Source organism: Terrapene carolina, unplaced genomic scaffold, assembly GCF_002925995.2.
Source record: "Terrapene carolina triunguis isolate 2854851 unplaced genomic scaffold, T_m_triunguis-2.0 Scaffold139, whole genome shotgun sequence".
Lineage (NCBI taxonomy): Eukaryota > Metazoa > Chordata > Testudines > Emydidae > Terrapene > Terrapene triunguis.
The window spans coordinates 447,957-507,662 of NW_020664490.1; the positions used below are offsets into that span (position 1 = coordinate 447,957).

Genomic DNA, 59,706 nt, shown 5'->3' on the forward strand with positions numbered 1-59,706 from the left:
ATCCCAAAACAGCAGTCTCTGATCAATTTGGGGCAGCCAACAATTTCATAGATGTAGTGGCAGTCTGTGCCTTGCAAATCGCCTTACAGCCTAAAGGCCGCCTTGATCTGATTGCGACTATTGGTGGCTCATCCCTGTCCTCAGGACCCGTGACTCAGGACTGTCCCTGTGGAAGTCTGTGTGTTGGAGCATAGGGAAATATTGCAATTTGGGGTGATACGCTCCACACTTCCCACTGATTGTTGGGATCTCCTGGATGGCCCTCCAGGATCCCCTCCAGTGCTGGTGAAGACAGGAAATCAGTTACTCTTCAAATTTTGACAGCAACACTGCCGGGGACAAGCTGATATTGATCCAACCTCCAACCCAAAGAAATCTTAGGCAAGAGTGGTCACCTAGATGGGTACACTCTCAGTGCCCCATGGCAGTGCTCCCCTGTAAACATCAAGAGTTGGCTGATGTGTTTGAAGAGAAAAATGCAGATATCCTCCCCTCACACTGAGCTTATGATTGCCCAATAGATTTGCAACCAGGAGTGCAGGTTCCATTTGGTGACTCTACACTATGTCAAAGCCTGAACTGGCAGCATTATGCAATTATCTCCAAGAAAATCTAGCTAAAGGTAGGCAGACTTGCATTGTCAACTAGGTCCCCTGTATTCAGTGGATGATAGGATGTGGCTCTCAGCAGAACATCATCGTATGGATAGACCTCCCCACAAACTGGATCACCAGTTCCTGGGTCCCTGTTGAATTAGCTGTGTTATAAATCCTGAATGTAGGGAGTATGAAATGGCAATGCTGACCTAATGCACTTGCGCACCACAAATATTTTCTGGTAGTTGAGCATGTCTTAGATTTCTTTTGTTGTTATTTTTCTTATTAGTATAATTTCAGAATGACACTTGTGCTAAAACATCAATTCTGTGTCACTCGTACTCTGTGCCTAAAACTGAAACTAGAGAGAACATAAGAATGGCCATACTCATTTTTGTGTAGTTCCCCTTTCTGAAATTAAATGCTACAGTGCTGGGCTGCTGTGGTGTTTTCCCCGCCACAGGGATGTTAAATTTAATTATATTATGGTCACTATTACCAAGCGGTCCAGCTATATTCACTTCTTGGACCTGATCCTGTGCTCCACTTAGGACTAAATCAAGAATTGCCTCTCCTCTTGTGGGTTCCAGGACTAGCTGCTCCAAGAAGCAGTCAAGAAACTTTATCTCTGCCTCCCTTCCTGAGGTGATATGTAGCCAGTCAATATGGGGATAGTTGAAATCCCCCATTATTATTGAGTTATTTTATGTTAATAACCTCTCTAATTTCCCTGAGCATTTCACAGTTACTATCACCATCCTGGTCAGGTGGTCGGTAGTATATCCCTACTACTATATTCTTATTATTCAAGCATGGAATTAGTATCCATAGAGATTCTGTGGTAAAGTTTGGTTCATTTAAGATTTTTACTTCATTTGATTCTATACTTTCTTTCACATATAGTGCCACTCCCCCACCAGCATGACCTGTTCTGTCCTTCCGATATATTTTGTACCCTGGTATTACTGTGTCCCAGAAAGCCTTTAATAAACTAAATGGTGTAATTAATTTACACTAATTTTTATCACAAATCTCTGATGTTGAAATGCCCAAAAATTCTTTGTTTTTTCTTTATACTACATGGGAGCTAGAGAAATCTCTCTTCTGTGAATAGCTCTCTCCATTTCCATTTGCTAGGAAATGCCACCCATAGCTCCCTGGTGAGTATCTGGTCACAGTGATGCATCTGTTCATCATGTCCAGAGTAGATTACTATAACTCACTGTGTCTGGATCTGAATGTGGATGCAATCCAGAGGATCTAGCTTGTACAGAATACACCTGCCTGCCTCCTTAGTGGCATGGGTTGCCATGATGATGGGCTGTGATCCAGTCCTTCCACTAGCTCCTAATTTGCTTACATTGCCAGTTTCAAGCCTCGGGGTGAAAAACACCCTTTGAGTTCAATGGGGCTATGTAATGGTCCTCACTCAGGGTTTGGTTGGGAAGTGTGGCCTAGTGGTCAAGGCCACAACTCATGGCCGACAGGCAGGTTGTTGGTAGGGGAGTCCGGACCCCCTTCAACTCCACCAGGCTCCAACCCAGGGCCCTTTGGGCTACCAGTAGTCTGGCAACCAAAGCTGCTTAAGGCTGCTCTCTCTGGGCCACTTCCTATCTCTCCCCACCCTGGGTCAGCTTATTCCATAGACAACTCGTGCCTGATGATACTGGGGTGGGGGTGGGGGCACAGTGTAAAGGGAGGGCCATGTGACCGCTCCACGTGTCGCCTGTGGGAGGAACCTTCCATCCCCACCTCCCTGGGCCAGAGCAACCAATCCCACCAGGCTCTGGGAGGCTGGGGCCACAGGAGTGGGGAGCATGTGTTTCTGGGCCAGGCCAGCCGGCTCTGGCCTGATTCACAGCACCAGTGTCTCCTCTGAGCTCCCTCGCAGACACCTTGGCAGGGGGAGGGACATGGGCAATGCCCATACCTCTGGCTGAGCAGAAGGACCATGTTCCCGGTGCCTACCCCAGCTATTCCCACCCTGTGCCTGGCCTGGGGCCGCCATGCTCTCCCCACCCCACCAGCGTTACCTGCAGGGGGGGGGAGGTTACCTGTGGGAGCGGGGGAGAGGAAGCCATGTACTACTCCTGCTGCACCTCCTGCCCCGGCACTTCCAGCTTGCTTGACCACTCTCCCCAGCAGCCAGGCCCAGGCGGAGTGTAGCTGCTTCTCACGCCAGCTGACTCAGCTCAGGGTCTCTGCCTCTGTGCAGTGCGGCTCTTGTCTGCAAGAGAGCCTGGCTGGGGAGGCAGCCCCTCTATTCTCCGCCTAGGCCCAGCTGCCAGGGACAGGGGCCGAGTGGGCCAGAGACTGCAGTAGGTTTCCAGCTCGCTCGGCCCCTGTCCCTGTCAACCGGGCCTGGGCGAGGAGTGGGCCGCCACCACCTCCTCAGCTGGGATCTCTTGCAAACAGTGACCCTGAGCAGAGTCCGCTGGTGTGAGAAGCAGTTCCATCGCACCCTGTCAAGGCTGATTCTCCACTCTGGCACTTTGAGCAGAAGGTGGGGGCCCCCAAGTATTTTAAAAATTAATACTGGCCACTCAAGGATTGTATAAAACTCCCAAGGTTACAGCTTTTCTCTGACCTTGGGTGGGTAGATGCTGCCACCACCCAAGTGCAAAACCCCTTTGAGAACCCAGGAAGGCACACTTGGGAATTCCTTCCTGTAGGGTACCCTCAAGCCCTTTCACCCCCCCTCAGGGGAAGAGCTGAGAAAGAAAAACAAAGGAAATCAGCTGTTGCCACCAGCAAATGAAATAATGTGCACAAATCTCTTGGGACACAAAATCCAATCCAGTTCTTAAAAAAGGTAAATTTTATTAAAAACAAAAAGAAAGAAAATACATTTGGAAACTCAGGCTATTGCTAGATTTAAAAAAAACACTCACAAGAATTAAGCATCAAGAATAACCTTTTTGAGGTCCAGCTTAAAGGTTACAAGCAAAACAAAAGCATTTGGGTTTAGCACAGAGGAATCCACAAGCCATAAAGAAATAAAAAGAGATAAACTAAATTGCCTGATCTACTTACATATCTGGGGGTTTCAAATGAGTAGTTTCTAGGTATGATTCCGATGATTTTTCATACCTGGCCCAAAGCTTTTTACAGCATATTTGCTGCCCTGTTCCCTCTCTCCGGAGAACGAACAGACAGACAGACAAAGGGGACGTTTTTTCCCAATTTTAAAAAGTTCTAGCCTTCCCATTGGCTCTTTTGGTCAGGTGCCCACTCCCTTCCTTTTACCTATGCATCGCAGGGAGAGTTTTTAACCTTTTACAGGTAAAGCAAGTAGAGAACAGCTACTAAGAGGGATTTTATAGCTAACTGGCTGGCTGAGTGTCCATAAAAGGGAGTTACACCCCCCACCCCCTTTCATTTATCACACATCCCTTCAGCTCCCTGCCCAGGCCCAGCTGCCTGGGGGAGGGTCTGAGCAAGCTGGAAGTGCCAGGTGGGAGGCACAGCAGGAGAATTACGAAGCCACTCTTAGGGTTGCCAGGCATCCAGTTTTCGACTGGAATGCCCGGTTGAAAAAGGGACCCTGGCAGCTCCGGTCAGCATAGCTGACCAGGCCGCTAAAAGTCCAGTTGGCCACAGTGGGGAAGACAGGCTCTGTGCCCAGCTCTGCATGGCTCCAGGGAAGCGGCGACATGTCCCTCTGGCTCCTAGGCAGAGGGGCGGGTGGAGGGACGGCCAGGGGGGCTCCGCCTGAGCGCCGGCTCCACCGCTCCAATTGGCCGGGAAGCGCGGCCAATGGGAGCTGCGGGGGTGGTGCCTACAAGTGGCAGCGGTGTGCGGAGCCCCATGGCCGCCCCTCTGCCTAGGAGCCAGAGGGACATGCTGGCCACTTCCTAGGAGCCGCACGGACTTCCTCCCCCACCTCAACCACCTGCCCCAGCCCTGAGCCCTCTCCCACACTCCAGAGCCCCCTCCTACACTCCAAACCCCCAATCCTCGGCCCCACCCCAGAGTCCACACCCTCAGCCCAGAGCTCATACCCCCTCCCACACTGCAACTGCCTGCCCCAGCCCAGAGCCCTCTCCCACACTCCGAACCCCTCGGCCATAGGTGCTTGAACTAGGGGTGCTGGGGTGCTGCAGCACCCCCTGGCTTGAAGTGGTTTCCATTATATATAGGGTTTACATTTTGGTTCAATGGCTCTCAGCACCCCCACTATAAAAATTGTTTCAGCACCCCTGCCCTTGGCCCCAGCCCAGAGCACCCTCCTGCACCCCAAACCCTTCATCCCCGGCCACACCCCAGAGCCCTCATCCCCAGCCGGAGCCCTCACTCCCTCCTCCAGCCCGGTGAAAATGAGCAAGTGAACGAGGGTGGGGGAGAGCGAGTGACGGAGGGAGGGGGAATGGAGTGAGCGGCGGGCGGGGTATCAGAGAAGGGGTGAGTCAGGGGCTGGGCAAGGGTGTTCCGTTTTCTGCCATTAGAATGTTGGCAACCCTAGCTGCCCTCCCCCAAGAGCAGGCTGAACAGAGCAAGCCCTACAAGAGCAGTTCGGCACTCACCGAAATCTGGGGAGGGCATTCAACCCCACATGTCCCACACACATTGCCTATGGCTTAGTCCAAGGCTTTCCCCTGCTGGGGGAGTGCAAATCAAGAAAATAAGAGGGGATTACCAATGTCCATATGCAGGGGAGAGGGGAATACTTCCTTCTCTGATTGTTTCTGGGATGGGTCCTCTCAGGACCCCTGTGAGCCTATTGTCAGGAACTTCAGCCTTCTCTCTGCTCTGCGCTGCACTGCTGGAGCTGTGAGCTGCAGGTCTGCTTTCTTCCAGGTCTGACACCAAATAAGCTGTTTCCCTGTCTTTTAATTCCTCCACCACATGGAGCATTTGCTGCAGGTGTGGTGGGGAGGGGCTGGCTGGACCCAAAATAATCCTTCAACCCCTTGTTGCCCAGTGTGGGGTTTGTACACCACATCACAGGCTAGGATGTCAGTCTCGGACCTTTTATTCAGAGCCATCAGTTAGTCAGGACCTAACCACACCAGCAAACGCATCTTCCACCATAATTCACCAAGAGAGATGTGCTCTTCTGCTACAATGCCACTTACAAAGCCCAAGATGAAGAATGTATGAGCTTGAGAAAAGCATTCTTGAATAAGGGGATTTTGCCTTGGATGAGCTTCCAGAGGAGATCATACTAATCTAGAGTGAATACCTGCAAGGCATACTGCAAAACCCTCCTCTATGCCACAGCATTTCCACCATAAATGGAATGACGGTGATGATTTAAAAAAAGGAAATAAAAATTATTCCTCAAAAACAGTCTCCCGAAAAGAGCAGAAAACTCACGGAAGTCCTCTAGGGTCCTCCTTGTGCAGATTTAAATTCACCTGGGAAGCACTGTGGTACTACTGTGGGGACTATAGAAATCCGTATATATATATATGGAGTTGGCAGCAATGCCTGTAGTTAAGGTTGCCTAACACTTTCTTTTATATGGCCATTCTATATATACAGAGAGTGAGTGAGTGAGAGAGAGATAAATTGTACTTAAGGGTACAAATAAAACAAGTCAAGATTAGCAAAGTTAATTTTATATGTATTACTTGAAAAGCCAGAAAGATTTATTAGGGACTCCTCATATTTTTATATCGAATGTGTGCGATATAATTTTAAATAATTATTGTTATGTAGCTGGAAGATATAATTTAGATGAGGAAAACATTACTTTACAGTAGTATTAGAGAAACAAATATAGAATTATCTGTGTTTTTGTCTGTTTTAAGTATTTTTTTAAATACTTAAAAAACAAGAAACATCAGACACCATTTCCTCCCAGATTCTTTGCCTACACCACTGCCTAAAGCTACTAGTTAGAACAATTTGTAGCATTACTATGATTTATTAATAAAGGTTGTCTTAAATTATAACATTTTAAAATAATGTTGAGAACAGCAAAGTGTATATAATTATTTCTTTCTTTGAATAGGAATGGAATTATAAAACTTTGCTTTAAATTATTATTTTGAATAATGTACACCATTATTTTAAGCAGTGTTATTTCCTTTGCTCAAAATACCATTTATAACCGTTATAAACACCTATCTTTGTGCAGAGAATAAATGGTCATTTTCCAAATATGCATGTTCAATTTGCCTGGTGACACTTCACCATTTATATAGAGCCTGATCCAAAGATAGACCACTGAGGTATGCGTGTGCCCAACTCTCTTTTCGCCTTCAGTGTAGGGTCTTTTATTCTTCTGCCACACAAATGGACAAAACATGGAAAAGTAACAAAAATGATGGTCCTGAACTGATACTGCAGGGTCCTCTACTCCCCTCCACTAGCTCAAGAGTTAAAACCTCCCTTTGCCTCCAGGGGATTGGGATCACAATCCAAGCCCAGCCTCCCACTGCCACTGTGGCTCAGGGAAGTGTTTCTCTCTCTACGCCCCTCCCTTACAGGCCTGGGTCCTCATTTATATCTTCCTGCTGGAACTCAGCACCAATCATTAGCTGCTGTTTAGCTCAATCAGCTGCGTCCCATCACCTGCCTGCTGGGCTTTTCCTTAGGCCCAGGCTTGCTGCTCCCTGGTTCCTCAAGCCCATAAAAGGGCAGGCCACCCTATTACAGGTACTACTGTGATATAAATATTAAACAACAATAATAGTTATACTAACTAATCAAACCTCAGGGTTGAGCATCAGCCACTTCTTTTTGCAAATCTGAATAGCAGTAGCAAATTAGAAAAGTTACAAACTGTTTTACTTCAGTATGATAGATTCTTCTTGTTTTTCCATACTTCAGATATGACCCTATCTTTGTCAGTGATTATAATGAATGTTATTGTCATTGTTTGGTGCAAAGAAGCAGAAGCCAAAGGAGAAAACTTGAATAGAATCTGCAATGCTTAAGAATCTTCAAAGATGGCTAACATTTTCTTCCTAAAATTGTTTTAAGCAATAGCGTTTACTACAGAGATCTCAGATATCTAAATGTTCAGAAAGACCCAATGTCCTAATACAGTGGTCTCCAAAGAGATCCTTGGGGGTGCACAGCAGGAGGAGCACTTTTTTTTTTTTTTTTTGCTTCGGCAAAAATGGTAGAGCCGGCGCGGCAGGGGGTGCGTGCTCAAAATTTTTTTACTGATGGGGTGCGCAATCAAAAAAGTTTGGAGACCACTGTCCTAATACAATAGAATTTCAAATTATTTTCACAAACCTCATTATCTATTATAAATCACATTATCCTTTATTAAAACACATAAAAGTTGACAGCTATCAGATAAAATTTGTAACTTATTTTTTTCTCCAGATTTGTTAACATTTCCTTCGAAAGCATTTGCTTTAATAACTACAGAATCTAACTGGAAACCAAACTGATCAGTGTGTTTGTCATACTTGAATTCAGACAAAACTACACTGAACAATACATTAGAAGATGAAGGAACAGAATTGACAGCGGACACTGTACTGGTAAGTTGGACAACATCTAAGGGTTTGTCTTCACTACCTGGGAGATCAATGCTACCGCAATCGATGCAGTGGGTGTCGATTTAGCGGGTCTAGCGGGTCTCCCATTGACACAGCGCAGTGAAGACACTGTGGTAAGTCGACCTAAGCTACGTTGATTCCAGTTACATTATTAATGTAGCTGGAGTAGCGTAACTTAGGTCGACTTACCCCGGTAGTGAACACAAACACTAAAGCTGCTGTGATCAAGGGGGATTGTGATGGTGATGAGATGAGGGATTCTGTCTTTCTTAATAGCTCTTAACTGTTGCAAAATCTTTGTTGAAACCAGGGGTAAAATCTTGATGTCAGACAAAACTCCCATTAAGTTCAATGGGGCAGGATTTCACCCTATGCATTTTTCTGTGGCTTTGCACATGTATTTATAACAGAGCACTGCAGCTAAGTCTATAAATATAACATGATATTGCTAGAGGAGTTGGTATTATAACACTATTGTTCATGTGCACATACGAACACATGCACGCAACTGGGTGTTTTCAAATTTGACTCAGTTCTGCACTCTCTGCATAAATATAATTCCCATTGAAGTCAATGTGAGTTCAGTGCCTGGAAGACTTTTTGCGTCATATAAAATTGAATACAATGTCTATTTTAAAAAAAATCCCTTTCCTTTGCCTGTCTTGTCTTTAGTTTCCTCCATCCCCTCGCTCCACCCAAAACCTCTTATAATAGTCAAGCATGTGGCATAGATCATATTTTATTTACAGATACATGTTAACATCTATTTTGTGACCACATTTGCACTGAAGAAATTTTTAATTCAAAGAGACACTGCAACTTTTATGCACATAATGTATACCGAAACAGACATCTACTTCTTGAATGTGGTTTTTACTCCCTTTTTAACACTTTTAAAATTTGATGACATTATAAATTTAAGTCTCTTAAATTAATCTTCTACTGTGTGTATATGCTTATGGAGCACTGGCTATACTAAAACTGGAGAAATGAGGAAAATAGAGATTTTGCAGGGATCCATGACATAGTACAATATTTCTTTGCTGAAGGTACATTGCCACCTAGCAAGCATTGAGAATAATGACCAAAAAAACAAACAAACCCAAAAACCTGATCAGCGACTATCTTACGGTTTAAGGGTACACATTTGGATTGCAGAATGCGCTGATAGATTTTTCTGAAAACTTGTGCTCTGATTATCACCCCGGAGATCTAGAAGAGACAGACCTCAGTACATTAATCTGGCCCTTTCTGTTGTGGAATGTCAAAGAACAGCTGCCATTGGGGGAAGCCCTGACAGTGAGAGTGGGAAGCATGCTTCCCAAGAACTGGAAGGCAAGGGTGCTGAACAATTTGCATAGTGGGGGTACTGAGAGTCATTGAACCAAACTGTAAACCCTGTATATGATGGAAACCACTTCAAGCCAGGGGATGTGGCAGCAACCCTAATTCCAGCACCTACGCTGTAAGGGGCTAGCATAGAGGGTACAGAGATACAAGACCTCAGTGTAGAATGCCCGTGGCCTCTAGTGTGTCCATTCCACATGGGTCTTTAGGGAACCCCAGAGTTTGAGGATGGAACCATAGTCCATTGTGTGTGCATTTGAGTGTGTGTGACCCTAATTTGGGAAGGAAGTTTCCTAGAGTTTCCTTGGCAGGGGATGGTTTGGCTCTAGCTGACAATTAATCATCCATGTAATAGCCATACCATGTTCACCCCAAGATCATAAAAATATAGTAATAGCCACATTATGTATTTTATTTTTATTTTTGTATTAGTTGAGCAAGGGATACAAACACAATTTCTATGTTTAAAGGTAGACTAAAGTGCAAAAAGTAAAGCATAGTTTATGTAGAAATGGATTTAAAGACTAGACCTAAATGACAATATTCTGTCTGGAAACGAAGAAAGCTACTGCTTGTCTCTCATCTTGTGGCTGGAGCAGACACTATGGCATTGATTGCTCCTTGAAAGCTAAAGAAACATAAGGGAAAAACCATACTTTAGTAAATATATGTAAGCCATGACCATTCAGTGTCCCCCTCTAATGGTGGCTATGCCCAATAGAGAATGATGAACCTTGGCTAACAGAAGTAGGTCTTTTAGCTCAGGAAGTAGAACTTCATGCACTAATATCCCAATGTCCCCAAATTCAATCCCTCCTGCTTTTGACCCACCCAGTGGTGTTGCTGTTACACAGGGGTGAAAATTGGCTGGTATGGTACGGCGTACCGGTAAGAAATGGCCGCCAGTACCGGCCCATACGCAGCCAACGTTCAAGTGCTGCCACGGCAGCGCTTTAAGGTCGTTGCCCCTTTCGCACCCCCCGTCGGCAGTCCTGCTGGTAGGGACCCTGTGTGTGTGTGTAAAAGGGGCAGCTGCCCTGGGGCCTGGTGATTTAAAAGGGCCCGGGGCTCCCGGCCGCCGCTGCTACCGCAGCAGCGTCCGGAGCCCTGGGCCCTTTCAAATCACCGCCAGAGCCCTGAGCGGCACTGGCGCTGCCTGGGGGAGGCTGTCCCCCACCCCCCATCCCTTCTGCCCGAGGCCCCACCCCTTCCTGGGGCCCGGAGCTGGGCCCCCGTACCAGTAAATCTTCAGTGTTACTTTCACCCCTTGTGTTACATATAAGAAAACAGAAACCCTAGGAAAAGAGATGGAGGGAAAAACAGCACATGCTGAAAGAGGGCCCTGAAGCCTTTTGGAGGCATCATACCAGGGGTGCTGGAACAATTTGTATAGTGGGAGTGCTGAGAGTCATTGAACCAAAGTGTACACCCTATATATGATGGAAACCACTGCAAGCCAGGGGGTACAGCAGCATCCCTAGTTCCAGAACCTATGCATCATACCATCAGCCAAAAGATATTGAACAGATCCTTGCAGACTTCTGATTAGCTGGGTGGGAATTGCTACCTAGCAACAGGTAGAGATGTGGCACATACACACTGGACTTTGTTGTACCTGTGAAAAACTGGAATCAGCTGGACTTCAGTAATCAAGAATAAAAGTCCTCAGAAGAGTATCAGACAGCTGTCCTGAAAGTAAGTGGAGGAATTCCTTTCTTAGACAATAAGTTGCCAAAGGTTCTTTTGAGTAATGGGGCTGAAACAAATCAGTGTTTTAGCTTGTATCTTTCACTGTATGCACCAGAATTTTAGTCTCTCTCTTCATATATCTTAGTAGAGGTTAAAACTCAGGAGACATTAAATCCAGCCCTCAATAAAGCTAGACACCAGTGTGAGAGCTAACAAGGATGCTGACATTTGTGAGTGTATCCAAGGAAGAGTGTTAATGTGAGGAATAGTTGTTAAAATCAATCTCTCAAAATGAGTGTATGTATGTTCCTTGTTTTGTCATTAGCCAGGGGTAATTGGCATTGAGAGGGTAGCACCTCTAATGAGCTGTTTATATTCCCTAGTGGATTAAGACTGGAAATTAGTTAGGCTCATGCATTCTATACCAGTGAACAGTTTGCTGCTGAAACCTCTTGTGTGAATCTTACATCCAGGAAGTTTGAGGCTGCTGCCTAATGTTGCCATGAGCACAGCAATTAGGGCTTGAACCTGCAGGCTGCTAGGCATGGCTAAAGAAGTACAGAAAGCTAGCACTCAGCATTCGATCAGCACCTGTGCAGAAAAGCTTTATCACAGTATGGGAAAATGTGCACAGTGCTCAGCAATGTGAGCACGCCTCCATGCCCACACTGAACCGAGCACTGGTGAATAAAGGGAGGAATGGGGGTGACAGGAAGGAGAGGCAGAGATAGAGTGTGGCCTGTGTATAAGTGCTTAAATGCAATCCAGTGAATGCAGAAGAAAGAAGTGCACAGCAGCCATTTTAGGATTTTCAGCTATTCCACCTGCCAGCCAGGAGTAGTGGCTCACTCTACTGTACCTAAAACTTGCTCTGAAAATAAATTATTATTATTAGTCATGTTCATTATAGTAGTACCTAAGGGTCAGCCAAGAATGGGGCCCCTTGTGCTAGGCACTGTATTAATCGAGTAATAGATGGTCCATGCCCAAAGAGCTGTTTAAATAGACAAGAAAGGCACGGGGTATGGGAAAGACTATAACATACAAGCAGAGTGAACAGTGTGATGGCAGCAAATGTATTAGTTCCATAATTTCTTTTTCTTTTTGGGGGGAGGGGGCGGGGGGGGCGAGGTGGAGGGTTACTAAGGATGGGGATCAGCTAAATGGAAAGGGAAAGGGAGGAGGGTGAAGGGGATAGGGCAGGAGAGATGAGGGAAAGAGGAGCAGGTGTGGAGTGAAGCAAAGGTGAAGAGACTGTGAGGGAGGGTTGGAGCAAACAGCCCATCAGCACAGGGAAGAGAAAGTCCAATTAAAACTGTAGAAAGTTCTCAGTGTCTAGGAGTCCCTGCTTTGGCTGCTTCTATTCCTACCTGCCGGAGAGTCTGGCTGACTCTCCCAAGGCCACATAGTGGGAGGCACCAGCTGGGTACTAGTGCCACCAATGTGTCTGGGGGTCTCCCCGTCACAGTTCTGGGTCCAGCAAGGTGCTGGAGACGAGGTGGCCTTGGCTGGGTCCCACTGGGCCAAAGAGAGTGAGAAGGACTCTACAGCCCAGTGGAATGTGGGAGAGTCAGGTTCCAATTCCTGCTCCAAATAATATTTAATTATTTCATACAAGGTGGAAAAGCTTCAACAGGAGAGACTCACCTAGGGTGGCCACTCACACATTCACAGAATACCAGACCATCCAGTACTTTTAGTCCCCTACTGGCGTGACCCCATCCCCACTGCCATGACCTCTCATGCACAGTGCATGTGAGGTCACACTGCGTGAGCAGACACCATTTTGAAGAGTGCACCACTCTGCTCCCACCAGTGTGACCTCGTATGCCCAACGCTGGCGGCCAAAGCGCTCTTTAAAATGGTGTCTCCTGTCCAACACCACATCCGCTTTTGTCTCTGTACCAAATGGGGGACAAATCTCAGAACAGTAGGACTGTCTGGTTCAAACCTGGACAAATGGCCTGCCTAAACTCACCCCAGAATGCACAATAACTAGGGCACTCACCTAGGAAATGGGAAACCTGTTTTCAAATCCATGCTTCAAATCAGAGAGAGGTAGGGCTGTGAACCTGGGTCTCCCATATCTTGGCTGAGAGCTCTAGCCACTGGGCTATAGGGTATAAAGTGGTGGTGGAAGTGGTCACTATCACCAGCTATGTTTTGGATATGACCTGATCCAGCAGATGTGCTCTAAGACAAGCTCTGGGGACACCTACCAGATTGAGTCCTGTAGGTGGACTAGGCAAAAGAATGCCTAGTTTGAGGATCCCACCATGACTTACGTGTGAGTCGTGCATCAGGAGTGAGGTGGCTGTATGCATGCCTAACAGCAGAAATTTAGGTACCTATGGGACTTTACCAGTGGAAAATTGGGCACCTAGGGAATTTAGGCACTTACAGTGTAAGGTAGTAGCTGAAAGAGGAATCTGAAGATCTAAATTTTGGACTTAGACACCTAACTCCCTTTGTTGATCTAGCCCTTAATTTTCATTGAGGTCGGTGACATTCCTTTGCAAGGAAGGCTAAAAAAGTCTGAAGCAATGAAAAGTAAGTATAAGCTCCTCTGACTTTTCACTTTTAAAAAAAAGCTAAATAACCAAAAGAATAGTTTCACTATATAAAGACATGGGCCAAGATTTTCAATAAGGGAGGCCTAAAGTTAGGCCAAAATCCTTATTTATGGTGATGTAGGGTTTACCTTTAGAGTTCCCCCTTGTGCTGAGTAGAGCATTTCCTCTGTCCCTGGTAGTTTCCTCTGGCAGCAGGGTTTCTACAGTCAGACTGGAGAGGGGCTGTGTCTCTTCATCTACAAGTAGAATTGCCACCCATCTGGTTTTCACCCAGACAGTCTGGATTTTGGCTTGTGAGTCCAGGTGCCATTTGACAAGCCCCGATGTTCAGTTTTTTTGATCTGTGGAAAAGGTAGCAACCCTAAGTGGAAGGAAGGAGGCAGCACAGCAGCAGCAGTTACTGCCTCCAGGGCTAGACTGCTTGTGTGGATCATGGCAGCGCGTGGCCCTGCGCGGCTCTGCACAGCCCACAGGTGGTGGGCAAGGCAGCCTCGGCCTGCTGGTGAAGACCCTGCAAGTGATGGGGGCCTTGGGAGAAAGAGACAGAGCAGGGGTGGGGCCTTGGGGGGGGAAGAGGTGGAGCAGGCGGCGGGGCCTCAGGGGTCCAGTTACTAGCCATTAGAAAGGTGGCAATCCTAGCTTCAAGTATCAGGGAGGCAGTTCTCCTCTCCCTCCCCACTTCTGGGATTTAACTATAGTCCAAGTGAAAAAGGCAAGGCTGAGGAGTCTTACAGTCCAGGTTCACCCACTCTCCTTGCAAGGTCACCAGGTCAACTGTCTACAGGATAGAGCTAAGTTTGGAAAACTGAAGTAAAGAAAATCCCTCCTCTTATCCAGAGAGTCAGGCAGCAGAGGATCTTCAGCAGCATGTCTAACAAGCAGTCCTCACTCTGTGGGTTCAGGGAGCTCTATAGTCTGACTCTGCTTCCCACTGAGTGCTACGCCTTACTAAGCAGGGATCCTTTCTTTTAAGGAGTCACCCTTTTTCAGGTCTCAAAGGTGCACTGGGTTGGAGCTGATTGTGCCCAGAGGAGCTTATAAACCCTTCCTGGCTGGGGTGGGAGCCCATTCTACCACAAGGCTCTAACTAATAGGGGGGAGGGATAGCTCAGTGGTTTGAGCATTGGCCTGCTAAACCCAGCGTTGTGAGTTCAATCCTTGAGGGGGCCATTTAGGGATCTGGGACAAAAATCTGTCTGGGGATTGGTCCTGCTTTGAGCAGGGGGTTGGACTAGATGACCTCCTGAGGTCCCTTCCAACCCTGTGATTCTGTAATTAGATTTTAAAAAATGTCTTGTGATTTTAGGTGTCTTAATTTTTGGGTGCCCAACTTGAGACATCTTAAAGGGGCCTGAGTTTCTGAGGGCCAGTGCTCAGCACTTTCTGAATATCAGGTCCCTTTAAGATGTCCCAGGTTGGTCACCCAAAAATAAGACATCCAAAATCAATAGACATTTTGAAAATCTTGGCCCATAAACCCAAAAAATAGCATATTTGCAAAAGGTTGGCTGTTGATATGTTCATTCAAAGATTACTGTATTGGAAGTAACTTGATTCCCTGCTCCTCAACTGAGAGGTCCAGCTGCTGGGACCAAGTTAGCTCATACTGTGTCCTTTTTCAAATGCCCCTTTAAATGACTAACTCGTTTCAAACACTGTTGTTGTAGATGTCACATTCTTTTTTTAGTTTGGCTTTTATTTTTGTGACTTTTGTTTTTTCCTGTAGAAAGAAAGACATAATCTTCAATCACATTGATAATGAAAAGTTCATAGGTGTTTGTAATAAAGTCTCAACTCTTTAATAGCATTGGAACTCAATAACATTGAAATATAAAGTAGACACTAGATTATACAGACTTTGATTACACCCATGGGAAATTAATAAATGTTATATGAGCTGCAAGAGGGCTCCCCTATTGTTCTCTGAATACTGTAGAAACATATTAAAAATTAAAAGACAAAATAATAATGGAAGCAGCATATATTGACTCTAAAACATAACCAAAATATGTTCCCTCCTTTGAACCAAAATCTACAAATATGCAAAATTTCATGACAATTAGATTTACAAAAAGAAATATTCAGACATGTTCACTAAGAGCTAAATCCTCATGCTTTGTCAATTGATTAAGGGCTGAATCTTCTGAGTAACTGGACGGTGAGGAATCTTTCCCCCAGCAGCCTGCAGAGCTACTCTACAGAGACTACTCCAACTTACTAGCTGAAATACACCTCTGCACCCTTACAAATACCCATCCTCGTTCCTCTCCTCTGGTTTGCCTCTGCTCCGCCCTTGCCTGCTCTGCTGGGGGCAAGATTTGCCAGTGCAGAGTATTTGGGGATGGTGATGAAATTGTAATGATCAATTTTCAGTGGGAAAATAAAACAGAAAGAGGCAGACCCTCAGCAGGTATAAATTATCATAGTTCCATTGATTTTAATAAAGCTATGACAATTTACAGTAGCTGAGGATCTTGCTGTAAAGATTTTTAAAATAAGAATACACTTCTTTGTGACTTGAAATCATTAATTTTACAATATGGTAGATACTTAACCCCCTAGGGCACACAGTCTTTGGTGACCATCTGTGGCAATGCACACATTTTAAATAAGGGCATGACCATGCATGTTGTCTGTGCACCAACTCTCTTTGCACCCAGGAGGCTAGCAGAATTGGGTTCGAAGTTACAGAAATGAAACAAATTGAAAATTGCAAGAACAAAAGTTATATGAAATATTTCTGAGTCATGAACAAAGTTCAAATAAAATCTATTTGCAATTTATGGAGGAGCATAACTTGAGGCTTTCCTGGAGAATTTTCCTGCATTTTTGCTATATATTTCTCTATAGGCATGGCATCTATTAAAAGTGAAGGGTTTGTATGTAATATTAGAAGGCCCACCCAATATTGCAGGGCTTCTGTGAATTGTTCCAGTGCCTATAATGGGGCTATCCATGGGAGTAAGAGAGACAGAATCAGACCCAGAGTAATTGGGTTTATGCATACCCACAGAATGAATAAACTTTCAGTACTTGGTGGTGGTGTGAGGCCTATCCCTGAGATTCCTCACTGGTTGAAGTAGTGCTCTTTTTTTAACATTGTTTCAGTCATGAGAAATTTTTAAAAAGATGGAAGTACAAAAAGGAAAAAAAGCCTCTCCTGAAGATTGATTGTAAACCTTTTCAAGGCAGTGCCTAGAAGCAAGCAGTTCTTCAGGGAGCATCTATTTCTGGATTGAAATCCAAGTTGCTGATTCCCATTGCTGCTGCATTTTTCAGACCCTCTTGTTATGAGTTTATAAAGCTCTCTTGGAAGAACAGCTGCATGGAGAGGACTGCAGTCCCCACAATGGTTTTCTAGGAGTCATGAATTCATGAGCTCTCCAAACTGAAACAGGCTCAGCTATCTCTTCTTTTTTGAGAACAGCTACAGAGGCAAATAGTGCAGAGTCAAAAAAATCTTGTCATTTAAGAATTTTTGGGCCCTCCATCTTCTTTTCTTGTGAGATGCGAGGTGATAGGGTACAGAGACCCTGACTAAATACCAGTGTGAATGGAGCTAGCTGCATGTTCAGGCCTCCCATGGGGGAAGTAATGACGCAGGGCCAAGGACTGAAGGACCAGTTAGCCCCTCAGAAGTGTGCTCGTTAACGCTACAGAAACAGTTCCATGGTAGTCAGAGAGGGAGAGGCCATACTAGGCCAGACCAGTAGTCCATCTAGCTCAGTGTCCTGTCTCCTGACAGTGGCCAATGCCAGGTGCTTCAGAGGGAATGAACAGAACAGGTAATCATCGGGTGATCCATCTGTTGTCATTCACTCCCAGCTTCTGGCCATCAGAGGCTAGGGACACCCAGAGCATGGGGTTGCATCTCTGACCATCTTGGCTAATAGCCGTTGCTGGACCTATCCTCCATGAATTTATTTAATTCTTCTGAAGAGCCACACTCAGTTGCTAGCGGGGTAGTTTGAAGCCTAAGCTGGTTCCTTTCTTCTTGGAAAGCCTTTTATTTCTTTTTCATAGATTTTCAGGCCAGAAGGGACTGTTATAATCATTGGCTGACCTTCTGAATAGAACAACACAGATTGCATCTGTGCCCCCTAAATCCCAAAAGCCAGCCCGGGGAGAAAAAGTCTCTATGTGAAAGATGTTTATTTGTTGTTAGATCATGCATATTGCCCAGTCCATCAGATGACAAGGTCCTAAGGCCAAATCCTGAAGTAGTGTACATGGCATAAATTACACATTGCTAAATGGGTGCAATTTATCTTTTGTGGGATGGAAGGTCAGATTATAGCGGGAAAAGTAGCCAAATGGAGGGTGTAAGAAGGTATAAGATAAAATAGCTTTATCCATATTTCATCATATATCCTTTAGTGGGGGCTTTTCCTGTTACAACCCTGCCCTTCTGCCCCTTCAGCATGTAAATTATACATTAGTTAAGTATATATACAATATATGCAATATATACTGCCATTTATGCCATCTTTGCATTTCGCCATTAGTCTTCACTGGATGCACAAATCTCCTGCAACATTATTTGCAACAGATTTACTAAGTCCCAAAGAAGTAGCTAAACCTCCTGACAGGGCCAATATAAACAGTACCAGTTTTGCGGAACAGTGTAGCCCATGACTGCAGCGACTCCACAAACTGGAGAGAGAATCTCAGGTTTCATTTTTTTAAAGATGTTTCTAGCCCTTTTTGGTTGCAATGTAAACTGATCATTGGAATTAAAAAATCTGGGGTGAATTTTCCAATAATGTATGGGCTATTTACAGCCCCACCTACAGCCACCCTGTGTAACCAACAGCCATTGATCCTTGGATTTGTTGGTAGACTCCTGACCAATCTGTGGCCAAGGTATTATTCCGTCTGCCTTGCTGGAGCTGGCTCATCTATTGAGCAGTCAATTTGACCTTTGACTAGAAGAAGCAACAGCTCAATAACGTAAGAGACAGTGGAGTGCGCTCACCCAGGACTATAAGCCAGGTACTCCTGTGTTGTAATCCCCATTGTGACATGCACAACACTTAGTACAATGAACTTAATTTATGTATGCACCTTTATTTTATTATTTTATTCTATCTATATATCGCTGGCTGTGTGTGTGTGTGTGTGTGTAAAAGAAAAAGAATGGGACAACAGAGGAGACTCTCAGTAGAGAATTCCAGAACTGACTGGACGCCCTGGCGACTGAACCCTTACCCTACAAAACGCCTTTCTGAAACACAGTTGAGATCCATTGATAGGGATCACTGTATTGTATCTGCTCTATAGAGCAGTCTAACTTTATTTCCAGTGTAATCAGTCTTGCCCCTTCCATTAGCACTGTTTTATTCTGGAGTATAATATAAAGTATTGTGTGATACTGTATTTCTTGTCACAGATACACAGTGTTAGCAATTTAATAAAGACATGTAGATTTTGTGGATGGATGGAATCAGTCATCCAATAAATTCACCTCCTTACCGATGTAAGCAGAGTCTGAATGAGCTCTCCCCTGACATCTAGTGATGAGCTGTGGAAGAGCTGATCTTGTTTGCATGGGCACACTTACCCTGCCTAGGTGCACAGCATGATGGGATTGCTTGCCCAAATGATCACTTTTGGCTGTGTTGGATCCCCAGTGTCCTTCTTATTGGGGTGGGAGTAATAAAGGGTTGTTATCCTTGTTGTATGAATCTATGGCAGCAGAACTGTGCCTGGCATACCCCAATGGAGGGACTCACCCTCAACTAAACAGCACTTGCTAGGCAGGGGACATGGGTTCCAAAGCCTAGGGAGAGGTTAGCACTTGTACTTGCATCTGGTAGTGTAGGCCCTGCTTAAGGGTCAAATAGACACTATTTGCCCCTTCCTCTTTCTACTGTATAATATAAGAGCTATTTTACACTCAATTGAGAGTCTTGTTACATGCTGCAGAGCTGAAATCACTGATATCTAGGTCTAAGTGTTAGAGCTGCTTTGGGACAGTGTCTCTGATGCAAGAAGCTGCCACACTAACAGCTGAAATCACTGAGAGCCATGTTAAGTGGTGGGCCCTGAAGACATTTTGGTGAGCGGCCAGCAGGGTGGCTGGTGGAGAAGCACGGCGAGCGGCTGGCAGAGAGGGCCAGAGCAGAGCCCCACAGAGAGGTGTGGTGATCACCTGGCAGGGTGGCTGGTAGAGAGGGGTGGCAAGCGAGTGCCTGAGCAGCGGAGCGAGTAAGGCTCCTCCTTACCCCCCACTCCACCCATGGTGGGAGGTGAACTTTGCACATGCACCTCTGATCTCTGGGTCTGCACTGACTAAGGACAGCAACTGTGAGTGGGGTACAGAGAAGGGATGGGCACGTTAAAGGGACTTTTGGGTTGCTGGACTTAAGAACCTGAGGGGAAAAGGACACTGCCCAACTTCCTTGGGGGGTGGGTCTTTTGCTCATGGTTTATGTGTATGAACCCTTTTTGCAGTGTTTTCCCAAATTAATGCTGAGTTACTTCCCTTCTTTTATTAAAGGTTTTTTGCTACACTCAGACTCTGTGCTTGTGAGAGGGGAAGTATTGCCTCTTAGAGGCGCCCAGGGGGTGGGGTGTAATTGTCTCAGGTCACTGGGTGGGGGCTCAAGATGTTTTTGTGTTGTATTGTTGAAAAGGAACCCCTAGATACTGAACACAGCCCTTGTTGCTGCCAACTCAGACTGGCAGAAGGGTTATAGTGCAGTTTTTTATTTACCAGCATATACAACAGTGGACCAATTTCTCAGCTGGTATAAACCAGCACTATCTCTCTTGACTAATGGTGTAAAGGTTACAAGCAAGTCAAACAAACTCTCATGCTTCTAGGCATAAGCCAACCTTTAACAAGTGAAGCTTGGGAAGAAACTTTCCTTTTGGGCAGGCTATTCCATATGTGCTTACTTCAGGATCTCTTGCACCTTCCTCTGAAGCTGCTGGTACGGGCCACTATTGAAGAATGGCTACTGGACTAAATGTACCACTGGTCTGATAGATACAGTATGGCAATTCCTATGTTCCTGTAGTATCCAGCTAATAGCTATTTAGTGCACACTGTATGTGAGTGAAAAAGAACCATATTGTGAATATAATTAACATGAAGTGAATGAAAATCTAGTAATCTGGAGTAACTCTTCAAAGATTTCTCACAGGCAGTTTTAAATGTTCTTCTTTTCAATTTTTAGGCATGTGTTTCATATATTGAGATCATTAGCATATCTAAGAAATCCATTTTATTGTAGTTTATACTGTGTGTTCAGTGTATTTAGTCATCATAAGGTAAATAATTCATAAGTAACAACAGATATGAGCCAACAGTTAACATATGTGTATGATCACAGTACAGAAATGTGTGGGAGAAATTTCAAACATATTTGGCAATTTAATGCATACTTCCACCTTATCTACCTTCAGATATCCCCTAGAGCAGTGGTTCTCAAACTGGGGGTCGGGACCCCTCAGGGGGTCTCGAGGTTATTACATGGGGGTCGCGAGCTGTCAACCTCCACCCCAAATTCCGCTTTGCCTCCAGCATTTATAATGGTGTTAAATATATAAAAAAGTGTTCTAAATTTATAAGGGGGGGGTGTCGCACGCAGAAGCTTGCTATGTGAAAGGGGTCACCAGTACAGAAGTTTCAGAACCACTGCCCTAGAGCTATATATATTCGATAAGACCACGTTAATACATATAATGATGCAGTTTGCTGTGGCTAATTGATAATAGCATTATTTTGTATGTACCTAAAACATGACATTTGAAATCACACAATCAGTTAATTCCCAAGGACAGGAAGAATTCTCATATTCGGCCATGTTTGTCAATATGAGGACGAACCAGTTCTCTATATGGGTACATGCACTAGTTCCTAAAAGTGGTAAAATACCATGTCATAGGAAATTCATGCAGGCTATGCTACTGCAGTGTGGTTTATAATCCTCTCGCCTGAAAAGTTAAGTATGATGTGATATTATCCAGCACAGGATAAATATGATTCCTGTGTGTTTTACTCTTCTGCCATCTGAGATTTCCTTTTATTAATCCAACCTACTTCAGTCATATGGTTTCAGTAGTCTTGAACTGCCGGACCGATGTGGCATTTGCCTAAATATTTGTTTCTTTTATGGTTTCATTTGTGTATCTACATTAATAGCTTAGCTCCCTCTCCACCCATTTTGGAGAGGAGCAGAAACACTCTCTTCCTCTCCTCACAATCTCCCACACTCATCCTTGGTGACTTCAGCTTCCATGTTGATGACCTATCCTGCCCCTTAGCTGCATATTTCCTCGCGCTCACCCTTTCATTTGACCTGCAGCCCTGGTTTAACTGTCCCACTCATTAAAAAGGCCATTTACTTGACTTGGTCTTTACCAAGCACTGCTATCTCTCTGATCTCTCTGTTGCTCAGTTCCCACTCCCCAACCATCACATGGTCTCTTTTAGCAGCACTCATCAGCCCTCCCCATTTCCCCAGTGTCTTGTCTCTTAGCCTTTCTGCTGACTTCCAGTCCATAAGCATTGATAACATCGCATCTCCTCTCAGACCTCTGTTCCAATTATATGGTTGTTGAGTCTCTCCATGCTTCACTCTCCTCCACCTGTGACTCCTTTGCCCTTCTCTCCCACAGTCAGGTCCACCGTGGCTCACCCCCTACCTCAGCTTCCTCTGCTGTTGGTCTTTCACTGTGGAGCATCTCTGGTGGAAATCCTGTGACCTCCACTACAAATTTGTTCTTTCCTCCTTCAGTTCTGCCATCTTCCTTGCTAACCAACTCTACTTCTCCAACTTAATTGAATCCCCTGCGCACAATCCTAACACCTTTTCTCTGCCTTGATTCAATTCTCAATCCCTCCCCTCCTGGGAGAGAACTTGAAAATAGTATTACATGCCTAAATTCCAGTTTTTATGCATGCATCTGACAAGCACGTTTTCAATGTCACCTCTGATGTATTGTTTTCTTCATTTGCACTGTACCATGCCATTGTCTTAGAATGTAAGGACTTCAAGGCATGGGTATATGTTTAGCGCAGTCCTATTGCACAATTCCATGTGCATCTAGAATGCCATAATCAGTAATAATAATTACCGGTATACTGTCATCCTGCAGTGAAGTTTGCAGAAGGCTGACAGATGTCCTGCAAAACTCCCCTAAATTCACCTGGTGGGTTATATGTGGGACCACACAGAATGCAAACTGCAGATCCTGGGCACTCATGGGAAAAGGAAGTTGGAGCCCCACTGAGAGCTGATCCCTCCATGGTGATGACTGGATCCCTTCTCCTTCATGGCAGCATAGCTTCTCTAAGTTGCCAGTGGATCCTCTGTCCATAGCTGGTTAAACAGTTCCTTTTGCTTAGGGGGCTGAAGGCACAAAATAAGAGTTAATGTTGTTTGAAGCAGCATTAACTCGTGCAGATATATGAGTAGATATCTATACAGATTAAGGGAACATGACACACAGAGTAGCTGCTTCTCGGGCACACTGCCTCCTAAAATAGCGACAAATATCACTTCTTTAAAGTCTGATAACTCAAGACTTTCTAGGACCAGAAGCAAATGCTATGTGTCCCTCTGGAAAACTAAGAAGCCTCTCTTTCCAATGGTATAAATCTTCCAATTCTCCCTCTACAAAGTACAGAATCTTAAACCTAACACTGATCCAGGACTCAGTATTGCTCATCCTAGGGGTGAGGCCCAAGCATTTTTGGGTGAATCTCCATATGTTTTTGGGAAAGGAAGAATCTTTTCTCATGGCAAATTGATTTTTTTATGATGGTGGTCATAAGAAGTTGCTCAGAATTTGATATGTGAGAAATAAGGCAGGGGATGAACTGGTGGGCAAAGTGGAGGTGAAGCAGTAAAAGGTGCATGATACATGTACTGCATCTCAAAAATATCACATTGATGTGGAACATATGGGAAGTTTATATGGTGGTGCAACAGGGTGCCAGGAACTACATCCTGCATGGAGATGCAAGACTGTGTTGATCCACTCTGTTAGCAGTTAAAATCCTGTAGAAAGCTGAGAAGTAACTTCTGATGACTCATTGTGGCAGACGCAACCTTTTAACTCCACCAGGATATAAGAGAGGTAGGCGTGAAACTCTGGTTAAAAGGAACTAGGGATAGAGACATTTCCACATGGATGTCTTGGGGATAAAAGTGTAGGCTTTTAATATTGCTTGAGGTATCAATAAAGGCAAACTTTTGTGAGGGGGTGCATTTGACATTATGCATCGTGTATAGATTTTGTGTGGTGCCAGGCTGGAACACCACTTACTTACAGAGGGGTATAATATTTGGGATGTCCTGCATACTTCATGTGTGGCTTTGATATTTATGAGTAATTCAGACATCAAAGCCTCAAGTTAGATAAAACCTTTATGCCACAAAACTTCTATATCCCATATGTGTGTATGTGCATCTCTCCTTCTCTTAACTATGGTGCTGCTATTCATGTGATAACCTTGTAGCCATTTCACCTGCACTCTGCCCACTAATCCATCTCTGCTGCTGACATTACAAACTTCTGAACAGCTTTCAAACACCCACCTAATGCTGGTGTAGATTGTATTATGGTAGCACCCAGAGGCCCAACTCAGGGACCAAAATCCATTATATGAGGTATAGGAGACATAGGTTATAAAAAAAAATCTCTCCCCACGATGAAAGACAACAGGTGTGTCATTGTGGAAAGATAACAAAACAGTGAAACAGGCATGATTAGCACAAAAAGCAGCAGGCCTAGCCAATATCAAGTGTTTTTGGCAGAGATGAATTTTAAGGAGAGATTTTAAGGAAAACACTCATAAAATCATAAGGCTGGAGATCAAGAGATCATCAAGTCCAGTCCCCTGAACCGAGGCAGGACCAGGTTAACCTAGACCATCCCTGACATGTGTTTGTCCAACCTTTTTTAAAAAGCTCTAATGATGGGGATTCCACAACCTCCCTTAGAAGCCTATTCCAGAAAATAACTACCCTTACAGTCAGAAAGTTTTCCCTAATATCTAACCTAAATCTCCCTTGCTGTAGACTAAGCCCATTGCTTCTGTCAGAACCTCAGTGGACATGGAGAACTGTCCTCTCTATAATAGCCATTAACATATTTGAAGATTGTTATGTAGTGGCTTTTGGGATATTACTGGGAAGCTTTTTCCATATGTAATGGGTGACATGAGAGAGCATGAAATTGCTTGTTAGAAAATTGGACTAATGGGCAATGAAAGTTTGCATTGTTGACACAGCAATGGTAATATAACAAAGTGATCTGAGCGTCTGATATGTGGTTGTTTACCAGGGCTAGAAACAGGTGGGAAGATGGCTCCCAGCTCCTCTCCAGGAACATAAAGTACAAATTTCTAGTCCCATTATACAGTGAGATATTGGATTTTAAATCTGTCGCTAGTCCAAAACTGAATATTGTCCATTCTGTTCTTCAAACTGTTGTAGCTGGGAAAGGTGAGATGGGTCACACCAGCTCCTTGATAGCCACCCACATAAAAGAACCACCAAATATATTATTTTTCATCTGCTTGCAAAATTCTTCCTCTCAAAGACCAGTCTCCAGCCTCCACCACTAACCTCTTTGGGCCCTGCCCCATCAGAGGGTCATGTCTTTGATATAATGACATGACCTTGATATAAAATAATCTTTCTGGCAAATCAACAGACCCTTCTGGCGACTTCCTTCTCATTGCTGTGATATGGCTGGTGACAAATAAATAAAAACCCACCAGATTTACTAGTAACCTTTCGCCCCCTCCCCGCAACAGATTGTTGCGGTGCATTGCGTTATTGTTGCTAGGACAATACTGATTTGTAAACTATTTGGGTTTCCAGCAGAGTAGTTTACTTTAAAATTGCATTGGACTGTAGTTTGCTCGCAGAAACCCGTCGAAGAGTCCGGTTCACAGAAAAGTGATTTCATTATGAAGCATTAAGGGAGTCGGCTGCTGCAGGAGACTTTGGAAGCAGCACGGGGACACTGTCCAGATTCTCCACTTCATGCTCGCGAGCCTTAAAAGCCGTTTATAATCCCACGCTCTTATCCTGATTCTGAACTGCAGGAGTCTACAGCTTCCTCCGAGCAAAGAGCCAGGCTCTCCCTAGCGTGTGAGTACCGTAGATCACAGTAGAAAAGAAAGGCAGGGTAGAGCTGTCCCAAAAGTGCCCCCTCCGGTGCGAGTTGGACTACTCCTGGCTGCGGCGGCTCCCCAGCGCCCCTCACCTCCCATGAGCTGTGTGGTGCGACAGCGCTGAAATGGGGTCAGGCTCCAGCGAAGGAAAACTTCCACGTGGTAAAGCTGAAGAATAATGGGGCTCCAATAAAAGTGTTTCACAAACTTCCAGGCGACCGATCGAATTTCCACGCTGTGCTTCATGGGGACAGGTGGCTGGCATCCAATGTACCTGACATACAATTGTCAGTGTAACCAGCAATGATTTGCTCTGACACAGAGGCTGGTATTTCTATCTACATTCGCAAGAGCGGGGTTGATTTCCAGACCGTCAGTGACCTCTAAGTCCCCTATCGCAAATAACACCGGGAATGTCAGAATCCACCTTCAGAGTAGTTTTCCAGTTACAATGATAATGCTTTTTATCCAATGCTATGGTGGACCTGACTCTGCAGGGATCTCCAAAGAGATCCGGCTTCCAGCAGCAGTGTGGCTTTACACATTAAGCACGTGTTTCATTTATACCATAAAGTTTCTGGGCATTTATTTAATTATGTGCATGCATACGTTGCCGCAGAGCAGTCAGAGAGCTACTTTAAGTAGTGAATAGAGCTGGAGCCGTATCTGTATTGCAGCAGGTAGAGCTGAGCGCTAGGACCTCGGAGAATCCTCCCAGTAGCAATCAGGACTACCTTAAACCCAGCCCAATGCCTCTTCCTGCGCCACTCTGCGTGCTGGATGGAGATCCACAGTCAAGAGCTGCAGCTCAGTGCTGGAGTACAACATTTCACAGGGAGCCCTGCAGAAGCAACACCTGTTTCGAGCCAGCCAAGAAAGACACAAGCACTTGTACGTTTCTGCTTTGCTTGTGGATCGTCAATAATTCTAAACCAGCGGACATCTGCTGAGCCTCCTGAGAATTCTGGATAATAGATCTGGACGTCAAAAGTTTTTTTCTTTTTTTTCTTTTTCGGATTTATCTCCGCCAGCAACGTGAGATTCCCCCGCCCCCTTGCAGGATTCATGCTGATGTATGCAGTCTGTTATAGAGTAAAAACAGCGCATGCCTTTCTGGAGTCAGAATCCATAAATCCTGACGTAGCCTGTGCATCTTAAAAAAAATCCCTATAACGCCTAGGTATTTAAGTTGCTATGGTCATTCTTATCTTAAACCAAATGGAGAAACTACGGATTTTTTTCCTTATTACAGTTGGATGGGCTGAAGACCTTACTGCTTGCTAAGAGCTGGGGATATATATACATATATATAGATATACACATATATATGTTTATAAATATGTCAGTGTGTGAGTATAAAGTGGTGGTTTCTTAGACTAACAGGGGTTTGACCTTGACCCTGTACCAGTCAAAACAGAATATTACTTTTATTTATGCATTTAATGGATTGAAGAAAGAACATTTTCTCTGTAACTGCAATAGGGAGGGGAAGTGGAGTGGATATACCCAATCTTATATCTCCTGGGTTTGGCACCATTATTGTTTATTCTTGTTCTCTAAAAACAGAATCTTCTGATGGCTCCCTTAGGTGAAGTTGGGAACTATTTCGGTGTGCAGGATGCAGTACCCTTTGGGAATGTGCCCGTTTTGCCGGTGGATAGTCCGGGTTTGTTAAGTGACCACCTGGGTCAGTCTGAGGCAGGTGGGCTACCCAGGGGGCCTGCAGTCACGGACTTGGACCATTTAAAGGGGATCCTCAGGCGGAGGCAGCTATACTGCAGGACTGGATTTCATTTAGAAATCTTCCCCAATGGTACTATCCAGGGAACCAGGCAAGACCACAGCAGATTTGGTAGGTATTATCATTAACCCTTTAGTGGTCATGTGATGAAATACTGTGATAGAACTAATAAAAAGACGGGGGGAAACGAGACGGGAGGAGAATGATTTATTGTTATGACGGGCCAGCTAAAGAAATGTGTACGGAAATGCAGATACGCGGGTGGCACAACTGCAGCAGCCAAAGCAGCGGCACTTGCAGTATTTTTAGTAGTAATATTTTCTAGCTCTAAGTTATGCCTAAGGGTAGAGAGAGATATTGGGAGTTTTTGTTAATTGTTCAGGACGCTTCTACTGAATGGGCTGATTTCGGGAGTTTAAAGGGTTTTTAATCAGTAACTACTACAATTTAAAATCCACTGAGTTTCCTGAAGGGAGTGGCTCTCAGTCTGTAGCCACTTTTATGGAAGGATTTTTAAAAAATCTTAATAAGTTAACTACCTGAATTATAAACTGATCGTCTTGATTTTCAGTGAGGGATCCACCGGCAGACCCTCCCTGTCCGCACAAGATCTCTCTCTGAATGATCTCTGCGTGCATAAAACAAGATCTTAGTCATGAAATAAGAATAATGACAATACATTGTAGGAGGTAGGAATTATAGGGCGCGCAGGTATCCAGTTAAGACCGGTGCTTGTCATTTTCCATAAGCATGCAGCAAAATGTGGGCTCTCTGAGCTATGTGTGTAAAGCTGGGAGCTAATTTTAAAGAGCATTCCGTGGATTTCATTTCCAGAGGTCGCTATTTGTGACTCAGCATTGAGAACTGGAGGGCTTATGCTTTCATCCACTTTTAAGAGCCTGTGCGCGCACACGTAGGCAAATAGGCCTGGAGCTACCCTCCTGGCAGTGTAATTTTAAAGACTCTGTTGGGTGCATATATAAAAGTAGCCGAGTCACTTTGGATGGAGTGACTTATTGGTTTTTAAGGAGGGTGGTGCCTTCGTAGCTATCCAGTCTTCCAGGCTGTTGGAAGGAGTTAACTTGTGAGTGAACCCACCTGACAGCACTTAAATTAGGTCGTAAAAACAAAGTCCTGGGGTGGGTTTTTTTTTCTCCTCTTCATGTTTTAATGCCAGATGTTGAACAAGATCTAAATTGTATTTTATTGCTTTGTGGGTCTGTTTAGATAATACCAGTGTTGTAAGGGATGATCTCCAAAGGTATTCGAGGGAGGGCGGAGAGGATTAAAACGTGCACAGTCACCGTATAGCAGCCGGTGTCAGACTTTTCTGTCTGATAATTTAACGTTGTTTCCGAACACTCTCCTTCAGTCACACACAGCAGCACACCGCTCTCAGAGCTCGCAGCAGCAGCTAACAGGGAAACTGGCAGGGCTTTCCCTGCTTTATGATTGTTTTGCTAAACGATTTGCAATTTTATACACAAACACACGTACAGAGGAAGTAACACCCGTTGTCTGGCCGAAACTAGGATGAAGACAATAAAATAATACGGGCAATGCAGCTGGGCTTTCCAGCCTAGCCGAAACTCTGGACGAAAGTTGAGAGAGGGCTTGACAGTAATATCTGCCTGATTGTTGCACTCTCCCCGGCTCCCCGCCCTTGCCGTGGGCGCGCGCACACACAGGTTAGCTAAAGACCCCGGGAGCAGGCTGTGTGTTCCCGGACGGAGCTGAGCTGGCGCCTTTGCAGAGCACGGGGAAGCACTCTGCCAGAGAGCGGCAGCAGGCGGCTCGGGTGTGTTCCGAGGCGAGCTGGGCTCACGCCGCTAGCAGGTGTACGGCGGCCGCGCGGCGGCGGCTGCTATTTCGCGCGTCTGCCTGGGCCGTAGCAGGAGGGACTCTGCAGGGTCCTACACCCCTCCGGGTTCCCCCCGTTCCGAGGGGCGCTGCCAGCTGGTCCTGCCCAGCGCGCCGCCGGGGACCGCGTTGTTCGAAGCCTGTTTTCTTGCCCGGCGCCCGGGTTTGCCGCCGTAGTGCTGGGGAGCGAACCCGAGCCGTTGCGAGGGGGCCGCTGCTCTGCTCTAGCACTGCGGCGGGGCTTCGGCGGAGGAGCTCTTTGCCTTCCCGGCAGTTTGCCGAAGCAAAGCGCGGGGCCGGTCTCCTGCCCGTTTGCAGGCAGGGCTGTGGGGGTTTGCAAAGGAGGGTCCCGGGGTGGAGGCGCTGGGAGGAGGTCCTGGTTTGACTTATGGTGGGGCGGTGTTATCTCCTTGCAGGTGTACCAGGGCTGGATGGCATCCCCGGTGCCCAGGCGGGCGGGCGCTTAGTAAATGTTGCTGACCTGAAGTCTCCTTTCCATCTTCTAGGTCAGGGACGTCCTATGCCGCACGTACGGCCAGGTCCTTCCTGTCCCAGAGCTAGCGGGACCCCACTGGGGCAGCCGTGGGGTGAGGGCTGGCAGCGGGGGTTTCGGGGCAGAGCCAGGAAGTTCCTCAGGAAAAGGGAGGACAAAGGGGACCAGAGGCTGTTTGTGAAACCCCCCCCCCCCCGTGCGCTCTGGGAGCCCCGCTTTGCCCCAGAGGAGCCCTCAGCTAAAAAGTCGACTTTGGGATGCAATTTTGGAGGCGTGCCATGAATCCAGCTCGCCTGTGTTCTGGGAGCCTTAATAGTTTGTATTTTTACAGCCAAACGTACACCTTAAAAAATCGCGCAGTGACAGCAGAATTAGCTCCCCCCATGCCATCCCATGTGATCAAAGCCTTATCTCTCTGGGGTGACAAAGGATTTTTTTGATGCAGTCTCCTTTGGTCTAGGGCATTTGGTAGACAGTGGAGTCATTGTAAATTCAGTAACTCCGGGACAGTGAGAGGCGTGCCCTCTGCGTCAGCACCGCACTGCATGCACAGCATTAAAAACCCAGGAATATGCAGGGGGGCGGGGGGGGGGGGAAGATGCTGAGAGGTGACCTCCGCTTCGGGACCCGCAGCCACAAAGAAGCGCAGCAATCAGCATCTGTACCAGCAACAAGGGAAGGAGGAAGCTCCTGCAAACCACCCACTCGACTGTCTATATAAGTCACCCGTGACCGCTGCGAGCCTGCGACTGTGTTAGGCTTGGGATCCGAGTTTTGTTCGGGAGAAAGGTGTGTGTGGGCGCAGTGTGTTTTATGGAGCTACTTCGGGACCAGCCAGAGTTGAGCCTGTGGGAGACAGGGGGCAGGCTGAGGTGCTCGCCAAGGCAGGGAACAATAAATCTAGCGGGGTTTCTTCCCCTTGTGGAGGCCAGTGATCCACAGGGTGCTGCATGGCCTGACCTAGAGCATCTCTGCAGCAATCCTTGGGCAGTGGCTGCAGTGTATGTGACTAACATCCTTTCCCCTGCTGCCCGCCCGGCTGAAGGGGGGGGTGCAGACAATAGCTCCAGAAACAGGAGTGGAAGCAGCAGAAACAGCTTCTGGCACTTTTCCCTTCCTCCTTCTGGTGGTGTGTATATGTGATCTCGTCTCTCTCTCTTTTTTTTTTTACCCCCTCCACTCACTTCTTGGAAGGGACTGGGTTGGGGACAGGGCTGGCATTGTAAAAAAAAATGCAGGTAGCTAGCTCTATCCTTTAGTCTTAGAATCATAGAACCATATGGTTAGAAGGGACTGCAAGGGTCATCTAGTCTAACCTCCTCCAAGATGCAGGAATTGTTATGTCTAAATCATCCAAGACAGGTGGCTATCCAGTCTTTGCACAAGGAAAACTCTCACTGAGTTCAGGGGTGTCTAGCCTGAGTAAGGACTACATTCCAGGGGCCTGGATGAGAAATAAAGGACACCAGAGAGAGGAAAGGAAGCCTGCAAGAAAAAATGTTCCCATTTTCTCTCTTCCCCTCCCCCGTTAGTGACTGCTGCTCTGTGTGTGTGGTGGCGATGATGCAGCAGCACCACCCCCAGAAACGTTGTAACACCTCTGGATGCAGTAACTACAACAAAACATAGCATCCTTGGAACTGCAGCTGAGTTGCGGTTGCCACTGACCAATACAACCAGCAATTTTGCCAGCTATTTTAAGTTATCTAGGGTCAACATGCTCTGTCAAAGCCTGAGGGGCCCTCCTGCCTCTCGGGGAGTTGTAGCTGCTCTCTGGTGTTTTAATTGGCCTACTGTGGCCATGTAGGAAAAGAGAGGTGACAGCTGTGACTGGCAGGCAGTACTTCCCAGCTGAAATGTTTGTTCCAGCTGAGTGCCAAAATCGGAGCTTTCCAAAAGCAGACAGTAGGTGTCCAGAAAGAAGCTGCAGCAGCAGGGCTGCTCCAGTGATCTGTAGGGATTAGGGGAAAGCCTGGGAAATCCCGCCCCCCCTTCTCTTTCCTGTATTCCCCTTCCCATTTTGAGCTATCTGTTTCATGAGTCTGAACTTCAGTAACTTCATAGCCAGGGAGTATATCTTTTTTCCTCCTCTCTATTTTTTCTGTGGAAGCATTATCACCTGCTAAATATACTAGAGCACAGTGCTATTTACCTAGCTCTTTGGCTCCAGGTCCTTTGTGGCTTCCCTCCTCTCTGCTGGGCACCTCATTACCTCCTCTCTGGAAACTTCACAAATAACTCGCTGATGGCAATGATGCTTATTTAGTGTATTGGTGATTTATGACATTTTAGGGTGTTAAGTGGAAGCCACATGTGCCTCAGTCCTGCAATATGAAAAATAAATAACTATATTGAGTGAAAAACAGAAATGTACAAAGGGTGGGACAAACACAGTCCCTAGCTGAAAGGTGGTATTCATTATTTAAGGCCAAAGAAAATACATTCGTAGTTCCATTCTTTACTATTGTGTATTAGACTAGATAAAAGTTGTACCCACTCACCTCCCATGACATTGGTAGGAATATAGGAATTGCTCTACATGGTCAGACAAATGGTCTATCTAGTCCAGTATCTCTAACATGGTCTAGTATTAGATCGTTTAGAGGAAGGTGCAAGAAATACCGATGCAGGCATTTGTTGAATAACCTTCCCACAGGAGAAGTTTCTTCCCAACTTCCTTAGAGAGAAGTTGGATTCTGCCTCGAAGCAGAAATACTCAGTGTCTGAGAATAAGATGCTCACACATTTTAGAAAATTATATCTTCATTTTGGAGGCTGTCAGATTTTTTACTACAAATGGGGCCTAAGCCTCAAAGTTTAGAGGTGTATTGTCCTGGTATTTTGGTTTGGACTACTCTAATTTTGAAGGGAAAATACCCCTTTTAATTTACTATCCGATTCAACTTGTAAGTACTACGTGTACATTACACAAACTATAAAGTGAAAATATTCACAAGGGCATAAGGCCAAATCATGCAATCCTTAAACTGGCAAAACTCCCAATGAAGTCAATGAAAGTTTTGCTTGAGAGTAAGGACTACAGGGTAGGCCCAAAATAATCTCTTGAAGTACTCTAGTGTGTAATATATAATACTAGTTGTGAATGGGCTTGTGTATTTAAAATATTCATATGGCTCTATTGTAATCTCAAATATGTGGGTGTTGATTGCCAGTTACCTTGAAAAATCTGCTACTGTGCTGCAATAGAACATATGACAGCACTTCTCCCCCACCCCCCAGACAGTCAGCAATGTGCACCTAAATATTTGAAATTAGAGTAGCAATTAAGGTTATGCTCCACTTTTATACATGCTCAACATTACTAACTTAGAGCTACAATATGGAATGCTATACACTTAATATAAGAGTTGGCTCATTTAAAATTCCCTGGTAATGTATATCAAGTAATATGATAGTTCAATGAAAGCCTTACAGAAGAAGCCTCATTAACAAGATTTGGAAGTATATATGCAATGATAAGGGGAAAGTTTTAATTGTTTCAATGGGCTGATTGTGTCTGAAACACCACCATAAATACTGTATGTTGCATACCATCTCTTGTTGTTATTTCAAAGACAAAATTCCATAATTACCAAATATTTCCCCACTATATTTGTGAAGCCCCCTCTCTATGTACATATGTACAAAGCAATTTAAAATATATAGGCCTTAATATGTCAGGGTTATCAAAACTGTAAACATACAGTGCAGTGCTGAATAATATATAAAGTAATGATCAATAGTCCCTTATAGGGAATACATTACATTATCTTGGCTACAAAATTTTCCCATAGGCTTTGACTTATATTTTATTATATTTATGTGGCTCATGCCTGTTATTGATTAGTGCACAGACTATTTTGTGAGAGACGAAAAATTAATTGGTCATAAATCCATGAAAGTACTTATTAGCCAGATAAACCTCAACAGTGCAATATTACACTATTATTTTATTGTTTTATGTAAATATAATTTCCAATAAGCTTTTTTTTAGATACACATATTCTACCAATTTATTGAAAATGCCTCTCTACATTTTATCATATGGTTCAGAAAGTAGCTTAATGCAGCAATATGCTTCTTTTGTATTAATGTTGCAGTATAGTTGTTATGAGATCATAGTAGTCTTGCACCAATACTCCAAAATGAAAAACGATGTCTATTTTGTTCCACTGAAATTCTAGATTTGTACAAGTCTTGGGTGGTAGCATCCTCGTTGATGAGGTAAGCAATTTGCAGGGAAGGGAGGGGAAAAAAACCCAGAACCAGGTGACTTGGTGTTGCAGATACTCGCTGTACCATGCACGTGCACCCTGAACTCTGGGAACTTTGCAGAAACAGTGTTTCTCTGCAGAACATTCTGATCTGTAGTGCACAAATGCCTCGTTGGGAGATTAATGTAAAATGTACAAAAATCATTTATGCAGGTTTATTTGGAGCAGGAATATTTAAATTTTCAAAGTTAGGATGAGTAAAAATATCATCCCAGAGAGTTAGATGAATAGTTTGTAGACAAATGTGTGTGAGGCTCTGTACTGCACCTCAGATTTTCATTTCTCAAGTTTTTGGAGGACTGCGCTGTGAGTAGATTTCTTTCCATGTATGTATTCCTCATTTGATGATGCTTGGAAATAAATGCTTCTCATAGCAAACATATAACATTTTATTTTCCTCTTGCAATTTTTATTAAAACATGTTTTTAGGGATTTATTTGGCAAAACAAATTTCATAGCCAAAATTAACATGATTAAGGAATCTATCTGAATACTTTACATTTTTTCTTTGAATTTATTGTTTGTGGTGCAAATCAGGATACTGATAAACATTGTGTAATATGACCATGCTGTAGAGTTTTGTTTAAAAAATGCTGGGAAAGGTTGAGAATAATCTCTTCGCTTGACACCCTTATGCTATCTGCAATGCATCATTCTAGTAGAGGCTTAGGAGAGTTAACTGTTTCACATATTGTGTATTTTAAAATAACACATTCAGTAGTTCTCCTACTTGTTGGAGAGACAGCCCTAAAGTGGAAAAACAATTTTGATAATATCTCCTTGTCAATTAGTGATCAATCAAAAGCAAATAATCTTCAAATGGAAACATCCTGTACATTTCTTTTGTTCTGTATTTTGCAGGTATACTGGAATTTATCAGTATAGCAGTGGGCCTGGTCAGCATTCGAGGGGTAGACAGTGGACTCTATCTTGGAATGAATGAAAAAGGAGAACTGTATGGCTCGGTAAGTTCCTTACCAGTTTCAAAAATCATGCTCTCATCTGATTCCATTAATTATTATTAGTGTTACAGTAGCTCCCAGAAGCCCTAATGAGATCTGAGGTCCATTGTGCTAGGCATTGTACAAACCCATAGTCGCTGCTTTAAATATTTTACAATCTAACTTAAGACAAGATGGAGCAAGTCAATGTAATAAACAAGCGGGGAGGACAAGGGTAACAGTGGCAGGGAAGAGTGATTATGTAGACAGACTACAACTTTCAAGTTTTTTTTTTTTAAATGATAGTAGTCAGGAAGTTTTAATGTCCCTTGTTTATAAATGATCATGGCTAACAGGCCATTTACAGTAGGCATCGTAGTAGAAGTCGGTCATAAGGAGGGATTTTAGTTAGGACAAGGTGGCTGGTTTGTGGATATATTGGGGGAGCGGTTTTCAGGCATAAGGGATGTATGGAGAACCAGTGATAAAAGTTATCGTCCTTGGAAGGGGCAGCAGAAGTTCCAAGAATGGAGAGGTAGGGAGAGGCTAAATTATGCAGGGCCCCAAAAGCGAGGAAAAGAAGTTTGTTGTTCTTGTGTTTGAAAACTTGGCAAGATTGTGAGAGAGAGAGAGGGGCAGGGAGGGTTTGAGGAGGGAGGAAAAATGGTGTCTAGGGATTTCCAGCATGAGAGTCAGAATGAAGAAGTAGTGAAGGAGGGTGGCAGGACTGATGAAGGAGAGAACATGAATAGATGAAAGTTGTGTAGTCACTGGGCTTTCTTCAGGGGCAGGAGGAATCAGATACTGGTGATGAGCAAGAGCTAGGGATTGCTGGGACAGGCCTTGCAATGAGAGGGAGAAAGGAGTTGAAGGTGGTGGAGAGTTTGGCATGGCACTGAGGATGAGATAGGAGAGTCAGGAGTTAGTCAGTGAGAAAAGGGTTGGGGAAGAGTGAGGTGGGTAGTAGATGACAGCTACAGGGAGGGGATAGGTGAGAAGTGTCGGAGGAAATGTTGTTTGAAGGAGCGAGGGAGGGGCTGTGAGCACAAAGAGCGGGAGAGGAGAAGCCCAGTGCCCCCAACATATGTTCCATTGGGGATGATTTGGGGTGGGGAGTGCGTAGCTTCCACATGAGCAGCAGAGCAGTTTCCAAGGGAGATCCAGGTTTCATCCTCTGTCCTCTGACACCATTCTCCATGAGAGCAGGGAGATAGATAGAGGAGTCAGGGATGACTGCCCTTTTTTTGGAGATGGAGCAGGATGAGAGAAGTGGGGCTTGAGGGGTGTGGGAGGAGAGTCCAGAAGGACAGAGGTGATTAAATGGGCGATCTTAAGAAATAATTATTGTGCAATTGATCAATAGTCCAAAGAACCAGTTAACTTATGAAGCAGTTATATGGCTGAATTATGCAGAGAAACAACAGTAATATTACTGATTTTCAGTTCATGAGGTGAATCATTTAAGCAGATAAACATATGTCCAATGAACCAATTAAATTATGCTACACTTTCCAGATTTTATTTAAAGCAAATATCTAAGGATAACAAAAGGAAAATAATTTTAAAATGACTCCTTTTTACTGATGAGGCTTTAATAAATGGATTTGGGAAGTTAATTTTAGTAATGTGACAGAACTTTTCCATGTTAGGTTTGTATTATAATGTCACACTGAACTAGTGAAAATATTCCTTGTTAAACGTTTCTTCAAAGTTATATTTTAAAAAATGGAGCCCTTCAGATTGGATGATTGCCAGACTGGGGAGTTCCATTTTTAAATGCATGACAAGAGATTGCCTGTCCTCATACTACAGAGATGCAGCATACCAAAGATTGATGATAATCGAATTGTATTACTTTCAATGAAACATAAGATCTAATGGCTACTCAGTGTTATGATACTCAAAAGCCTTGTCAACACTAGCAAAATTAGTACCCATATTTCAGCTACTGTGCAAATGCTAGTGGACACAGGGCTCAAAGCAGGTTTTTATGACAGTGTCAAAAGTACCTAGTCTACATTAGTGTAATAGGATCAGAGCAGGTGCATTTCTGCTGGTTGTTACTGTTAACAGGTACTAACTTTGCTAGTGTAGATGCAGTGAGAGGGAAGAATATGTATTTACATTGAAATATCTCTGGATGAACATTATAAAAGGTGTGAAGTGTGTCCAATACTTCCAAATCAACTGCCTTAAGGCACATATCCTCCCTTTTTTGTGTTAAAAGGCATGGAATTTGAGGCCTTATCCTGAGATATCTTTAGCACCATTGGAGATGGGACAGGTGGCAGAGTAGAACACTCAGGGTATGTGACTACTGACAATTCTCACAGAAGGCAAGAAATTGCTGGGAACAACAGTGTCAGTTTTGGCAAATCTTGACCCCCCCCTGGCTTTCCTAAAGCACAGCCTCTTAGGTAGATCCCCACTAGCTGTTTGTCCTCCCCTCTTCACAATATGTAAGCTTCAAAAGGAGGAGCTCCTCCATCATCATCATAACATTTAAAATCTTAAATGCCTGTAAAATGATTTTTCTTTGTAACAAGCTGCTCTCAGGTAGGAACATGCTATGTAGAGTGGCTGTTTTCAGAGTCCTCGTCTCTACCCCCATGTTCTGGCCTTGACCATGCAAAACTGAGTATTTGTGTTGCATCCGTGGAGAGGCCAGAGGTAGTTCTCTTTGGCCATAATTGGGAGGCTGCTTTGTAGTAACTTTTCCTTCTGTGCAGCTACTTTGTCCCTTCCACTCATGTTGACTCCCCTATGATTCCCCTTCACCATAGAGCACATGCAACAGGATGAGATTTAATATAGATATAAGTGAAGTTTTGATACTGGAAGAGGAAATGAATATCTGTGTTTCAGTCTGTAAATTATTTGTCTAGAAAATAGCTAATTTGATTAAGACCTACATGAAATAATCTATAGAAAACTAAGCATGACCTTGCACGACAAAAGCACTGTGTGTGTTTGAAGAGACATATATTATAGTGTGGGTGTATTGCTTAGGAAGGTAATAATACCTTGCTACAGCATCTTGTCAGGACTTCATCTGTGTTATTATATGCGCTTCTGGTTTGTTCCCGTAAATTTGCAAGGACATATATAAGAAATCCAAAGATTGGCAAATAAGACATTTTGAGAAGAGACATTTTCATAGTCCACAGAAAATAACTTGGTGTAGGTAAGAGGGCATAATGTCACATTCCATAAATACCTTTCAGACTACAATGTAAATAAAAGAAGAGAATTATTTGGTCTCTCAAATGGTAGGACAAGGAGCAAGGAAACTAAGTGAGAAAAAGTTTAGGCTATATGTTAGGGGAAAAAAGATCTTAAGAGTAATTGGGCTAGGTAAGTAGTCAAAACATCACTGCAGATATGTAAGAACAGGACAGAAAAAACACTATTGGAAAATAATGTCACCTTGCAATAACACTTAGCATCTTTGATCCTGAAAAATCCCAAATACCTTAGAATCCACTTCCCTTCACCACCACTGTGAGATCAGCCTCTCCTGGGAGGGGGAGCAGGGAAGTCTTTAGGTACCAACCTCATTGCACAGCATAATGGCCCATCAAGCCCAGTATTCTGCCTTCTGGCAGTGGCCAATGCCAGGTGCTTCAAAGGGAATGAATAGAACAGACAATCATCAAGTGATCCATCCCCTGTCATCCAGTCCCAGATTCTGGCAATCAGAGCATGGGGTTGCATCCCCATCCATCTTGGCTAATAGCCATTGACGAACCTATAGTCCATGAAATTATCTAGTTCTTTTTTGAACCCTGTTGTAGTTTTGGCCTTCATAACATCCCCAGGCAATTAGTTCCACAGGTTGACTGTGTGTTGTGTGAAGAAGTACTTCCTTTTGTTTGTTTTAAACCTACTGCCTATTCTTTTCATTGGGTGACCCCTTGTTCTTGTGTTATGTGAAGGAGTAAATAACACTTCCTTATTCACTTTCTCCACACCAGTGATGATTTTATAGACTTCTATCATTTTCCCCCTTAGTTGTCTCTTTTCCAAGATGAACAGTCCTAGTCTTTTTAATCTCCCCTCATATGGAATCTGTTCCATACCCCTAATCATTTTTGTTGCCCTTCTCTGTACCGTTTCCAATTCTAATATATCTTTTTTTATTTTATTTATTTATTTATTTATTATGATGGGGTGACCAGAACTACATGCAGTATTCATGGTGTGGGCACACCATAGATTTATCTAATGGCATTATAATCTTTTCTGTCTTATTATCTATCCCTTTCCTAATGGTTCCTAACATTCTGTTAGCCTTTTTTGACTGCCACTGCACTTTGAGCAGATGTTTTCAGAGATCTATCCACAGTAACTCCAAGATTCCTTTGTTGAGTGGAAACAGTTAATTTAGATCCTATCATTTTGTATGTATTTGTATCATCATTTGTATGTAGTTCCAATGTGCATTACTTTGCATTTATCAACATTGAATTTCATCTGCCATTTTTGATGCCCAGTCTCTCAGTTTTGAGACATCCCTTTGCAACTGTTTGCAGTCAGCTTTGGACTTAACTATCTTGAGTAATTTTGTATCATCTGCACACTTTGCCACCTTTTTTACCCCTTTTTCCAGATCATTTATGAATATGTTGAACTGCACTGGTCCCAGTAGAGATCCCTGGGGGATACCACTATTTACCTCTCTCCATTCTGAAAACTGACCATTTATTCCTACCCTTAGTTTTCCATTTTTTAACCAGTTACTGATCCATCAGAGCACCTTCCCACTTATCCTATGACTGCTTACTTTGCTTAAGAGCCTTTGTTGAGGGACCTTGTCAAAAGCTTTCTGAAAGTCCAAGTACACTATATCCACTGGATCACCCTTGTCCAAATGTTTGTTGACACCCCCCCCCAAAAGAATTCTAATGGAATTGGTGAGGCATGATTTCCCCTTACAAAAGCTATGTTGACTCTTCCCTCAACTAATCGTGTTCATCTGTGTGTCTGATAAGTCTGTTCTTTACTATAGTTTCAACCAATTTGCCTCTTACTGAAGTTAGGCTTACGGGCCTGGAAGGCCTGCTGATTTAAAAGCACTTTCAGGAGGCAAATTTAAGAGAAGCTTCCCTGCCTGGGGAAAGGGGGTTGTTTTAAGTAGACAGAGGCAATTATCCAAGTTGGAATTTGGCCATTACACTCGGGTTAACACCCATATGCTTCTAAAAAGTGCCATGTAATGTTTAATGGCAATAGATGCTCAGGACTCACAAGGCAATGCCAGGCTTGGGCTAATCATGTGGAAGCTGGTGTCTTTAGCTTGAGGGTGATCGGAATAGAACTGGTTTGGAAAAAACTATCCATATTCATATTAATCATGACAAATTTGACCCTGTTTTCATCAAAAACTTTTGCATCTCTGGTTATGAACTTTTGCTGATAGGTTTCATTAGGACAAGATTGCTTGAAGGTTCACATGAAAGCAGACGAAATTTACAGGTTTCATCTGAAATTTTACAGGTGTTGCAATTTTGTTCCCCTCCTGCAGGAATCCCCTCTTTTCTTTTGTGTTTTTCTAGGCAGTGACTTGGCGGCTTTCATTACTGCTTTCTGCCACACTCTGGTGTAACCAAAGGTGCTCATTATCTCATCTCTTTTTCTGCAAGAGTTGATGTGGCTGCTTTTCTTCTGACCCCCAGTTCTAAAAGAGTCTTTGTTGTTGGAGGGGAAGGGAAGAGGAACTTGAGCCTTTCTCTCTCCCTCTGTGATGGGGCAGGAAACAGCCTGCCCTACTGCTGGCTCCATCTTTGTTGAGCCTACAGGCCTGAAAGATGCCCGCTGATCCTCAGTAGCCGTAGATAGGGAAAACCTGCCTAAGGTTTCTAGTCTGTCCTCAGCTTCCCAGATGACCCTTTTAGGATTTGTATGGGGCAGGCCTGTTAAAACTTGAGTAGTGTTAATAGCCCAGTGCTGTTCCTCCAGGATGTATGGGGTGGGAGTGGATGCAGGTTGAAGGATGCTTCAGCAAGTAACCGAGATGGTAGCAAAGGTATGGAGGAATTTCTATGGAAAAGAAAGGGGGATTTTTGGGGTGTGGGGGTACTGTGCCATCTGAAATCAGCATATGAACATGTATACCTAGTTTTGAGAACGTGGGTATACTCTCTGTTCATCTGGGCAGATTAACTTTTTTAGTAAAACTGGAAATTGGCCCTGGTTGTGTTGTCTAAAATTCAGTTATAATCCCTGGCACTGTGCAGGGACATTGGTTCACTATTGATTTAAAGGGAAGCGCTAATGAATCACCAGCATACTACCTACAGCACCTAGATTTTCTTTATAGGGCTTCATTTGAAATATTGACTAGGCCTCAGCATAGTCTTATGAAACTGAAAGGGATAAGACTGAATGACCTAAGTGATTCTCTCAGATTCTGTTATCTCTGATTCTATGATCAATTTCTTACGATGCAACGTACCAGTCATGTAATACTGTTATAGAGTCATTGAATGAATAACGCCATATGTGTAGTGTCAGGGATGCTCAAATCGATCCCAGTAGACTGGCTCCCGGTCCTATCGCACATCCAGCTTCCACAGATTGGAAAAGCTGCCCAAAAATCTGGCTTTCTCAACCATGTCAATGCAAACACGAGGATCCCATTGCATGATGACATGCAGAACCCACCAAAGACAAGATTAAAATCCTGCAACCCTCTGTAGAACTGCATCAAGACCCTTACACTCAACTTTGATGCTGAGGTTCAATGGAGAGCCACACGGAACATTTCAACAGCTCAAAACAAATAGCTCGTTATTGACGCTGCTGAGGAACCACTGGGTTTTGACTTATGTTGGAAAGACTGGTGCAGATTGAATTGCTTCAGGACATCTCATTGGAGATGTGGACAAACCCCCTTTAAATGGAAAATGAGGCAAGCACCTTTATGCGACTGTTGTCACCAGGCACAAACAATGGAGCACATCATATCTGAGTGTCCCCTTCATTCTTTCACCAGAGGCCTCAAGGACATTCCCCAGCTCACTACTGCAGCAACATGCTGACTATCAAAACTAGATATAGATTTGTAATCATTGCTACCTAGCCAAGCCATATGAAAGAAGTAGCATTATTTCTTTTAGTTAAATGACAGACACATCATAAACTAAAATATGCCAAAGCAGGACATTACTTAATCCTTGATTTACTGACCTTTTCCCCTCCCTCACTTTGTTTAAAAAATGTGTTCAAATTTTGGATGCTCATGAAAGTTGGGGGCCAAAAGAAATTGGCAAGTGTTGTGCGAGCTTCCCTGCGTGTCTTTTTAAAGTATACCGCATTCCTGATTTGCTGCTCCCCAGCTATTCAAATCCCAAACTTTTCTGAAGCAAGGAATGTTAATTATGCTAAACTGTACAGTAGGTCTTATAAAAAGTTTACTAGAGAAAGTTTCTGTCATCAAAGCTGCAATTAATTGCCTGGATAAATTTTGAACAATTAAAGATGGATTCCACTGTTTTTTCAGGATTGGGGTGTGGGGGAGAGGGTAGTTAACAAAACACCCAAGGCAGCTGACTTGTCTAAGCCGTCACTGATGGCTGAAACAGTTGCACCTCTGAGAGCCTAACTTAAATCACAACAGCACAGAATATATTCCTGGCCTTTCTGAGAGAACTCTGATGTTAAATCTCATGTCCTATTTAGAAAATGAATGACAAACAATATTGAAACAAGTAATTTTAGGGCAAAATTATCTCATCGAAACTCAGAATGGACAAATGTGAAAAGTGGATAATCTGGAAAACAAAACTAGAAGAAACAGCCTTTGAATGTTAAGGATCACTGACTGTCTTAAAGGGAAAAATATGATTAGTTTTCTTCAGTAGTTGCTCCCTGAAATATTTAAATTGGGTCTTCAATTCCCCAAAGTGTAAGAGCAAAAAAATGGTATGCTGACAAACCCAGACCCATAATCTTTAAATAGCTAAAATGTAAGAAGATAATGAATCCTGCCAGGTAAAAGTGGTGGTGGTGGTTTGGGGCAGTGGGTTAGGGAGCAAGTGTGACACAATGGCCTTAATATCAGTTTATTTCTGCTTAGCTGACCAATGAAAGGGTTACATTCAGTAGCCTCAAGTAGATTCTGTGGGAGACTAACATTAGATATGGCATCGGGTACGCAGTACCCAGCAAACTCAGCAAGATCTTGCCAGACTCCAGTGGAGGCTTTGCATGACTAGATCTGTCCAAAATTAATAGTACACCTCTACCTCGATATAACGCTGTCCTTGGGAGCCAAAAAATGATCCACTGGAGTGTGCAGCCCTGCCCCCCTGGAGCACTGCTTTACCGCGTTATATCCAAATTCGTGTTATATCGGGTAGCGTTATATCGAGTTAGAGGTGTATGTGTTTTTTTTTTTTAATAGACCTAAAAACTTGTCCAACACAGAAGTTTAAATTGCATCCACAGTTTTGATTCTAGAATTATAGTATTATAAGATCCCAATCCTGTATAATGTGCGGGTAAGCCGCCAAAGAGCCTGTAGAAGGATTGGGGCCTAGAAATCTAATTTACCAGAGCTTGAACAAACTATTTTACTGAAAGAATCTAAAATTAAATATTCTAAATTCTATAAATTGCTATTACTATTTCTGTATTATTATAAAAATATTTTTATTTTGGGCATTGGGGCAAAATGTTATGGATCATATGACTCTTTTAAATATTGATTTGTACTTATAAAGGACAACTTTATCTAATGATACTGATTGAACAGCCTGGCTACATTTTATATATATTCATTGTATTTAAACAAAGTTTGGTTAAATTACCGTATATACTCGATCATAAGCTGGTTCGTTTATAAGCCGACCCTCCCAAGATGGATAAGTAAAAATGGAAAATTTTTATAACCCGTTCATAAGCCGACCCTATAATTCAAGGGTCAGCAAACTTTGGCTCCCGGGCCATCAAGATAAGCCTCTGGTGGTCTGAGATGGTTTGTTTACCTCGAGCGTCCGCAGGCACGGAGGTAAACCTAAGTAAACAAAGTGTCCCAGCATGCAAGCTGCTTACCCTGACCCTGACCGGCCGGAACAGCAACTGGTGGGGAATTTTTTTGGGGGGGGAGAAGCTGGGAGTCAAGGGAGTAACCCCCGTGACCACCCCCCACATGACCCCCCCCCCAGCCTGGGACCCCCACACTCTCCCCATCCCATCCCTTCCCACCTTATCTGGGGAGGGCCGGGGAGGATGTCTCTGGCCTGGCTGGAGTTGCTCCGGCAGGCTGGGCAGCGCGGCCACAGCCTGCTCCGGCGGGCCAGACCTGGCGGTGCGGCTGCAGCATATTCCAGCGGGCTGGGCCGGGCCGGGCGGCACGGCCGCAGCGTGCTCCAGCGGCACGGCCGCAGCATGCCCCGGCAGCGCGGCCACAGCCTGCTCTGTGGGGTGGGGCCAAGCGGCACAGTTGCAGCCTGCCAGCCCCGGAGCTGCAGCTGCTTTGGAGGTTGGGGGGAGAGCAGCGTGGCCAGAAGCGGAGAGACTCTGGCCCCGCCTCTTCCCTTCTGGCTCTGCTGGCTGTGCTGCGTCTCCTTGCTCCCTCTGTTGGGGGGAGGGGCTGTGTCCCACCTCTCCCTCTCTATACCCGTTCATAAGCCGACCCCTGTCTCTGGTGCGTCCCTTTTTTACTAAAAAAATTCGACTTATGAACGAGTATATACGGTAATATGTCTGAATATATTTAAAAAGTTACTTCATATTACTGTGTCTTACAACATAGTATATAGTATAGTCTTCTGAATATATAGTATGATTGCAGGGCAGTATACCTGATTTTACATATTTGATACCTTTTGACCCCATAGAATATGGGGAGCAAGGATGGCCTGGGTCAAGTTACACTCCTCAATAATCTGAATGTGTCTGAAATGATTCATTTAGTGTTTTAATTTTTTTCCTGTTATCATTATAAGCCTGATCCAACTCCCACTTAAGTTAATGAGAATTTTTCTACTCCCTTCAGTAGAAATTGGGCTGGGTCTGATGTCAGTTTGCATAATATAAAACATGTAAACCTTGTTTTCAGATTCTTGGAAGGGCTCACTGAGACTCATTCAGCCAAGTGTTCTGAATCAGATGCACTGATCATATTGGCAGCTGTACTCTTGAGTATGGAAGGCAACCCTAAAATAAAGAAGTTAGTGGTGTAAATAGTGTATGGCACAGAATAATCCCAATCCTGTTGGCACTGAAGACAATAGGAAAACACTCAAGAATTGGCCTTTTGGTTGTTTTCCTTACAGACTGACTTTGTTGGGCAAGACTGGTAAAGAAAACAACACAAGTCCCAATCCTGCCTAAGTAAATTTTGAGCAGTTCTTCAACTTTTGAAGTCAATAGATCTATGACAATTTATACAGCTGAGGCTCTCCCTTGAGAGTTCTGCAGTTTCTTTCAATGGAAGCCTGTGGAGGCCCTTAGCATGATCATCTCGCTGTGGATGAGTTTGCAAGTATCTCAGTATCCAAACATTGAAGTAAATGCAGTTATCTACTTCATTCAACTGACTATAATTAAAGTGTTCCTATATATACATTAGAACAAGTAAACAGATGTACACAGTGCACAGTCACTGCTGGCAGAAGTAAATCCATCCGCACTGGAGTTATTTTAAATGTTGAAATAAATGATTACATATCCAGTGAAAGCACATATTAAAAACTTCTCTGGTGTCTTAGGAAAGTTGCAATCCAAATAGAGTGAGTGTCAGTAAAATGAAAGACTGTCTTGTGGCGTTGAGATAGAGGTGTGTGTGTGTGTGTGTGATTTATTGATTGATGGATAGATATTGTAGGTCCTGGAACTAAGGGTGCTGCTGCTTGAAGTGGTTTCCGTTATACACAGGGTTTACAGTTTGGTTCAATGGCTCTGAGCATCCCCACTATGAAAATTGTTCCAGCACCCCGATAGATATTCTGGCTCTAGTGAAGTCAATGGCAAAACTCCCAGGATTTAATCATCAATGCTGAAATCTTCTCCTTATATAAAGAACAGCAAGTTTTGCTGCCCTGCCAATGTGTCTCATCTCTGAGCTAGAGAGACCATAGTTTCTATGTCCAGTCAGTCATTGGCCCTTCTGCTCACACCGCCAACAAGCAGACCATGTTCTACCAGCTATGCTGGTAATTTTAGGATTGTTTTGGATAGAAGATGTTGGATACAATAATGCTTGAAAAATGCTTCCAGATGATTGAAGATAAACAAACGCAGAATATAGTAAGTGAAGGTGTATTCATAATAAAACCTTCACATATGTATAACATAATGCAATTGTTTGTCATACACAACCCTTTAGAACAGGAAGCTAAGATTAAAACAGTAGCCATTTGAAAATACAAAGTGACTTGAGATAGGCCAAGTGTCTTGGCTGAATCCCAATTGGGTAATTACATTTTGCCTAACATCCCTGCTTTTGTGAAAAGTGTCATAACTGGCCTGAATTTCAGTTTGGTGCATTATTTGATAGTCGTCTCCTTCAGCTGTATAATGCTGGGCATTGTTTCAGCAGCAATAAAAGTTTAAAAAAACCAAATAACATTTTTGTCATCATTTGTCAAATGATTTAATAAATAGTATTAGGTATGATAGTATTCTGGCTGAATATTGCCAAAAATATTGCTTGAACATATTTGTCGGAGAAAAATGGCAATGTGCAGGAAATAATATATTCAACTAAAGTGCTTATCCAGCTCCGTTCACCAACTCAAAAAGAAAAGTGACACTCCTCAGTCACCAGTACCTCTTCCAACAGTAGCTGTGGTTTCCCTAGAGATCTTCCATCCAACCAGGGACCAATCTTGCTAAATATGTGAGATCAGACAAGAAAGTAACCCTGTGTATGGCTGCTGTAATATTTATGATCGCTCTTCAGTTAGAGTAAATAATGTAATATGTTTATGTTTAATAGCCTATTCAGACTGAGTATGAGACCAATTTTATATATAATGCCCTAATTTGCAAGTAAAAAAGTGAGGAAAAGTGCTTAAAAATTAAAAGAGTCTGTTCATTACATTTTGTATAGTTATGTTTTCCTCTCATTGAGCACATAACTTTCATTATTGTGATATACCTATCTCATAGAGCTGGAAGGGACCTTGAAAGGTTATCGAGTCCAGTCCCCTGCCTTCACAGCAGGACCAAGTACTGTCCCTGACAGATTTTTGCCCCAGATCCCTAAATGGCCCCCTCAAGGATTGAACTCACAACCCTGTGTTTAGCAGGCCAATTCTCAAATCATTGCAAGCACATATTTAGGGGAGAATATATCTGAAAACATAACTCTTCTTAAGAGAGGGTTAACTATCATGGCTGTGATGTAGAGTAGATATAGAAAGAGTTTTGACCAAATCAAATTTACTTATTTTTATAATGTGCTGGGACTTTTGGATTAAGCATTTACACGTAAAGTGGCTTCTTTGATTCAAATCAATGTAGTAGTCCACGTGAAGAAGGACAAAATGATGTGTTGCGTAGAAATAAGAGTGTACAACAAGCAGGATAGATGGCATGTTTATTGTCATTTTAGTAAGGATGGGGTAAATGGTCAGATTTCAAAATCATTATACAGCTTTAAATGTAGCCCCAATTAACAGGCCTTAAAAGGGCAAAAAAGATACTGAATATTTTTGCCCAGGATACTATACTTTGTTTTCATTTACTAAGCAACACAAATATATAATATGAAATATTTGTCCAATAAAAGTAATTAGCCTTACAATGAAGTCATTTTCAGAGTAATACCCATATGGATTAAACATTTTCTTATTTTATTATTCTACATTTTAAATTAGCTGCTCCTCAAGAATATATTTTAAAAATAATCTAGTCAGGCATCCATTGTGGTGTCCGATAGTCCGACACTTTATTAATTCATAGTCTGTCTTTTAATGGGGCTGGCTGAAAGTTTTGATGTTGTAATTACTGTTTTCTCCCTGCTAAGTTGTGGATAATATATAAAAAGAGAATGGGGTTTCCATAGTAGCTAATGTTCACCAGATTTTCTTCCAAAGCACCAGGTTAGCAGACTTCTGAATTAAATCCATATTCATCACTTGGGCCCTGTGATAGAATTGAATAGTTCAAAGATACATATTATATTAACAGCTACAGTTAAATAAGCTAAAAGAGGTAAAACATGGAAATACAGTAAAATGAGAATTGATCGCTTTATAGTGGAATACTCTATAAACGGTCTTAGTTGGAAACATGGTGTGTTGTGCAACATCTGATTTGTATAGTTCCGAGGTCAAATCTTGAGCAGAGCCTTACTTGATTAGCAGTGGAAACTCTAACTCGCAGGAGTAAAGGTTAGAGTTTCCACTGCTATCCCACTTAGATATGTTTGATGTATGTGTCGGTCTCGAGCAGAATTCATCTAGTAAGATTAAATAATACATTGTACTGTAAAGTATGCGCAGATGAGTAATTAAAAAAAAAAATTAAATAAGCTACGGATCACACCACAGAGAAGCAATGGAGTACTCTAAGGCCAACTTCTGCTTTTAGAATATGCACAATGTACTTTCAGAAAATCACAGCCAGAGGGGGAAACACTTACCAATAATATTCCCTCCCAAAACCTCAGGGTTGGCTTTTTGTGAATGGTTCACATACTGAGCTGGAAGGACAAAAGGGTATTCCAGCTGGGTTCACGTATGTTATTGCTCAAAACTACTGCATGCATGCATCATTCTCTGCTCCTATGTATTCTCCTCCACGTAAATTATGTGTGCTTCTGTCTTGAATAAGATGCACGGGCACTCATAATATGGGTGTAAACTACTGCAGCTTTTTGCAATATTGATTAATAGCAATTTCTATCTATCTCAGAACTTATATGGCCTCTATTGCTGTGGCAGCCATGTGGGGAGAGGATAGGGAGGGAAAAATCAGATGCAATCTGCATTTGGTCGTGGATTAGTGTTACATCACTAGCTAACAGAGCACCTTGTCCAAAGTCCATCAAAGTCAATGGAAGTCTATTTACTGCAATGATCTGTAGACCAAACCCCAAATTTCCAACTGTCCTAGACTGCCATACCGTATCAGTTCATGATATTATAAATACACATTTCACATAAAAATATGATTGTTTATATATGTATAAATTATCACCCATATCCTGGGAAGAAAAATATTACAGTGTGTACTATATGGATCTCATACCAATTTTTCCTAAATGAATAATTTTGATATGGTACAAAAAAGGTCTAGCTATGTTCCAAAAGGAAAATTGGGAACTCTTCATAATATAGAAATTGAAACTGTAAGGTGAAAAATATGTGGAAGGAATACAGAATGCAGTATAATAAATAAACTCAATCAAGGTCTGATGATTAAGTATACTGTAGTGTTGTCATAATTGATTAAGCCTTCCAGATGAAGGGATAGAGTATTTTAAACTGTATACCTGGGTATGGGAAAATACTTATAAAAATATACATTTGATAGTACTAAAAGACTATTTCTCAGTATGTATGAAATGTAGATGAAGTGAATAAATAATTAATGGATTCAAGAAAGGACAGAATACCATTTTATCAAGATCTCTATTTTTAACAAGGACTGATTCTGCAGTGCATGTCATGTGATCTGATTCCCTGCAGAGAGCAGAAAACTTAATATGAATTAGTTTCAGTCCCCCGTGGAGCTAAAGGCACAGCATACAACACCAATCAGCATCTGCTTTTGCTATTAAAAAACACAAAGTAATTTTAAAAATCACCCAAAGTAAAATAAATGTTAAGACAAGAGCAGTATTTAAAGATTATTTGGTTAGTATAAGAAAGATCTTGATCTCAAAGATGCCTGTGTAATGTTCTATATATGTTGCGGGAGGCTACTAGAACACATTTAATTCTCAACTTTAAAAAAAATTCAGTAAAAATGTGTTATTGGTGCAATCCCAGCTCTCAAAGTCAATGAGGCATCTTGTGTGATTAAATCTTACACAAGTAGCAGGTTGCAAGATTGGGCCCACTGATGCTTGAGGATTTATTGAAAACAAATATTTTTTTCTTCATTTTCTAAACAGAAACAAATACCCGAACAGTGTTGCAATGTATAAAATATTTCACTAAATTGCCATCAAAAACGCCAAAAAAAGATAAATACAAACATCTTAAAAAGTTGCCTACAAATTGTGATCTAGGATGCACACACGTGGGAGAGGGTGGTCATGTGCTTAAAGACCAGGGCTGGGAGTCAGGACTCTATTCCTGTCTTTGTCACAGATTTCCTTTGTGACTTTGGGCAAGTCATTTCACGTAGGTCACTCTGTTTTTGTATCCTCATCTGTAAAAGTGTAATACCTACTGCACAAGTGTGTTTTAAGGTTTAATTCGTTAATGTCTGCCAAGCACTTGGAGATCTTCTGATAATAAATGCATATAACATACAAAGCATTATCATCATTTGTGCAAAATATTATAGTGATTGGAGTTCTATAATAATTAAGGCCAGAGCTTGAGTTGAAGTCAATGGAACTATGCTGATTTACAACAGCTGAGGATCTGTCCCCTAGGACCTAATTCTAGTCTCAGTTACATGGTATAAATCCAGAATAATTTGAGTCATTCCACTGGAGTTACAGCTGAAAACAGAATTTGGCTGATAGATAGATGTGGCTCCTATTCATTTCACTGACAACTGTGCATATGAATCTGGGGCCAAAAGTGGCTCTAAATTATTTTTTCTTCTTGGAGGATCAGAGTTCTTCGCATGTTATAAAGATCAGAGGCTCTTCTTCACTTTCTCCTTAAGTTCTTTCCCTCACTCTATAGGTCTTGTGTTCTGATATGAGGCTCTCTCAGGGGCTTGATAACTCTGTTCCCCACTGTGTGTTGAGCAGTGGCCCTCAATTTTGAGTTCATTGGCTCTACAGCTCTTCTTACTTTAGCCATTGAAGGACAAGATCCTGGAGTCTTTGCTTTGTTGCCTATGTGAGTTATGCCTAGGCTGAGGACTGGAGGATCAGGTGCAAAGGGAACAAAAGACAAACCTAGGTGTCCTATATATCTCTGTGAAGAATTATCGCTTAGCAAATTGGTCAGACTCTAAATTCTGTTTTAATAAGCCAAGTAACATATATTCAAATAGTATTTCTTTCAATTCAATATTTCGATTACTCTTTGGAACAAACTCACTTGGATTTTAAGGCATTAAATTATATTTGAAACCCACAAAACAATTCTGTTTTCCTTTTGCTGTATCTCACAATTCAAATCCTTTGCAGCAAAAAAAAAAAAAAAAAAATTTTTAAAAAAAAAAAGTCCATTAACATCACCTGGCTGTGAGCTGCTTGTCTCTCTAGAATGAGTGGTAATTAAAGCATTGCTATTTTTATTGTTTTTTAAAACAGGTTATTGAAAGAGCTTTTTAGCTTTCACACACAGTTGTCTATGTTGTGATTGTTTTAGGCAACACATAGAAACAACGGAGCTCTGTTGAATCTTTTCTATAGTTAACATTAGGAATTTTTATCTAGCACATTTTGCTATACTTGCAATGAGTTACTGGTATCGATAAGTAAAGATAATCTTGTAATGTTTCCTTTAAATATGGTAATACATACATTAAATGGATAGAAAGTTATTTTTAGTACTGGTTTCTTACTGCTTTTTCTTTTGTCTTTTCAGGAAAAATTAACCCAGGAGTGCGTATTCAGAGAGCAGTTTGAAGAAAACTGGTATAATACATATTCATCAAATCTATATAAACATGTGGACACTGGAAGACGATATTATGTTGCGTTAAATAAAGATGGGACTCCAAGAGAAGGGACTAGGACTAAACGGCATCAAAAATTTACACATTTTTTACCGAGACCCGTGGACCCTGAGAAAGTACCTGAACTATATAAGGATATTTTAAGCCAAAGTTGACAAAGACAATTCCTTCACTTGAGCCCTTAAAAAGTAACCACTATAAAGGTTTAATGCGGTGGGTTCTTATTGATTAGCTGTGCCATCACATCAGCTCCACTGTTGCCAAACTTTGTCGCATGCATAATGTATGATGGAGGCTTGGATGGAACATGCTGATTTTGTTCTGCACTTAAAGGTTTCTCCTCCTGGAGGAGAGCCTATGCCCACTCGCTTGATTTATTATGAGAGAGAGAGAAGAGAGTGTGTGTGTGTGAGAGAGAATGAAAGAGAAAGAAAGAAAGAAGCAAAAGCAAGGAGGAAAAAGGACTGATGCATGCTGGGAAATAGACACGCTTTTAAATTTTTGATCAGTTGTACTTCATCATATATCAGCATAGCTGCCATACTTTGATTCATCAGGATTTTTGGCTGGTGGCCTGCTCAAGTGTACGCTGCATTTACAAAGGCATGGAGGGTGCAGTCTTACTTAAACAAGAGACTTTTCAGTTAACTGCTCATGGGGTATCGTCCCCTTGAGTTTAAAGCAAAGACCTCTTAGTGAAAAAATAAAAAGTTAAATTTATTTATAGAAATTCCAAAGGCAACATTTTATTTATTTTATATATTTATTTATTATAGAGAGTTTATTTTTAATGAAATATGTACAGGCCAGATAGGCATTTTGGAAGCTTTAGGCTCTGTAAGCATTAAAATGGCAAAGGCCACTATGAACCTGTGGTAAATTCATGCAAGTAAATATAAAAGGTGCATGGATACAAAAACAATTCTAGTGACCCTAATGTACTAAAGGCGACAATCTATTCTGTGCCCATATTATTGTAAAAGTATGCACACCACTCATGACACTGAGTATTCACTCTTCTGACTGCTTGTTTCATAGCTTACCCCGAGAGGATTAAAGATAAAACTGGGTCTTCAACTTTTATTCTGTGTGTGTAATATTTCCTCTCTGATAAAGTGACTTATTCCATCATTGTAAACTTCTCAGTTGTGGAAAATATAGGGGTTGGTATATACTTTACTTGGTAAAACCTATTGCAGATTATACCAAAGCTAAATGATAAATATGCTTTTTTTTTAAGCAGAACACCAGAAACAACATAACTAATATAAACGGTTGTACTAATTAAGATTATCACAGATAGCACAGAATGGTTTAAGAGGGCAAGAACCAGGTTAACAGGATCTCTCTTGTAAACATGTTTATTTGTGCACTTGACTATCTGCTATGAAATTATACAAGTTCCATAGGGGTCATTGTAACATCTTTTATGGAAAATTGCTTTCAGTGTGAACTGTCATAATACATGATATTAGCACCCTTCTTAAAGTAAAACTTGCAAAATGAAACTAATAAATCTCTATCAGTAATGACAATGAGGGGGAAAGTATTATACTTGTTTTTTTTCCCTGAAGTTACCTTCAAATATTCATAAACTATAAATGAGACTACAATATGTAATATACTTTATATGGATTTTGTATCATTTTATGTTAAGCACATAAACATATATTGTTACTGGTAATAATTTTGGAACTTGTTGTTAGGAAAGAGACTATTTTTCACAATACTCTGAGGAAAAAGGAGCAAAATTGTTAGCATATTTAACAAAATGGAATTTATAATTTTTGTATTACTTAAGTTTTGACCTTACTTCACTTTGCCACTGAATTCACTGGGAGAGAGATCCGGCCTTAATACTCCTAGCCAACTGCATACAGAGACTGACTGTGATCATAGACATATTTTGGGGTACCTATACTTACCATTTCTAACCCAATTTTGATTATTAATCCTTTTTTTGCTCTGATGCATAATTGTCTATGTGGTATAAAATATGTAATTTGAAACTTAAAGCTATTATGGAATAGCATATAGCTTAGTGTCATTGACACATGACTTTTCTGTGCTCCCAGATATAATAGGTAGCAGAGACTGTGTCTTGACTCACACCACTAGTAAACTAAATCAAATAAAAATGTGGCATTTTATAATAATTGTTTTTGAATGCTAAAGCTATCTAAATTAACTTAGTTGATTTAAGATATAGTTAGGCATTGCCTGTTTGTTTATTTGTGTAGGGACTATGTTCTTGTTTAAGAATTTAAAGCATTTTATAACAGCTTATAAGACCATTCATTTGCTTATTTTTAACCCTCTTCACTGTTGCTGAAACAGACAGAGAGTCTGGATGCAGGTTGACAGAACACTGAATCATTTGAGCAGAAGGTATTAAAAACCTACCTGGTCAAAACGGAGGAATGAGTTTTCAGGACATACCAGGTTCATCATTCAACATTAGAGGTTAACTTAATTGAACTGCAAAAAAGTGGATTATAACTGAATGTACGCTAAATCCACAAACGTAAGGACATTCATGACAAAGGTTTAAAATGCCATGAGTTGAGACCACAGTCTGAGTCTTAACATTGAGTTTCCTTGGATTTTTAGTCATAGTCAGACCATTTATATCACTTAACATGTTTTCATTTAATTTATTTTTTGTATTTTTTTAAAGAAAGGATTAAAAACCAAGAAAAAATGTTTTATGAGCTTATGGCAGTCGATACAATAAACTGTAACCAATTTACTCAAGTAACCCATAATGGTGTGTAAATACTGAATTTATGTAAATATAGAAATATGGAATTTAACATAGGCATTATTGTGAGACTGGACTGTCCGGGAGTTGGCAGGGGGCCACAGAGCCTTTCATCTCAGGTTCTGGTTCAGATTCAGCTCACGTCAAGTAGTGAACAAAAGTTTGTTCAGTCACTTATGTAAAATGTTTGTTTTCTAATGGAGTAAGGTTCACATAACAAAACCACTATTACATGGGTGCCAGTTAGCACCCTTGCCAGGGACTAAATGGGCATGGAGACTCAAATGCCCTTCCATTCCTCATGTGATCCTTCTAAATCAAGTGTGAAGATAATTGATGGGGCAAAGTGGGGAAGCTTGCACTACTGCTGTTCCTGTGCTGTGGACAAAGAGAAGTCTTCATTTTCTAGTGCTGTCAGTCTGGCACCTTTTTTGAGCACTAAAATTCACTTGGAGAAAAATCTGAAAAAAATTGGTGTTATTTACTTGATAATCTGTAATGGTGTGTAAATACGTACAGAATTATGTAATTTGTATAAATATATTGTTATAGAATTTTGAAAATTGGTATTATTTACTTGATGTTCCATTAGAACTGTTTCTTACAACTGTGCATATATGTAATTATGGCATTTAAAAATATTTCTGCTAGCTCTTACAGGAGATGTGAGAAAATTCCACACAGAGCAAAATCATGAACGTTTATATCTTTTTGCTAATTTGGGATATGGGGAAACATTTCTTTCTGACAGGAGTTGTTTTGGGGATTTCACTGCAAGTAAACCTGTAAACTATTGGGCAGTCAGTATGGAAAAAATGTGTTAAGATCCAAATTTAGTTGGATGCATCTCTTGGTTCTGATCTAAGCCTGGTATGTGACCAGCAGTGTTCAAAAAATAGCAAAGAGTGGGTGGGAGGCTTGGCAAAGGAGAAAGGTGCTGAGGGTAAGAAGACAAATTTCAGGAAAAAAAAATAGTCTTACATTGTTACCAATCGAAGTGGAATTTCACCCACTCTTTTACTTAGAGGAAAAGTACATTTTTGTTTGATGACTGGGTATAAAGTGTGTGGAGATGGGGGAGGGGAAAAGGCAGCGATCATTGGAGAAAGAGTGAGCATTAACAACGGGGCCTGTGAATGGGGATAAAAGTGTGTTTAATAAAAACACAGGTTGGCAAGAGATGACGATATGAAGTACTCCTCCAAGATAGTCTTTAGGTTTCCTCTGTAAACAGAACATAGCAGGATGCAGGGGAAGATATGCCAGCAACATCTGTTCCTTCACCATACACTCGTATTCTTCAGGGAGTCCATTTCCTTCATAGTCTGAGTGGATGTGAATGCAGTGGTTGTGGCACTGCTAATTAATTTAATATTTAGAATATAGGATTATTTTGTCTTCATCCATCAAAGAGATGAGAAGAAAATTAGTCAAAAACAAAGAAGTGACAGTACATGTCCTGGCTACACTTTGTCATTGGAGTTCAGATCAATCCTGCATTGGCCACAGATTTTGATCAGAGTAGAAAACGTGTTTGTTTTTAGCGAGAGGGAAACTTGAAGATGGAACCTGGACTGTGATGATTGTCTCATTTGCATCATACTGTGTAAATCCAATCTTGTTACCTTTTTTGGTGCTTGTGTATTTTTTTAAATAGCTTTAGTGCATTTTCCTTTACCTGGCCCTGATCCTTGCAGATCAGTGTTCTTCCCCCTCCTCCCCACCTTCATCATTTTTGAGGTGCATTGTCTGTTTTAATCTCCCAGTGAAGGATTCAGAAAATCCAACACCTGATCTTTGGAGAGGTGAAAGGATCTGTATGTATTGCAAAGGATGTTGTACTCTGATCCTCTGATGTACCTTGTATGAATGTCCTGTCTCACTATAGCCAACACAGGTGGGGCAACAACATTATTTATTCTTTCATGTTTCATGTTTGTGGCTGATCATGAATGAGATCTCCTGAAATGGTTCTGAAGAATAAGAATACACAGTCTTTCTATAAGATGCTACTAAATAGGTATCTCTTGCTCCCTCTTACACTCACACACATCCTATCTGGTTTGCATTGCAATAAAGTAATAATTAGTTGTATATTGCTTAGTAAAACAAAGAATTTCACCTCCTTCAAAACTCTTTGCTGGGGTAGAGGGAAGTTATTTTTTTGTGTGCAGTCTCATGAAGTGTGACTATGAAAGAGCTATTGAAAGAAGCTTAGAAGTGAATTCACGCGTCAGTGTTTCATGTTTCTATGTTTGCTTGAGAAATCACACACCATCAAATTGAGGTGATGTGCAAAACGTGACCCATAAATCATTTCCATCCTTCAAAACACGGTCTTATATATATGTCCTATTAATGGAGGCAATACATCTATGAAAAGAGAGCATTTCTCAAGCGTTATCATTCATGCATCTTCTTAAAAAGGGCATTCACTAAAGTGTAGGCTTTCTATAGCTACACAGGTACTTGCTGATAAACATTATTTCGAGGATGGTTCTAAATATTGAAAGAGTGCCCTGAGCCTCTCTCTACCATCTCTCCTTGAAGCTGTGTTCTTCCTTGCTTACTTCTTTATTTTGTGCTTTTTTTCTCTCACCCAACTCCTACTTCTTTTTTTTTCAAATTGTACTGTAGGTTGGTACTCTGCACACTGTGGCTCAGGTGTAGCCAGTTCTACGTTATTGTCCTCCTTGCCTGTACTAATTTTCTTTTTCTGATTCTCTTATGGTTTTGCTGTGAAGACACTAACGAGTAGTTCCCCTCCTTCCCACCCCACCCTGGCCTTTATTTTTTTCTTTCAGTAAAACTTCCTACCACAATAACTCTTGTATAGTTTGGGAATTGTTGCAACATTTCATGACCTTTCATAAACAAATTACCATACTAACACTTGCGTATACCTTGCAACATTGCTTACTTTTATTAAAAAATTGCATAACCTTTTACTTTCTTGTGTTGAGGTCTAGTTCAGGAGAGGCTAAATGCAGCCTGCAGCCTCCCTGCTCTTTAAATCAAACTATAGATAAGCTATTCAGCTGAAGATGGAGCACTGTATGCTGGGACTTGTATTCTCTGTGAGCCATGCCTCTGGCCTGAACATTAGAGCAACTACAGTATTTTTAGGCCAAGTAGGCAGAATCCTTCTGCCCCAGCAGGCTGCCTGTAAGACCCTCTGCTGGGCAAACTTTGGGTGGCCATGCCAGAATAAAAAGAAAAGGAAAAAATGAAGTTCAGAGGAGTAGAACAAATGTACATCAAACTGGCCCTCTTCCCCTCTGTGTTTGTATTACTTGAACATGCAGCTTTAAAAAAAGTTAACCAAGTTACTCTTGGATGGAAACTTTATAAATTCAAGCCTTGTTATTTGCAATGCACTGACTAAAACATGACTAGATGCAGGGCAATATACAGTAGATTGTGGGCCAACATGCAGCTAGACCACCAGATTGTTTCCTGATGGAAAATGGGATTGTTGGCAGAAATGTAGTCTTCAGATCAGATTCAGTCATTACACAGGTGTACTGAGACCTCAGTGCTTGATAAAATTGCGCATGGTTCATTTGCTACAAAAATATTTCTACATTAGGAGCCTAGAGGCTTTCTCAGTTTTCCCAGTTCCTGCACTTAGCTGAGAGCCTGGATGGAACTTCCATTGGAGCTAGGTAGAGTCCTTCAGAGGATGCTACTCAGCTATACAAGAAACTTCCTTCTGAAAAAGGGTTGCTTCCGAGAACAAAGGAAGAAGAGTTAGCAAGGAAAGGAGCTGGGTGAACGGGGGCATACTGAAACATGTGCAGGGAAGAGCTGGTCCTGGGGTTCCCTGGAGAATTTAGATTGTATTAATTTAATCTGGAAGCAACTTAAACTCTCTTTTCACTGTGTCCCCTTCTCATTCTGTAGTGGAACATTATTGTGAAGATGGATATTATTGTGAAGGTAACTAATGTGTGTGAGCTGGGCTTAAAGTCTCAGAGACTATTGCCTGGAGGCCCCCATGCCCTGACCCCATTCAAGGCCCCAGCCTTCAGCTGCAGGGAGGCATCAGGGTTTGGGGCTTCAGCCCAGTGGAGCATGCTGAGGCTCCCATGGGTTTGAAAATTTTTACCGGAGGTCCACTCCAGATGGCTCTGGCTGAATTTAAGCCCTGTGTGTTAGCAAAGTTATAACGATTCCTCATTGTGTGTGTTTAATAGTTGATCTTTCTAATAATGAATAACTGGTCAGTTTTACATTTCAAAAAACACCAAAAAGATCAAGCTCACACTATGGGTTTTTGCTTTGCAGACCAAGGGCCAAACCGTGGCCCCGACTTTGGGGCTTCTACCATCACTTAGGTCAATGGGATTCTTTCAGTTGACCTGTGTGGATCAGGTCCGGAATGCAAAACCTGGCCAGAACTACATGTGCACAGGCCTGTTTTTATAATAATGAGGGTAGTGGGTGAGTAAGAGGAATTCCTGTGGAACACCTGGACCATTGCATGTCTGTGCTGATTTTTAGCAATGCTTAGCAGGCTGGAGGCAGAGAAGAATGCTGTGGACAACTTGTTCTTATAAAGACATTTATAGCAAAGTCCTAGCTGGGGGGGAAATTAAAATAGAGAAGCTCAGTATAATCAATGAAATGATTAATGGATTTTATTTCTTAGAAAAGACAGGATAATCCCGAACCACGAATTCCCTTTCTTTCATGCCTATTCATGGTATTGCAGTGGTTCCCCACAGAAGTGAGGTCATTTTCTGAGAAATGCTTCCCAACATTTTTGACAGTATTGATTAATTGTACAGGGCTGTATTTCAATAGTCAATAGAGAACTGTTAAAGCAAATGATGGCATGTGAGCCTAAGTGCTGCCGCAGAAATACATAGCAAGAGAGTTCCCTCTGGAAAGTGCCATTTTAATTACAGATGGGCCTGAACCAAAACCACAAACCAAATACTCCTGGGTACTGTGGAAATTCAGATATGTAGCTGAACTATTCTGGCCTCAAAAGGGCCACCCTAGCCCTCTCCCTGCACTGTAGTCCTACTAGGGGTGGGGTGGGGTGGGGCCATGTACACAAGAT

At 42.5% G+C, this 59,706-nt stretch overlaps 1 protein-coding gene across 1 annotated transcript; it reads left to right on the forward strand.

The window, feature by feature from the left end:
• The first annotated feature begins 27,074 nt into the window (after positions 1 to 27,074).
• On the forward strand, positions 27,075 to 53,761 carry LOC112118479 (fibroblast growth factor 9). The gene is made up of 3 exons (XM_024216823.2): positions 27,075 to 27,656; positions 35,034 to 35,137; positions 51,787 to 53,761. The coding sequence occupies exons 1-3, from the start codon at positions 27,380 to 27,382 to the stop codon at positions 52,030 to 52,032; spliced, it is 627 nt and encodes a 208-aa protein (XP_024072591.1). The 5' UTR covers positions 27,075 to 27,379; the 3' UTR covers positions 52,033 to 53,761.
• Positions 53,762 to 59,706: the final 5,945 nt, after the last annotated feature.

Coding starts and splice junctions, on each gene's coding strand:
- LOC112118479 (XM_024216823.2), top strand. CDS start 27,380: ATGGCTCCCTTAGGTGAAGTTGGGAACTATTTCGGTGTGCAGGATGCA. Junction 27,657..35,033: donor GCAAGACCACAGCAGATTTG/GTAGGTATTATC, acceptor TGTATTTTGCAG/GTATACTGGAATTTATCAGT. Junction 35,138..51,786: donor AAGGAGAACTGTATGGCTCG/GTAAGTTCCTTA, acceptor TTGTCTTTTCAG/GAAAAATTAACCCAGGAGTG.